Source organism: Bubalus bubalis, chromosome 14, assembly GCF_019923935.1.
Source record: "Bubalus bubalis isolate 160015118507 breed Murrah chromosome 14, NDDB_SH_1, whole genome shotgun sequence".
In the NCBI taxonomy this organism is placed as follows: Eukaryota; Metazoa; Chordata; class Mammalia; order Artiodactyla; family Bovidae; genus Bubalus; species Bubalus bubalis.
The window spans coordinates 22,970,667-23,031,614 of NC_059170.1; the positions used below are offsets into that span (position 1 = coordinate 22,970,667).

General features: G+C 47.4%; 3 protein-coding genes across 7 annotated transcripts in view; 2 read left to right on the forward strand and 1 right to left on the reverse strand.

The window, feature by feature from the left end:
* The window catches only part of TRIB3 (tribbles pseudokinase 3), an 11,305-nt gene extending 3,342 nt beyond the window's left edge, over window positions 1-7,963 (forward strand). For all 3 annotated transcript variants that reach the window (XM_006049571.3, XM_006049572.3, XM_025263714.2), the window contains 3 exons: window positions 498-788; window positions 4,354-4,646; window positions 6,667-7,963. In XM_006049571.3, the coding sequence (XP_006049633.1) occupies window positions 498-788; window positions 4,354-4,646; window positions 6,667-7,156 (1,074 nt within the window). In that variant the 3' untranslated portion in view covers window positions 7,157-7,963. The remainder of the gene's footprint in view (window positions 1-497; window positions 789-4,353; window positions 4,647-6,666) is intronic.
* Window positions 7,964-19,667: 11,704 nt separating this feature from the next.
* On the forward strand, window positions 19,668-36,898 carry RBCK1 (RANBP2-type and C3HC4-type zinc finger containing 1). 3 transcript variants are annotated; one of them, XM_044927773.2, is made up of 13 exons: window positions 19,668-19,747; window positions 20,192-20,422; window positions 21,816-21,960; window positions 28,511-28,604; window positions 28,708-28,906; window positions 30,061-30,182; window positions 30,273-30,446; window positions 31,601-31,761; window positions 32,767-32,878; window positions 33,516-33,695; window positions 34,376-34,555; window positions 34,906-35,049; window positions 36,227-36,898. In XM_044927773.2, exons 2-13 carry the CDS (start codon window positions 20,401-20,403, stop codon window positions 36,305-36,307), a joined length of 1,614 nt encoding a protein of 537 aa, XP_044783708.1. In that variant the 5' UTR covers window positions 19,668-19,747; window positions 20,192-20,400; the 3' UTR covers window positions 36,308-36,898. The 3 variants fall into 3 exon arrangements, with proteins under 3 accessions (XP_044783708.1, XP_044783709.1, XP_025119500.1); XM_025263715.3 differs by lacking the exon at window positions 19,668-19,747 and having other exon boundaries at window positions 19,772-20,422; window positions 34,457-34,555; XM_044927774.2 differs by lacking the exons at window positions 19,668-19,747; window positions 33,516-33,695 and having other exon boundaries at window positions 19,769-20,422; window positions 34,457-34,555.
* Window positions 36,899-41,648: 4,750 nt separating this feature from the next.
* On the reverse strand, window positions 41,649-60,719 carry TBC1D20 (TBC1 domain family member 20). The gene is made up of 8 exons (XM_025263716.3): window positions 60,488-60,719; window positions 52,523-52,708; window positions 50,285-50,365; window positions 46,505-46,691; window positions 46,246-46,347; window positions 45,176-45,317; window positions 44,181-44,368; window positions 41,649-43,922 (listed from the first exon to the last, which is right to left on the reverse strand). The coding sequence occupies exons 1-8, from the start codon at window positions 60,555-60,557 to the stop codon at window positions 43,667-43,669; spliced, it is 1,212 nt and encodes a 403-aa protein (XP_025119501.1). The 5' UTR covers window positions 60,558-60,719; the 3' UTR covers window positions 41,649-43,666.
* Between the last annotated feature and the right edge of the window lie 229 nt (window positions 60,720-60,948).

Below are 60,948 nucleotides of genomic sequence, written 5' to 3' on the forward strand. Positions count from 1 at the left end.
TTCCTCAATCTCTTAAATGGCTACAACTATTTTACGTATGGTGAAATATAATGTATTTAACCAGTCCTAACAATGGATGTTTAATTGATTCTATCATATGGGCTGTAGGAATAACTTTGTACTTGCACCATTGCATCAGTATGTAGAGAGTTCTTGATCATTTTTTAGAGCTGTATAGTATTCCACTATGTGGCTATATCATGATGGTTTGACCAACCTCCAACTGCTCAACATGTGGGAGAGTTTCCTACTTTTTGCTGTTAGACATGACACTGATGAGCAGCCTTTCACATATTTAATTTTTTTGGTGAGCATTTTATTTGGAAGATAAATTCTCAAAAGTGGGACACCAATCAAGGTTATATGCTTTTGTTCATTTAACGCACACTGCCAGGTCACCCTTCATAAAGGCTGTGCCGGTGTAACCTCCCACCAGCAGAGGAAGAGAAGAGCCGCCAAGTAGCCTGACTTCAGTGCCTTTCTCCCCTTCTTTCTAGATGCGAGCAAGCCCCCTGGCTGTTCCAGCAAATGCCCCCTCCAGAAAGAAGCGGTTGGAGCTGGATGATGACCTAGACACTGAGTGTCCCAGCCGGAAACAAGCTCGAAGTGGGCCCCAGCCCAGGCTACCCTCCTGCCCGCTGACCCTGAACCCACCACCTGCTCCTGTTCATGCTCCCGATGTGACCACTCCCTCCAGGCTTGGACCCTATGTTCTCCTGGAGCCTGAGGAGGGGAGCCGGACCTATCGCGCTCTGCACTGCCCCACAGGCACGGAGTACATCTGCAAGGTACATGTCCCAGAGGCCATCTCCATGAGCATCACGGGGGCTGGGAAAAGGCTTTGGCTCTAAAGAATTGCCAGGGCCGAGGGCCCCTTATAGTAATTTAGTTCTGTGTTTACTGGGGAAGCAGCCAGTGAATACCCAGGCCAAGCTGAAACCAGAAAGGTAAACCAGATGGTCCCAGCCCTGGGGGAATACAGAGCTTAGGCTGTATAGTGTGATAAATGTTGCTGGGGTGAGGTTTAGGGGCCAGGAATGCAAAGAGAAACCTCTAGTATATTAGAAAGCAGAGTCAGAAAAGGCTGAGGAGGAGTCAGCTAGGGAGAAGTGGGAAAAAGGGGTTCCAGGAAGGGGAAATAGCTGTCAGAGGCCAAGAGGAGTGAACATGGCACTTCAGAGCATGAAAAGGACTTCATTATGGCCACAGTGAGTGGGAAAGGGATGCAGACAGGGCTGACAGACGAGAGCTAGCAGCCGCGGATTGTGAAAGCATTAGGAAGAAGCCCCGCTAGGCTGTGGGGAGCCACTGAAGGTATTTGCACCAGGGAAGGATGAGATATGGTAGACATTAGAACTCCTGGGACCATGGAAGTCATTGGGCCTACTCGTGACCATTTTATAGATGGAAAAACTGAGGTCAAGAGAAAAGGGCCATGCATGAAACCACATGGCATCAGACCTGGATCCTAGGGCAAGGTCCAGGGCTCCTGACAGAAATCAGGGTTCTTGACAGAATTCAGGCAATAGGCAGAGCCACGTGACCCCTACAGGACACTGCCAGGTCTCAGCCCACAAGGACAGAGATGAGAAAGCATTTGTTGCTGTTGTTTCAGTTGCTAAGTCACGTCCGATTCTTTTGCAACCCCATGGACTGTAGCCTGCCAGTCTCCCCTGTCTGTGGGATTTCCTAGGAAAGAATACTGGAGTGGGTTGCCATTTCCTTCTCCAGGGTATCTTCCCAACCCAGGGATCAAACCTGCATCTCCTGCACTAGCAGGCAGATTCTTTACCACTGAGCCACCAGGGGAGGCCCTGAGAAAGCTTAATTATAGGCATTTGCTGTGCACAAGGTACTATATTGATCGTGCAGTCTGCATCCTCTCTAATATTCACACAGTCTATGAGGTAGTTACTATTATTGGGCCCATTCTATAGAGAGAGGACAGGTTCTGAGGCTCAGAAAGCTGTGGTTACTCGAAAGTGAAAGTGTTAGTCAGTCAGTTGTGTCTGACTTTTTGCGACCTCTTGGACTCTAACTCACCAGGCTCCTCTGTCCATGGAGTTCTCCAGGCAAGAATACTGGAGCGGGTAACCATTCCCTCCTACAGGGGATCTTCCCAACCCAGGGATCAAACCTAGGTCTCCTGCATTGCAGGCAGGTTCTTTACTGTCTGAGCCACCCAGGAAGCCCTGGGGTTACTTGCCACCTCACAAAGCCAGGAGGTGTCAGAGCTGAAATTGGGCCAAGGCAGGGTCAACCCAGAGCCTTGAACCCCATGCTAGGACAGGTGGTTCAGATACAAGCAGGGCAGGTTTGCTCTGGTGGGCAGAGGTAAGGAGGATAGGGGAGACCCAGGTACACAGGGAGGGGTAGAAGGGAGCTGGGTCCCCTTGGGAAGGCACAGAGAGGCAGGGGGACTGACGCCTCCATCCAGTTGGCCAGGGGATGAGGGGAAGCAGCAGCAGTTGCTCCAGTTCCTGCTCATGGGGGTGCAGTGGGCGGGGCCACATCTGGACATCAGACACCAGCTTTACCTAGGCTCTGGGCACTTGATGCAGGTTCCTAGGTCTACCCCAGGTATTCTAGGGAACCCATGAACTCTGGGTCCTCTTTCTGTAGCATCACAGGTTTTTTCTGGTCCCCCTAGGGAGGGAAGTCCATACTGAAAGGAATGACCATGGCAAGCTGGAGTCAGAAGCTTTCACATGACCCCAGATATTCAGGAACATTTAGGGCAATCTACTGGGAGTGCCTGTCCCTACACCCAGCGTGAACTGTCGGAGCTGACCTGTTGTTTCCACATTGTCTAGGCTTTTCTGGTCGGCATGTAGAAAGATCAACATCCTGTCTCTCTAGACTATCGCCTTATTCATTAATTCAACAAACTCTCAGTGAGCACTTGTATACTCTGTGCATCATGCAATATGCACCACATATGGCTAAAAAGTGGGCCAAGCTGTGCCATCACAGTTCATGGTGCAGGTGAATGAGTAACATATATATCAGGGATCTTAACTGCTATGGAGAAAAACTAGGAGCTAGGAGAAAGGGGAGAGAGAAGGGGAGAAGGTGCAGGTGATCTTAGGTGGGAAGTCCACCTTGGAGGAGGTGACCTGAATAGTGTCTTGAACTGAGGAAGCCAGCCCTGTGGGTATCTAGAGGAGAACGCTCAGGTAGCAGAAAAAGCAAGTGTAAATGCTCAGAGGCAGGGATGCGCTTGCCTTGATTTTTAAAAAAAGTCTCTGTTTGTGAATTGTTTACTTGAAGCCACTCCAATTGCTTTAGGACATGTACTTACATCTTTTCATGGATTAAATGTGTATATGCTTTATTTATTTTTATTGGCTATATGTCCTAGACAAAATGACAAGCAAAGGGTTTAAAGGCAGATAAACCGAAGTGCATAGACTACTCTGCCAGTGATGAGCCATGTGGCTTCCAAGTCACCATCCTCTGAACATCCTTTCAGGACTATGGAACGGCTTCCATCTCATGTCCATAAGCCCCTAGCATCTTTCCCCACGACCTCACCACGCTCACCACAGGCCCCACCTTCCTTCACATTCCAGCCACACTGAGCTTTGGCTGGGTTTCTGGAGCAGCTCAGTTTCTTTCCTACCTCAGAACCTTTGCACTGCCTGTGACTCCCACCTGGAAAGCTTACTCCTTGGGCATCTCAATCACTCAGGTCACTTCCCAGAGTCCCTTCTGGACTATACTTTCTAAAATAGGTGTCTCCTGCCAAGATATTCTTCATTCCAGCATTCCTTTGCAATGCTCATCAGAATTTGTAAGTATTTAGTTTTTTGGCCTGTTTAACTGTCTCATGTATTGGACTGTGGGCACCAGGAGGGCAGGGACTGTGGCTGTCAGTCAAGTTATGGTCCCAGTGGCAGGCACAGGTGGGCATTCAATGCCTGCTTGTGGGATGAAGGAAAGGGTGGGTGGGCAGTGAATGCTAGAGAATGGTAGCCATGATGGGTGATGACGACCATAAGGTTACTTCTGTATTGTCTACTCTTCCAGATTCCTCTTGTTTTAGTTACTTTTGTTCTGGTTACCTGATATACTTTTGAATATCTCAAGTTTAAGAGCACATGAGCTTGTAGCTAAGAGCACAGATGATGGAGAACAGGGATTTAAATCCCAGCTCTGCTCCTTGCGGGTCACGCAGCCCTCAGCTGGGTCACTATTGAGTGACATGCAGTGGAAGCGCTGGGCACAGGGCCCCGCCCACAGTAGTGCCTAAAGGATCGGCTGTGACCTGCTGCAAGGCCGGCCCCAGCCGCCTGCCCCTGCCGCCTGCCCCCTGGAGTCCCCACCCATGCTCATACCACGCTCTGCCCACAGGTGTACCTGGCCTGCGAGAGGCTGGCGGTGCTGGAGCCCTACTGGAGGCTTCCCCATCATGGCCACGTGGCCCGGCCGGCGGAGGTCCTGGCCGGCACGCAGCTCCTCTACGCCTTCTTCCCGCGGCCGCACGGGGACATGCACAGCCTGGTGCGCCGCCGGCGTCGCCTCCCGGAGCCCGAGGCCGCCGCGCTCTTCCGCCAGATGGCCGCCGCCCTGGCGCATTGCCACCAGCACGGGCTGGTCCTCCGCGACCTCAAGCTAAGGCGCTTCGTCTTCACCAACCGGGAGAGGTGAGTGTGGCCGCCGAGGAGGCCTCTCGGTTTGGCCTTGACTGATGTTCTGGTCACACTTAGATTGAGGTGATGCATTTTTTGGCAAGAATACAGCAGAAGCCATGGGACCTTCTCAGCCGGTTCTATCAGGAGATTCAGGCTGCTGAGGGGAGCTACTGTGATGTTAACCCCGGTCTTTGGTTACAGTGGCTTCTGCCAAGTTGTCCACTGGAAGGCTTCTAATTTATCCTTTGTGTACCTTGGGTAATTATTTGTCATTTATTTGTCATTAAAAACCTTGAGAGTTTTTAAGGCTTTATGTGTGAATATCCTGTTTCTGCTCACACTTTTGCCCACTAATTTCACCTGCCATCTATTCCATAGCAGTTACTCTTATGATATTTGCCTAAGGGTGGTTTTCTTTTCTTTTTAAAAATTTTATTATTTATCTGGTTGCACCGAGTCTTAGTTGCAACATGTGCAATCTAGTTCCCTGATCAGGGATTGAACTCTGGGCCCCCTGTATTGGGAGTGTGGAGTCTTAGCCACTAGACCACCAGGGAAGTCCTAAAGGTGGTTTTTCCTTTAAAGAGGTATTTCCTTTTACATTTTATACTAAAATGACCATGCTTTGAGTAACAAGTAGAATGTAAATTTTATAATGATTTTTAAGCTAATATGCAGCTTTTCAAATAATTTCAAGCTTAGGGTGAGTACAACACCCCCAGACCTCCCAGAAGTGAGAAAAGTGCTTTCTTCCCTTTTCAAGGCAAAAGTTTGAGCCCACCATCAGTAAATGATAGATAATGGAATCATCCTGGGGCCAAATTCTGGCTCTACTTCTTTAACCTGCAGTTTGGCTTTGAGCAATGGCTTCATCTGCCTGAGCCTTGACTTCTTTATCTGTAAAATGGGCCAATAATGCTATCATCTCCGCTCACCCCCAGTGCAGTGATTGACAGGACTGGTCAGCATTTTCAGATGGGCACCCAGGAAGTAGTACCACAGGAATGAGATTAGTAGCAATGGCAATGCTATGCTTACTATTAAAGTAATCTAGAGCACTCTGTGGGAGTTATTTAAAGCAGAAGTTGCTAAGGTTGGTCCACACACACTTTTTTTTCTTTGCACCACATACCTGTTCATTTGTGGGGTTTTTTTGTTTTGTTTTTGCTTGTTTCCTTTTTTTCTTTCTTTTAGTTGAAGGATAATTACAATATGGTGTTGGTTTCTGCCATACATCAATATGGGTCATGTTCGTTTGTGGTTTTAATTGAAGTTGGTTGCCAACTTTTTAAAACCTGTTTTTTTTTTTCCTTTAAAATATGATTTCTGGGTTCTTTTGTGGAAAAGGGGTACCGTGGAGGCACCCTGGGAACTATATGAGCAGCTTATAACACTGGCTCTGGGCAGGAGAGAGCCAAGGTTCAGTCTCAGTCCTGCTCCCTTGGCTGCAAAATGGCATCTTCCTCACAGGCTGCATGAGGGGGAAATGAGGTGTGATAGATACAAGCTTAGCTCAGGGTGAGGTACGCCGTGGACACTCCCAAATATTAACTGTCGGTTTGTGCTGAGATGGTTGACACAGTCCCCACTTCCTGTTTCTCATTTTGTTTCCTGCCTAGACCCCAAGTTTGCATCTGGCTTCAGAGAGTTTTAATCCCCTCAGCCCCTCAGCACAGCCCCACGTCCCCAGCCCCCAAGTCAAGGTTCAGGCAGGTGAAGCCATCACTCAAGGCCAAATTGCAAGTTAACAAGTAGAACCTGAATCTGACCCCAGAGACATTTGGAGAAATGTGTTCCTCTCAGAGTCCTAGTTCAGATTTAATTGCTGTGTGACCTTGAGAAATGAATAAACCTCTCTGAGCCTAGACTTCCTCATCTGTAAAATGGGATCAGCCAACCAGCCTCACAGGACTGACTGATGTCTGGCAAATGCAAGCTGGTACTGGGGAAATGGGTGCCACTCAGGGTGACAATGTGGGGTAGTAGAAGCGGGGGTCCCATTGACTGACTCCCTGTCTCTCTGCCCATGTAGGACCAAACTGGTGCTGGAGAACCTGGAAGATGCCTGTGTGCTGACTGGGCCTGACGACTCCCTGTGGGACAAGCATGCATGCCCAGCCTATGTGGGCCCCGAGATCCTCAGTTCCCGGGCATCCTACTCAGGCAAGGCGGCAGATGTCTGGAGCCTGGGTGTGGCACTCTTTACCATGCTGGCCGGCCACTACCCCTTCCAGGACTCAGAGCCTGCCCTGCTCTTTGGCAAGATCCGCCGTGGCGCCTTTGCCCTGCCTGAGGGCCTCTCAGCCCCCGCCCGCTGCCTGGTCCGCTGTCTCCTCCGAAGGGAGCCAACTGAGCGCCTCACAGCCTCGGGTATCCTGCTGCACCCTTGGCTGCGGGAAAATGCCATCCCTGCAGCCCTACCTCGGTCCCGCCACTGTGAGGCTGACCAGGTGGTCCCCGAAGGGCCGGGGCTGGAGGAAGCAGAGGAGGAAGGAGAAAGAGATATGGGTCTCTATGGCTGATGTCACCTTACTGGACTCTCAGCTGCAGACAGCAGATTGAGTCTGGGGTATCTCTAAGCTCTCTTCTGCCTCTTTGAGCTGAGCCAAGCCTTAAGTGCCTTCTGGGAGAGAGAGAGGAGGAGGTGTGTGCAGAGCATGCTGGACACAAACGCCTGTGCAGATGAGCTCATGCCCCACCGAGTCCTTCTCAGGAGCTCCCTGTGCCAAGCCCTGTTCCGGATGCTGGGAACACAGCAGTGAATAACAGAGACAAAGTCCTGCTCAGAGCTGACAATACTTTCCATGCCCATGAGTCAGTGTCTACACTGAGCACCCACAGTGCAGGGGTTGGCATCCACTCGTGCTGATACCCAGGCACCTCTGACATGGAACAGTCCCTGTCACAAACAACCCAGCTGCCTTTGTATCTCATGCCTTTTCAGAGGAATGGAAGCATCCCTGTGCCAAAAGCTCCAGGCCTCTCCCCTGTGATTCAGGACCCTAGAGCCCAGACCAGGCTGGGAATTGTCCTCCCAGCAGCTCTGTCCTCTTGGCCAAGGGCTTCTCCATCCAGGCTTGAGCCAAGGATTTGGGCTGGAAGATCAGGAGTGCAAACCATGAGGCTGGTCCTCATCTTACTGAAAGAGTAATTTGGAGTGAGGGCCCAGGCCTGTCCACCTCTGTGGACCAAGCACCAAGATCAGGCAAGTTCTGTCCCCTGGCCTCCTGGAAAGTCTCAGGTTCAGGACCCTACATTAACACTATGGGTTTATATGCCATGAGTGTGTATTTTTTATCTTGTGCCTCATAAAGGAATTATGAAATGCTGTCATCTCTCTTACATATTTCATCCATCTTCTCCTCCCCATCTCTTATGAGTTTTCCGTGCCTCTGAAACCAGCCTCAGGGTGAAAGGTCAGAGGCCTTGTGTCTCAATCTCAGCTGAGTGGTTCATGAGAATAGAAGACCCAGTGGGTCTTCTCTCATTCACTCTGTTCTTTCTGGATGTTCTGATGTCTCAGGGTACTGTTTGACTGCAAGTCACTGAAATCTTGAGTCAAAGTGGGAAGAAAGAAGGAGACGAACCAGGAAGTCAACAGGCAGGGAGGGGATGGGCTTCAGGGCTCATTTATTCATCTGGCTCAGTCAGTAAAGAATCTGCCTGCAATATGGGAGAACTGGGTTTGATCCCTGGGTCAGGAAGATTCCCTGGAGAAGGAAATGGCAACCTACTCCAGTAAAATCCTGGAAAATCCCATGGAAAGAGGAGCCTGATGGGCTATAGTCCATGAGGTCACAGGAGTCGGATACGACTTGATGACTAAACCACCACAGAGCTGTTAGAAAGGACCCTGGCTCCCTACGTTCATTCTGTCTTGGCTCTGCTGTCCTAGGTAACTGCTGGCACAATGGCTACAACCATCTGTGGTGTCACCTAAGACAGACCCATGACCAGAGAGGAAGGAGGAGGGTGGTACCTGAGAACTCTTTATCTGGAGTCAGGCTGCCTGGAATTAAATCCTGGCTCCAACACTCACTAGCTGTTTGACCCTTGACAAGTTTCTTAACCACTCTATACTGCAGAGACTTCATCTGTAAAATGAGAGATAATAGTACCTAACCCAAGAAAGTTGAATGGGTTATTTTATTTAAAGCACTTAGAATTAACAGTGCCTGGCAGTGGCAAGTGGAGAAGGCAATGGCAACCCACTCCAGTACTCTTGCCTGGAAAATCCCATGGACGGAGGTGCCTGGTAGGCTGCAGTCCATGGGGTCGCTAAGAGTCGGACACGACTGAGCAGCTTCACTTTCACTTTTCACTTTCATGCATTGGAGAAGGAAATGGCAACCCACTCTAGTGTTCTTGCCTGGAGAATCCCAGGGATGGGGGAGCCTGGTGGGCTGCCATCTCTGGGATCACACAGAGTCAGACACAACTGAAGTGACTTAGCAGCAGCAGCAGCAGCAGGCATAACAAGCCCTCAATCAAAGTTAGGTATTTCTCTCCATAGCTTTTCCATGGGATGAGGAAAGCTTTCCTAGGAGCATTCTGAACAGACTTGCCCACATTCCTCATTGGCCAGACCTGGCTGTGCCTTCTCCTGACCAATCACCAGCAAAGGAAATGCAGTTATGTTAATTATCATGTCAATTCTCCAGCAGTTTCCCTGAGGCTCATGCTACATATAGGGAGTTGGGATGGTGGGGGAAAGATACCTGCACAAAATCAAATTCTGAGAGGGAGGAGTAGTGCGAAAAAGTGCAGAGGAAGAGAACTGCGGAAGCTCCCTCAATGGCTTGCTAACTGCAGACAGGTGAGGGTGGCTATCCTAGATTGCCCAGCCATCGGTTGACCCTTCAGCTGACTGAAAATGCAGAGTTCAGTTAGGTTGACCCAGATCAGAAAATTTCCCCAACTGACTCACAGGATCAGGGGCTAAATAAAATGATGATTGTTTTAAGCCATTGAGTTTTAGTGTTTTGTTACACAGCAAATGCTGATATAGACAGGGACAAGTCAGCCTCCTCTCTGTGCACCCAGCATCACCCAGAAAAGGGCACAGCTGTATCTAGGGTCTCAAGGAGCTGCCTCCAACCTTTACACTTCCATCCAGCCTCGAAAAGACCCTGCCCCGTCACAAGCTGTGCGCAAGTAGCAAGGGCAAGAGGGGACAGTTCATATAAAACAGGGGCTGCCAAGTGGCAGGTCTTTATCTATATTACACAGAGACTCATCACCATCTCACAACAACCCTATGAAGCAAGTGCTTTTGTCATTTCACTGACAAGAAAAATGAGGTTCAGAGAGAGCAGAAGATTCATCCAAAACCACACAACAGAGAAAAACTCACCTGGTTTTTGCCTTGAAGCAGGAGCTTTTGCCAAGTCCACTCTGAGGCAGCTGAATGAGAAGTATCACATAAAAATGTAAATCCTCTCTCACCAAGCAATGCACATAGCCACACCCCTGGCCGCAACTAGTAGGGACTTTCATGTTCTGTTTGTATTCTTTGGTTGACCACTGTGTAAGAGATTTATAATATCAAAGGTAATGCATATGTGTTACTGGGAGGGAGGAACTGTTAGACATTTAATTGGGGATTTTCTCTGCAACTGGGAGCTAAATACAAAAGATCACACCATGACCTGCCCAATTATTCATTAAACTAGCAATTCAACAACTATTCCTAATGCCAGTTGTAGGGTAGGCCCCATGAGAGATGGATGCAACATGATCATGCCCTCATGGACTTCAGTCCAACAGAGGAGACAGATATTAAACAGGTAACCACACAAATGAAGAAATTAATTCTATCTGTGGTATGTTCTTTGTGGCAAAGACAGGCATCACCACTGTGTCCCGTGCTCCCCTACATGCCCTGTCCTCCCTTTCAGGCAGCGGGACAAGTTCTGACTAATAACATGTGTGTAGAAGTGACGTAAGGGTGGTCACTTCTGGGCTGAATCGATTGAGAGCTGGTAGGCCTCCATACCAGTCTTTCCCTTCCACCTTGAGGCCTCGTGTTCCCTTAGCTATAAAATAGAGGAGATCCAACCAGTCCATCCTAAAGGAAATCAGTCCTGAATATTCATTGGAAGGACTGATGCTGAAGCTGAAACTCCAATCCTTTGGCCACCTGATGCAAAGAACTGACTCATCTGAAAAGACCCCGATGCTGGGAAAGATTGAAGGTGGGAGGAGAAGGGGACAACAGCAGATGAGATGGTTGGATGGCATCACCGACTCAATGGACATGAGTTTGAGTAAACCCCGGGAGTTGGCGATGGACAGAGAGGCCTGGCGTGCTGCAGTCCATGTGGTCGCAGAAAGTAGGAGACGACTGAGCGACTGAACTGAACTGAACCAAGAGGAGGACTACCAGAGTCACACTGGATTTTACTGAGCAAGAAACGAAGCTTCCTGTGTTAAGTCTACAATTTGGAGTTTGTCTGTTGGGCGGTTAGTGTCAATTGCCAAGAATAAGAAAAACTTGCTACAAGAGAAGGAAGGAGAATTCTCTTCCCCAGTAACTAGGCTGTATCAATCTTTGCTGCTTTGCAACTCCCCAAACGTCATGGTTTGTGATTGTCTGGGTCAACAGACAATCAATGTGATGCTGGTCGCTCCTGCAATTGCAGACAGCGGACCGCTCCTCGGGGCAGCTCAGCCTCACTCACTAGTCTCCAGGGAGAGCCTTGGCTGGGGAGGATCATTTCTGCTCCATGTGGTCTCAGTGCTGGCTCCTTCATGTGGTGGTCTTGGGGTTTCAAAAAGCAACAAGGGGACTTCACTGGTGGTCCAGTGGTTAAGCATCTGCCTGCCAATGCAGGGGACATGGGTTCAATCCCTGGTCTGGGAAGGTCCCATATGCCCAGGGGCAACTAAGCTCCTGTGCCACAACTACTAAGCCCGCTCTCTAGAGCCCTCAAGCTGCAACTACTGAAGCCTGTGTGCCTAGAGCCCGTGCTCTGCAATGTGAGAAGCTGTTGTAATGAGAAGCCCCTGCACCACAAAGAGTAGCTTCCTCTCTGCAAAAAATAGCCCCCGCTCACCACAGTAGAGAAAGCCCATGTGTAGCAATAGAGACCCAGCACAGCCAAAGATAAATAAATACATAAATAATAATAATAATAAAAACAATCTCCCTAGGTGATGCTGTTGAGCATCCAAGTTGAAGAACCTCTGTGTTTGGAGAAAGCCTGCCTCCTCGGGGACTCAGAGAACTCATGTTAGCTCCTCTCTGTGTCTGTTTGTAAAATTGGTATAACCTGGGCATAAATTCTACCTGCCTGTGATGCTAGGATGGGTTCACAGATGTGGGGAGCTTTACTGGGTCAAAATCTGAACCACCACCTCAGTTGTGCCAGCTTCCCATGGAAAGAAGCGTAGCCCTATTCCGTCCTCACTTCCTCTCCCCTCACCCTGTTCTGTGGTTCTTCACAGCACTTAGCACCACCTGGCAGGACATTCTCATCTGTTTTTCTGTGTGGGTTTCATAAGTCTAAGTATCTGCTTTGTTTATAATTGTCTCCCTGACTCCAATAACAGCGCCTGGCACACAGAGTCACCCAATAAATGTTTGTGAGTAAATATGGTTGCTGTGCAGATCCTACATGCCCAGAGCAGAGCCAGGACACTTATTAGGCATGGTTAATGTTTACTGGGCACATATGACATGCCAAGCATGGTTCTAAGTGCTTTATGTGCCTTATCTCATTTGATATGTGATAGCCAGATGGCCCTCAGTGATCCGTAGCACCTGGTATCCATGGGATTGTATAATTCCCTCCTACCCCAAGCTGGGCTGACAGTAACTAATAGGAAACTAAAAATAAAGAGCATGACTTTAAGGATAGACCATATATTATGGCTTCTACCTCGCTCTTCTGGATCATCTATTCTGCTGCTGCTGCTGCTGCTGTTGCTAAGTCATTTCAGTCGTGTCCAACTCTGTGTGACCCCATAGACAGCAGCACACCAGGCTCCCCTGTCCCTAGGATTCTCCAGGCAAGAACACTGGAGTGGGTTGCCATTTCCTTCTCCAATGCATGAAAGTGAAAAGTGAAAGTGAAGTTGCTCAGTCATGTACGACTCTTAGCGACCCCATGGACTACAGCCCACCGGGCTCCTCCGTCCATGGGATTTTCCAGGCAAGGGTACTCGAGTGGGGTGCCATTGCCTTCTCCGATCATCTATTCTAGGAAAAGCCAAGTGCCACGTTGCTAGGACACTCAAGTAGCCTATGGAGAGATGCATGTGACAAGGAACTTATACATTCTGCAATAACCAGCACCAACCAAGTCTGTGAGTGGGCTTTAATCCTCCAGCCTCAGTCAAGCTTTCAGATAACTGAAGCCCCAGCCAACATCTTAACTATAACTCCTGAGAGCTTGCGCTAAAACTACCTAAGAAGCTGTTCCTGAAATCCTAACGCATAGGAACTCTATGAGATCTTCATGTTTATTATTGGCTTCCCCAGTGGCCCAGATGGTGAAGAATCTGCCTGCTAAGGCAGGAGACCAGAGTTCGATCCTTGATTCAGTAAGATTCCCCTGGAGCAGGGCATGGCAACCCACTCCAGTTTTCTTGCCTGGAGAATTCATGGACAGAGGAACCTGGTGGGCTACAGTCCATGGGGTCACAAAGAGGTGGACACGACTGAGCGACTAACTCACACATAGGACTGAACCCAGGCTTGTGTGATTACAGAGTCTACCCACTGAGCTGAAGGGTGTCCAAAATGAGTGCCAACTCTTCCCTTGAAGGAACAGGCTAAGACCAGAACACTGAAAAAAAATGTATCTGCCTGCAGTACAAATGTGTTCTGGCTGAGAGGAACGTGAACCTAGGAAACCAGCAGGCTCAGAAGAAGAGAAAAGCCAACAGGAGTGAAAACCAGCAGAAACAGACACTCAGAGTTCAGATAGCAATACTGTCAGATACATATTATAAAAGAGAAATATTTAATGCACTTAAATCTATAACAAGCTTGAAACTATAAGAAGTTATATCAAGTAATGTATTTGAAAACCTAAATGGATTTGAACTTCTAAAATGAAAAATACAATAATGAAAATAAAACATTTAACATATGGGTTAAACCACAGATTAGATGTGGCTACGAGGGAACTAGTGAAATAGAAAGCAGACATCAATCACAGATTTAAGAGACTCCATATGTTTTCACACAAAGACACATCATAGTGAAAATGCACACCACCAAAGACAGAGATCTTAAAAGCAGTCAGAGGGAAAAGAAAAAAACAGAGATTACTTTCAAAAGAACAGCAGTACAATGTGGATGAACCTCAAGAACATTATGCTAAATGGAAGAAATCAATCACAAAGAACCATATATTGTAAGATTAAATTTACATAAAGTGTCCAAAATAGGAAAATTTTTAGAAAGCAAAAGTAAACTAGCTCTGGGGGGTAAGAGAGTAGGAGACAGAGGGTGTCTGCTAATGGATACAGGGTTTCTTTGGGGGCAGTAAAAATGTTCTAAAATGAGATAGAGATAGTTGCACAACTCTGTACTAAAAACCATTAAATTGCACACTTTGAATGGGTGGATCTTATAGTATATAATTTATTTCTTGGTAAAGCTATTTAAAGAAAGAACAGCAGTTAGACTGACAGGTGATGATGTCTCAACACCAACCATGGAAGCTGGAAGACAACAGAATGCTATCTTCAAGGTGCCCAGCTAGAATTTTATACCCAGCAAAAATGTCTACCAAGAGTGAGGAAGCCCAAGGGCTTCCATGGTGGTTCAGTGGTAAAGAATCAACCTGCCAATGCAGGAGACATTGTTTCAATCCCTGATATGGGAAGATCTCACATGCCAAGGAGCAACTAATCCTATGGGTCACAATATTGAGTCTGTGCTCTAGAGCATGGGAACCACAACTATTGAGTCTTTGTGCTGCAACTACTTAAGCCCACACACCCTAGAGTCGGTGCTCCATAACAAGACAAGCCACTGCAGTGAGAAGCCCGCACACCTCAACTAAAGAGTTAGCCCCACTCACTGCAAAAAGAGAAAAGCCCGCATGGCAATGAAAACCCAGCACAGCCAAACAATGAATAAATAAAATTATTTCTTTAAAAAGAGTGAGGTCTAAATAAAGACTTTTCAAACACAAACCAAAAAAGTTTGTCACCAGAAGACCAACCCCACAGGGAATTCTAAAACAGCAGTTCTCAAACTTGTCTTTTCATTAAGCTCACCAGAGAACATTAAAAGCTCCTGATGTCTGGGCCCATCCCAGATATTCTGAATCAATTGATTCGAGATATTAATCTGGGCATAAGATTTTTAAAAGTTCCCCAAGTGATTCAAAGGTATAGCTCAGGCTGAGAACCTCTGTTTTTTTGGGATCTATTTCAGGCAAAAAGAAAGTGATCCCAGAAGAAAGTCTGAGATTCCTTCATTCATTTAATAAAATCTGTGGACACCTATCAGGTGTTGGGGAACTGTGACTAGACACCAGGAACACAGCAATGAGCAAACAGACAAAGGTCCTCACCCTCTGAAAGAAGGAAACAGACAAGAACAAAAACAAGATAGAGAAGTAAAATACGCTATTAGATACATTAGTACCTAATTAGGAAAAAATGAAGCCAGGAAGGAAAACATAAAATGCTGGATGTATATGCATGTGTGTGAAATTTCAGATAGAGTAGACAGGAAAAGACTTTTGGTAAATGATATAAAGACTTTTGGCTAAAGACATAAAGAGCAGGAACAAGCCATGAAGATATTTGGGCTATGGGAAGTGCAAAGGCCCTGAGATGGAAGGGTGTCTGCCTTGTTCCAGGATCTGGAGGCCAGAGGGAGGACTGAGCCAAGGGCAGAGAAGTCAGAGAAGGAGCCACAGCACTCTGCAGGTCTTGGGAGGACCTTTGCTTTTACTTTGAGCGAGATGAAACCTATAGGGAGTGTTCTGAGGAGTGGCATGGCTTGATTCTAACAGGGCCTTCCGGGATCTGGGTGAAAGTGGACTTTAGTGACCAAAAGGGGAAGCAAAGAGCCTAGTCAGGAGGCTGGAGCATGGTGCTGGAGGAAAAAGGATGGAGGTGGATTGGGATGGTGGGTGGAAGAGGTGAGAGGTGACAGATTCTGGATCTATTCTGCAAGTGCATCCCACAGGATCTGCCAATCTACAGGACGAGGGGCAGGAGAAAAGTTCAAGGGTGGGAAGACAGGAGAATGTGAAGAGCTTCCAGCCTGTGTCCTGCGAAAGCAAACTTCATTCATTTCAGTTCAGTTCATTTCAGTTGTTCAGTCATGTCCGACTCTTGGCGACCCCATGAATTGCAGCACGCCAGGCCTCCCTGTCCATCACCAACCCCAGGAGTTTACCCAAACTCATGTCCATCGAGTCGGTGATGCCATCTAGCCATCTCATCCTCTGTCATTCCCTTCTCCTTCTGCCCCCAATTCCTCCCAGCATCAGGATCTTTTCCAATGAGTCAACTCTTCGCATGAGGTAGCCAAAGTACTGGAGTTTCAGCCTCAGTATCAGTCCTTCCAATGAACACCCAGGACTGGTCTCCTTTAGGATGGACTGGTTGGATCTCCTTGCAGTCCAAGGGACTCTCAAGAGTCTTCTCCAGCACCACAGTTCAAAAGCATCAATTCTTCGGTGCTCAGCTTTCTTCACAGTCCAACTCTCACATCCATCATGACCACTGGAAAAACCATAGCCTTGACTAGGCGGACCTTTGTTGGCAAAGTAAAATTTCTGCTTTTTAATATGCTATCTAGGTTGGTCACAACTTTCCTTCCAAGGAGTAAGTGTCTTTTAATTTCATGACTGCAATCACCATCAGCAGTAATTTTGGACCCCCCCAAAATAGTCTGACACTGTTTCCACTGTTTCCCCATCTATTTCCCATGAAGTGATGGGACCAGATACCATGATCTTCATTTTCTGAATGTTGAGCATTAAGCCAACTTTTTCACTCTCCACTTTCACTTTCATCAAGAGGCTTTTTAGTTCCTCTTCACTTTCTGCCATAAGGGTGGTGTCATCTGCATATCTGAGGTTATTGATATTTCTCCCAGCAATCTTGATTCCAGCTTGTGCTTCTTCCAGCCCAGCGTTTCTCATGATGTACTCTGCATATAAGTTAAATAAGCAGGGTGACAATATACAGCCTTGACATACTCCTTTTCCTATTTGGAACCAGTCTGTTGTTCCATGTCCAGTTCTAACTGTTGCTTCCTGACACGCATACAGATTTCTCAAGAGGCAGGTCAGGTGGTCTGGCAGTCCCATCTCTTTCAGAATTTTCCACAGTCTGTTGTGATCCACACAGTCAAAGGCTTTGGCATAGTCAATAAAGCAGAAGTAGATGTTTTTCTGGAACTCTCTTGCTTTTTCGATGATCCAACAGATGTTGGCAATTTGGTCTCTGGTTCCTCTGCCTTTTCTAAAATCAGCTTGAACATCTGGAAGTTCGCGGTTCACATATTGCTGAAGCCTGGCTTGGAGAATTTTGAGCATTACTTTACTAGCGTGTGAGATGAGTGCAATTGTGCGGTAGTTTTGTTGCAGGAAGGGAGACCCCATCCAGGGCCTGAAACTGGGCTCTTGTCTAACACTCGGAAATGAATTGTCCGAGGAGACACATGTGTGACGCAGCAAGAGACTTTACTGGGAAAGGGCACCTGGGTGGAGAGCAGTAGGGTAAGGGAACCCAGGAGAACTGCTCTGCCACGTGGCTTGCAGTCTCTGGCTTTATGATGATGGGACTAGTTTCCGGGTTGTCTTTGGCCAGTCACTCTAATTCAGAGTCTTTCTTGGTGGCACACGCATCGCCCAGCCAAGACGGATGCTAGTGAGAGGGATTCTGGGAAGTGGACGGACATGCAGTGTCTCCTTTTGACCTTTTCCAAACTCTTCCGGTTGGTGGTGGCTTATTAGTTCCGTATTCCTTACCAGGATCTCCTGTCATAAAACAACTAGTGTGAATGGTTACTAAAGGGCCTGGCCAGGGTGGGCGGTTTCCGTCAGCGTGCTTCCCCTAACAGTTTGAGCATTCTTTGGCATTGCCTTTCTTTGGGATTGGAATGAAAACTGACCTTTTCCAGTCCTGTGGCCACTGCTGAGTTTTCCAAATTTGCTGGCATATTGAGTGCAGCACTTTCACAGCATCATCCTTTAGGATTTGAAATAGCTCAACTGCAATTCCATCACCTCCACTAGCTTTGTTCATAGTGATGCTTTCTAAGGCCCACTTGACTTCATATTCCAGGATGTCTGGCTCTAGGTGAGTGATCACACCATTGTGATTATCTGGGTCGTGAAGATCTTTTTTGTACAGTTCTTCTGTGTATTCTTGCCACCTCTTCTTAATATCTTCTGCTTCTGTTAGGTCCATACCATTTCTGTCTTTTATCAAGCCCATCTTTGCATGACATGTTCCCTTGGTATCTCCGATTTTCTTGAAGAGATCTCTAGTCTTTCCCTTTCTGTTGTTTTCCATTTCTTTTCATTGATCGCTGAGGAAGGCTTTCTTATCTCTCCTTGCTATTCTTCGGAACTCTCCATTCAAATGGGAATATCTTTCCTTTTCTCCTTTGCTTTTCACTTCTCTTCTTTTCACAGCTATTTGTAAGGCCTCCTCAGGCAGCCATTTTGCTTTTTTCCATTTCTTGTCCATGGGATGGTCTTGATCCCTGTCTCCTGAACAATGTCACAAACCTCTGTCCATAGTTCATCAGGTACTCTGTCTATCAGATCTAGTCCCCTAAATCTATTTCTCACTTCCACTGTATAGTCATAAGGAATTTGAGTTAGGTCATACCTGAATGGTCTAGTGGTTTTCCCTACTTTCTTCAATTTAAGTCTGAATTTGGCAATAAGGAGTTCATAACCTGAGCCACAGTCAGCCTGGGTCTTGTTTTTGCTGACTGTGTAGAGCTTCTCCATCTTTGGCTGCAAAGAATATAATCAGTCTGATTTCGGTGTTGACCATCTGGTGATGTCCATGTGTAGAGTCTTCTCTTGTGTTGTTGGAAGAGGGTGTTTGCTATGACCAGTGTGTTCTCTTGGCAAAACTCTATTAGCCTTTGCCCTGCTTCATTCCGTATTCCAAGGCCAAATTTGCCTGTTACTCCAGGTGTTTCTTGACTTCCTACTTTTGCATTCCAGTCCCCTATAATGAAAAGGACATCTCTTTTGGATGTTAGTTCTAAAAGGTCTTGTACGTCTTCATAGAACTGTTCAACTTCAGCGTCTTCAGTGTTACTGGTTGGGGCATAGGCTTGGATCACCATGATATTGAATGTTTTGCCTTGGAAACGAACAGAGATCATTCTGTCATTTTTGAGATTGCATCCAAGTACTGCATTTCAGACTCTTTTGTTGACCATGATGGCTACTTCATTTCTTCTAAGGGATTCCTGCCCGCAGTAGTAGGTCATCTGAGTTAAATTCACCCATTCCAGTCCATTTTAGTTTGCTGATTCCTAGAATGTCAACGTTCACTCTTTTCATCTCCTGTTTGACCACTTCCAATTTGCCTTGATTCATGGACCTAACATTCCAGGTTCTATGCAATATTGCTCTTTACAGCACTGGTCATTGCTTCTATCACCAGTCACATCCACAACTGGGTATTGTTTTTGCTTTCGCTCCATCCCTTCATTATTTCTGGAGTTATTTCTCCACTGATCTCCTGTAGCATATTGGGCACCTACTGGGGAGTTCCTCTTTGAGTATCCTATCATTTTGCCTTTTCATACTGTTCATGGGGTTCTCAAGGCAAGAATACTGAAGTGGCAAGAATAATGAAGAAAGTTTCATTAGTGGCCCAGTTAAAAGGTGGAGAGTTAACCGCCGAGAGGCAGCGTCCGGCTGGCTAAGGGTGGGTTCCTGAGGCCGCCCGACCTGCATTTAAATCCGGCTGCTTGGCCTCGGGCAGATCAGAAACAGAGCCTCGGTTTCTTCCGCCAAAGGAGTAAGGACTGGCATGCCCACCAGTACTGGGGCTGCTGACCTGAGCAAGGGCGGTCTCCGCGCCGCGCCCCGCCCTCCCGGCCCAGTCCCCGCCCCTCATGGCCCCGCCCCTCCCACGGCGCTGCGGGCTGGACCCAGCCGGTGAGTGAGGGTCATAGAGTCCGGGTCTGGCCGGGGGTGGCGAGGGAACGCCCCGGACGGCGGGACAAGAACGCCCTGGATTCCCATGACCCAGGGCGGGGGCCCCCGCCGGGTGGTCGGGCGGGTGTGGCGGGGAGACCCGGATCCGGCGACAATCTTCCGCCCCACTTCCGGAGCCGCCACTTTCACTTTCTTTTCCGCTGAAACTGCTGCCCTCCTTCTCATGACTGACAGAGGCCGCCGCGGGCGGGAGGGAGTTGGGCTGAAATCCCGCACCCCGGAGGGCGCTCCAGCTCCCAGAGGGAGAAGGGCTCCGGCCCAGCTCCCGGGCTGTGCGGCGCCCCTCCTCCCTTCCCCGCAGCCAGGCCTGTCCAGTTTTCTCTGTAGTACAGAGCCGGCTCGGCTTGGCGCTCCCTCTCACCTCCCACCCGTTCCTCCTCCCAGGCCCCATCCCCGGTCCTCGGGTAATGTGATGCTACCCGATTGCCACCCGGGACCCTAAGGCACCAAGAAGGCTCGGGCCACGCCAGAGGCCACCGGCGGGGCTGAGTTTCCCGTGGTCTGCCCGTCCTCTAGCAGGTGACTGGGAGATAGCATTTCCCCGGAGCTGCAGCCCGCCCCCCTCCGCGGGGGGATGGGCACAACCACGCCAGATGGACGAGAAGATCAAGAAAGGTGGGCACAGCCTGGGGGCGGCTAAGAAGCTTCGGGTGGGAGGTGGGCCTTGCCAGAACGCCGCCTCTCCTCCCCGAAGGGCCTGGGAGAGGTCTATTCACCTGTCCTTCTGCCTACTTGCCCCTCAGATTCTTCCCTTGCAGGCAGGTTGCTCCCAAGGGCATCTTGCCATTCTTTTATTTGATGTCCCTAAGACCTCCCATGGGCCAGCTCTGCTGAGAAGAGGGTGGGGAGCTCCCAGAGGGCAAGAGACCACCCATGCTAGTGGGGGACCAGACCTCAATTGACCTGAATACCAGGGTCTTTGCCTTCCACCTCGCGCCTTCCACTCAGGTTGGAGAATTAAGTTAGGGCATGTCACCAACCTGCTCACATACCCCTGTGTTTGTTCTTAGAACAGAAGCCTAGAGCAGTTGGGTAGCCTGCATGCCTGCTGACTTTGCTCACTTCTGCTTTTGCTCATCTCTGCCTTCCCGCATCTGCCCCCTTGCTCATTCTGCTAGAGCTTCATTAGCTTCTCTGTTCTAACCCAACCATTTCTTGACCAAGGCCTTTCATTTTCTCTCCACTTGGAACACTTTTCCCCAACCACGTCTTGACATTGTCCAACACCTCCTGCTTCAGGTCTTAGCTTCAATGTCACTTCCTCTTCTCTTTCCTGATCTCCTTATCCTATTCATTTCCTTGCCAGCATGGATCACAGTCTGAATCTTTTTTTTTTGTTAAACTTGTTAGTTGTCTTCTTACTCGGTTGGGAAGTCCATGAGAAGAGGGCCTCTGTTTATCTTATTCACTGCTGAAGCCCAGTTTCTGTGACAGTCATTGGCACACAGTAAGAGGTCAATCCTAAAGGAAATCGACCCTGAATATTCATTGGAAGGACTGAAGCTGAAGCTCTGATACTTTGGTCACCTGATGCAAAGAACCAATTCATTGGAAAAGACCCTGATCCTAGGAAAGATTGAGGGCAGAAGGAGAAGGGGGCAACAGAGGATGAGATGGTTGGATGGTATCAACGGATATGAGTTTGAGCAAACTCCGGGAGATAGGCAAGGACAGGGGAGCCTGGTGTGCTGCAGTCCATGGGGGGTCACAAAGAGCTGGATACAACTTAGTGACTGAACAGCAAGAGCTCAATAAATGTTTGTTGGATAAACAAGTTCAAGTATGGGGGACCTGGGAATATGAAGGGAAAACAGAACCAAATGAGCAGGGGTGGGGAGTGTCAGAGAATGCCTCTCAGAGAAAAGGGGCTTTTAAGCTGGGTGCTGAAGGATGTGTAGGAGTTTACCAAGAAGACAGAGAGGAAGCAGCATGTATAAAGAATCACCTCCTTCCTCACCCATAAAGAAAAATAAACCCTGTGCTAACCTGCTTCCACTGTGGATTTCAGCTGAGGAGGTGGCCCAGAGACTCACCCGAGCAGTGGCTGGTGGGGATGAACAGGTGGCTATGCAGTGTGCCATCTGGCTGGCAGAGCAACGGGTGCCCCTGAATGTGCAACTGAAGCCTGAGGTCTCTCCGACACAGGACATAAGGTGAGGAGTGCGTGGCTGACCAGGAAGCCCAGGGTTCAGAGCTTCCTGAACCCCAGTGGGCTGCAATATAGTGTTGGCCTGTAAAATAGTTAGAGCTTCCCTGGTGGCTCAGTCGGTAAAGAATCCGCCTGCAATGCGGGAGACCTGGGTTCGATCCCTGGGTTGGAAAGATCCCCTGGAGGAGGGCATGGCAACCCACTCCAGTATTCTTGCCTGGAGAATCCCTGTGGACAGAGGAACCTGGCGGGCTGCAGTCCATGGAGTCACAAAGAGTCAGACATGACTGAACAACTGAGCACATAGAACAGTTAAGTTATTCCTAATGGCAGATTCTGGGGTCAAGAGCCCAAGCTTCAAACCCCAGCTCTGTCACAAATCAGCTCTGCGATCTAAGGGAGGTCATTTCACCTCTCAGAGTTTTGTTTTTTTTTTTTTTAATTTAAAAAATGGAGTGGTAGTAGTAGAGCTGTTAATAGGGTCGATGCTGCTACTGCTTGCTGCTAAGTCGCTTCAGTCGTGTCTGACTCTGTGTGACCCCATAGACGGCAGCCCACCAGGCTCCCCCGTCCCTGGGATTCTCCAGGCAAGAACACTGGAGTGGGTTGCCATTTCTTTCTCCAGTGCATGAAAGTGAAAAGTGAAAGTGAAGTCGCTCAGTCGTGTCCGACTGCTAGCGACCCCATGGACTGCAAGCCACCATGCTCCTCCATCCATGGGATTTTCCAGGCAAGAGTACTGGAATGGGGTGCCATCACCTTCTCAGGAGGTATATTAGAATGATAGGTCTCGTAGAACAGAGAAAACATATTAACAGTGGCATAAACGACTTTGATGGTAGGCACTCCAGATGTGGAAGCTCTGCTCTCTGTAGTTCTCAGCGCTCCTGCTTCTTTTGTCTTATTATGTCACTCATGACCTCCTTTCTCAGGTTCACCTTATGATCCAAAATGGCTCTTCCCATTCCAGCCATTGCATCACCATTCTTGTCAATAGGAAGGAAGAAGGGCACACCCTCCCACTCTTAAGAACACAGCTCACAAAATTGCACACTCTTCTTCCACTTAAGTCGCATGGCCAGAACTTTCTCGCACAGCCACACTCAGCTTGAAGGGAGGCTGTCTGCCCCAGGAGACTTAAACTTGATGCTGAAATGCTCAGCACAGTGCCTGGCACATATTAAACACTCAAATGTTTTTTTCCTGCTGTGCAGTAAGACACTTTTGCAGTTTCTAATTTTCAATATTGGATCGCATTTGATTTTTTATTGAGATATAATTGACAGACCCTATTCAGCAATTTAAAGTGCATAGTTCGAGGCTTTTAGTGTATTCACAGTTGTGTAACCATCACCATAACCAATTACAGAAACTTTTCATCATCCCATTAAGAAACCCCATACCCATTAATAGACACTCCCTATCTCCCGAGTTTTCTTGCCTCAACCCCTCAACCTTAGGCAACAACTAATTCACTTTCTATCTCTAGAAATTTGCCTACTCTGGGAATTTCATATAAATCAAATGGAATTATACACTATGTGGCCTTTTGTGTCTGGGCTTCTGTCACTTAGCAGCATGTTTTCTAGATTCATCCATGTTGTAGCATGTATCAAAACTTCATTCCTTTTTATGACTGAATAATAATCTATTGTCTGGTTATACCATATTTTCTTTATTAATCAGTCGATGGACATTTGGGTTGTTCCCACTTTTTTGGCTAACATACACAATGCTGCTATGAACATTTGTGTCCAAGTTTTTATATGGACATAATTTTTCCCCCAGTTTTATTGAGATATCATTGACATACAAAATAGAGTTAGTTGACGGTATTGTGACTTACAATAAGAAATGTATATTCTTCCTGTTCTTGGCACTGAGCTCCTAAAACCCATGGAATTTCTTAAGTGATTAGAATAATAAAGGTGCATTTTGTTATGTTAGTGAGGTGACTCTTGGACTGCCCCTAAATTGCCTAAGGTTGGAGGCTGGTCATAAGAGGAGCCAGCCCTGTGGTTAGAGACATTGAACTTTAAGTCTCATCACCCTGATCTCCGGGGAGGGGAAGAGGGCTGAAGGTTGAATCATCAGTAGCCCATGGATTAATCAGTCATGCCTATGTAATGAGGCCTCCATAAACGCTCAAAAAGACAGGGTTTGGATTTTGGAGAGAATGATGCCCCTTCTCACATACCTTGCTCCATACATCTCTTCCATTTGGCTATTATATCCTTTCATAATATAGTAAGTAAATATTTCTCTGAGTTCTGTGAGCTGTTCTAGCAAAATAGTCAACCCATGGAGGAGGTTGTTGGAATCCCTAATCTATATCCAGTCAGTCAGAGAACAGGTGACAACTTAGGGTTTTGATTGGTATGTGAAGTGGTGGGAACAGCCTGGTAGGACTGAGCCCACAACCTGTGGAAGCTGACGCTGTCTCTGGGTAGAGAGGGCCAGAATCAAGTTGAATTGTAGGATGCCCTGCTGGTGTCTGAAAATTGCTTGGTGTTGTGTGGGAAGCCTTCGCTGTCTTTCCTCTTCCATGTGTTGGAAATTGAGCCTCAGAACCATTTTAGATGTATGATGTACGCTTTAATATATGTATATATTGCACAATGATTACCACAGTAAGTTTAGTTAACATCCATTGCCTGACATAGTAACAAATTATTTTTTCTTGTGACAACTTTTAAGACTTACTCTCTGAGCAGTTCTCAAATATACGATATTGTTAGCCATGTTGTACATCTCTTCTCCAGATATATATAGTCTGATGATATAGTCACCATGTTGTACATCTCTTCTCCAGAACTTACTTATCTTAAAACAGGAAGTTTGTAGCTTTTGATCACCTTCACCCCCACAACTCCCCGATCAGTCTGTTCTGTTTCTCTGACATTGATTTTTTTAAATTCCATATATAAGTGGTATAATACAGAATTTGTCTTTCTCTGTCTGATTTATTTCACTTAGCACAATGTCCATGTTGTTGCAGATGCCAGAATTTCCTTCTTTTTATGGCTGAATAATATTTCATTGTGTATATATATATGGAAACAACCTAAGTAACCACGAAGGAATAAAGAGACCGTGGCGTGTATGTACACAATGGACACCTATTTTCATTTCCCGTTCTATGGGTTGTCTTTTCACCGTATTGATAGAGTCCTTTGAAGCACACGTTTTCAATTTTGATGAAATACTGTTTATCTGTTTTCTCTGTTTGTGATTTGATGTCATCTAAGAAACCACTGCCTCATCCATGGTCATAAAGGTATGCCTTTATTTTTAAAGAGTCTTATAGTTTTAGCTCTTATATTTACATCTTTGATCCCTTTTGAGTTAAGTTTTGTTACGGTGAGAGGCAGAGATCCAACTTCATTCTTGTGCTTGTGAATATCTAGTTGTCACAGCACTGTTTGTTAAAAATAAAAAGACTGTTTTGTCCCTGTTTAATATCTTGGCACCTTTGTTGAAAATTATTTGACCATAAGTCTGAAGTTTATTTCTGAAACCTAATTTCTAGTCTGTTGCTCTATATGTCTGTCCTTATACCAGTAAGACAGTTTTGATTATTATAGCTTTGTAGTAAGTTTTTAAAACAGAAGCATAAGTACTCCAACTTTGTTCTTCTCTTTCAAGATTTTTTTTGGCTATTCTGGGTCCCTTGAATCTCCAGATGAATCTTAGGGTTAGTGTGCCAGTTTCTGCAAAAAAAATGTGAGCTGGAATTTTGACAGGGATTGCATTTGCATCTGTTGATCAATTGGCCATTTGATTTCAAATAAAATACTTGTATATCCATTTCTTGATATATCCACTTAAGATGGTATCTGTGTACACTCCTTGTTATGAAAAATGAGGAATTTAACACACTCATCTCACTGATCCCTTTTCCTAACTTCCTGGGTTTTGTTAGTACTGTAGTAGAAGTGCTCCCAGTTGACCTCCACTTTATTCCCCCAATTAAATGACATCGTAGTTGCTGCTGTAAAACATACCACCGCACACAGCTTGTTTATATCAGTTGTACTTGTTATTTCCGTAGCATAATTTAATAGCTGTTATATCAAGCAATAAAACACGAATGCCAAAAGAGAATTTTGTTTATGAAAACTTAAATTGATTGCTTTAGAAAGACAAAATAGAGATGAGGCACACACAAAAAAAAGCCGTTCATTTTAGCTGTTCATTTTAGGAATTGTAAAAAAAAAAAACAATATGGTAAAAATCCAAAAGGGCTCTCTGTACTCAGATGCTTTGAGAGTCTTAAGTTCTTGCTCCACTTTAAAGAAGCTGATACTAGAGATCGGAAACCATGTATAATGGGTATGGAAAGTGAAGTCGGAAAGTGAAGTCGCTCAGTCGTGTCCGACTCTTTGCAACCCCATGGACTGTAGCCTACCAGGCTCCTCTGTCACGGGATTTTCCAGGCAATAGTACTGGAGTGGATAGCCATTTCCTTCTCCAGCGGATCTTCCCGACCCAGGGATGGAACCCAGGTCTCCCGCATTGTAGACAGACGCTTTACCGTCTGAGCCACCAGGGAATAGTTCATACAAAAAGAAAAGAAAAAAATCATGGGAAACTCCATAGCAGATTTGTACTAAATGAAAAACAAAACCAGTGGCCTTTTTTACCTAGAGATTGGCCATTGAATGTGCATGTGTATCTTGTAAGCTAAAATTAAGTGTTAGAGTCTGCAACTGTATCTGCATTTCTCTGCTGTAATGAACTTTCTGACTGATCACTGCTGACCTGGTGACAGCAGAAATGAGGGCTCCAACTGTGCTTCTCTGTTACTGGTGTTAAGGTTATAGCTTTTATTTTATTTTTTAAATTTTATTTATTTTTTGAGTCTTAGTTGTAGGATCTTTGATCTTCATTGTGGCGTGCAGAATTTTTTTTTTAGTTGTGGCATATGAACTCTTAGTTGTGGCACGTGGGGTCTAATTCCCTGACCAGGGATCGAACCTGGGCCCTCTGCACTGGGAGCTCAGAGCCTTAGCCACTGGACCACCAGGGAAGTCTTGGTTATAGCTTTTAGATTTTCTTTTCTAAGTAAAATTAAGGCTTCTATGCTTTGCCTCTAGGTTGATACTAAAAATGTAAACCCAGTAAAATAGCATTTATAGTATTTTGATTATGGAAATATTACTCAGTGTAAAATAAGTAGTGCAGTTGACACTGTATCTCATGTTTCAAAACCCCTGCTGCTTGAAGGAGAATGACTTGAAGGTTAAGATCTTTAAATTTCCTTTCCTTCTTTAAATTCCCTTTTAGTTTTCTATTCTGCATCAGACTCAGCTATTCTTGTTTCTTGTATTCAAAGACTTTTCATGTGGAGAAGTGGATGGTAAACGTTTGTTGTCTTTACGTGTCTAAAACTTGCTCATTTCATTGATAGTCGGCTAGATGTTGAAAATCTTTATCCTGAGAAATTTTGAGGGTATTTTCTGGAGTATTTTAAAGCAAGTCTCGGATTTTAGCTCATTCATAGGTAACTTGATATGTCTTTAAAACTAATGATTTGAAAAATAACCTCAATACCATTATTACACCTGAAACATTAACAACTCCTTAAAATCCTCTAATACTCTATTTGTATTAAACTTTCCTTGCTTATCTCACTAGTATTTTTTATAGTTGGTTTGTTCTAATCAGGAGCCAAACGAGAATTGACACATAGCATTTCTTAATGTTGTCTGAGTCTCTTTAACCACTTTCTCTATTTTTAGTGCCATTAATTTTTTAGAAATCTGGTTTTTGATCTCCAGAATTCTCCCACATTCTGAGTTTACGAATTGTCTCCTTGGAATGTCATTTGGTATCTCTCATTTTCCTTGTGAACCTGTAGATGGATCTGAAGTTTAGATGAGTCACGAGTTACTGTTAGATTCCCAGCAACTCTTCTTCATTTTCTGATTGTTTCTTACTGTTCTTGCTTTAAGGATGCAGCGTTTTCCCAAGTTGCTCTGGAGGTTCTAAGTGGGCTTTTTTCTGTGTCCCAAAATCAGTTCTGTTTTTTCGTCTCAGCCATCCATTTTCGTGCCATTGGTCTTCCCAAAAAGTTTTCACATCTTTTAGAAGATTGGTGTTTAAAACCACTTTCTCCGAAATACTCCAGTTTGGATTTAAATCCTGCCTCTAACAGTTATTGTTTACTCAGCAGAGTCACTATAACCTTTCTGTGCCTCCTGTTTTTATCTGTAAAATAGGGGAGATGACAGTACGTGTCTCATGTGTTCATTGAGAGAACTGAGTTAATACATATTAAGTGCTTTAAAGAGTCTTAGCATACAGTTAATAATAGCTGCTGTGGTTTGGTTAAGGAGCCAATAATAGCCAGTAATACAAGAGACTGAAGGAGGCAGCGCATTAAGGCCCTGATGCCATGGTGAGTTTGGATTTTATTCTGAGAGCCTTGTGGAGCCATTGCAGGGCCTAAGCAGTGAGTTCTGATCCAGGAGGAAGCACAGGGGAGTGGGAATCCAGGAGCTAGCTGGTGGTTGAGGTTGGACTTTCACCCAGAGCCCTTGCCCTCCCCGCAGGCTGTGGGTGCGTGTGGAGGATGCACAGATGCACACGGTCACTGTCTGGCTCCTGGTGCGGCCTGACATGACCGTGGCCTCCCTCAAGGACATGGTGAGTGAGGGGGTGAGAGGGAGGGCCGAGGTTCCCCTTTTGCCCCTGCCTATCTCTGCTCTGCTCCTCCCTCCCCACGCCTCCTGTCCATCCTCCCTGACAGGTGTTCCTAGACTATGGCTTCCCGCCAACCCTGCAGCAGTGGGTGATCGGGCAGCGGCTGGCCCGGGACCAGGAGACTCTGCACTCCCACGGCGTGAGGCGGGACGGAGACAGCGCCTACCTCTATCTGCTGTCTGCCTGCAACACCTCACTCAACCCTCAGGAGCTGCAGCGGGAGAGGCAGTTGCGGATGCTGGAAGGTAAGGCTCTGCTTCCTGGTGATGTGGACTCACCTGTGGTCATAGGGCAGGAGGGAGCGAGGCGCAGAGCCCAGGGGCTTTCCATCAGGGACTTGCCTGAAGGACCTTATCCATAGTGGGGAAGAGAGGACAAAGGACACCCCAGGAGGGAGCCATCTGGGGAACCCTTTAGAGAACAGCCAGTCTGGGGGAGAAGGGCTGAGTTCAGTCCCCACCCTGGCATTTATCAACTCCTTGACCTCAGGCAAGTTCCTTCCTATCTCTCCTCCTCAGTTTTCTAAATCTGTAAATTGGATGTAATAACTAGCTTTTAAATTTTTTACTTCTTATTCCAAAATATTTCAGACCTACAGAAAAGTTGCAAAATTGTACAAAGAATTGTGTAAGGAATTCCCATGTACCTTACATGTGGATTCCCAAATACTAATATTTTGACTGTATTTGGTTTATCATTGTCTCCATGTAAAATTATTTATTTATGCATAAATAATTTTTGGAGATGTTTTGAGAGTAGGTTGCAGACACGATGTCCCTTTTCCCTAAATAGTTCAGTTTGTATTTCCTTAAAAGAAAAAAAAAGGTCATTTTCTTACATTTATTGTACAGTTAGCAAATTTAGGAAATTAACTTTGATACAGTACCACTACCTAATGTGCAGATCTTGCTCAAATTTTACCAGTTGTCTCACTCATGTCCTTTATAGTGAAAGACCTGGCTCTTGGCCTTGGTGTTTCTCAGTCTTTTTCAGTCTTTGATCTCTGGTCTTCCCTTGACTCTCCAGGCCAGTTTTGGTTTTAGCTTTTCTGTCCTATGTACCCTCGGGAATGGATTCAGATTCAGTATTTTGGCAGGGCCACTTCAGAAGTGTTGTTTGTCCCTCTTGGTGCACTTGTGTGGACACTTAGGCACACAGGAGATCTGTTTTCAAGCAGGATTCTTAAGCCGGGTGGACCTAGGAGCAGTGGTGGGTAGAAGGAGAGACTGTGACCCTGTGAGAGCCAGGACACTCAGCCATGGCTGGGCCCACCTGGCAAGATGGAGCTGGAAACTGCTTCCAGCAGAGGGAGAGGATAGAAGGGGGGTTTCCTGGCTGGCTCAGGGTGTGGATGATATTGGCTACATGGATCCACCACCCTTTGAACCCTTTTCCCCAGATCTGGGCTTCAAGGACCTCACGCTGCAGCCACGGGGCCCCCTGGACCCAGTTCCCCCAAAGCCTGGGGCCGCTCAAGAGCCGGGTCGGGGGCAGCCTGATGCAGCACCAGAGCCCCCGCCGGTAAGCTGCCCCAAGTGCGCCCCTGTGCCCTGCCCCCTGCTCCCCCCCCCCCATTTAGTCTCCCTGCCATCACTGCCCCTCTACCCCCAGGTGGGCTGGACGTGCCCTGGCTGCACCTTCATCAACAAGCCCACTAGGCCTGGCTGCGAGATGTGCTGCCGGGCGCGGCCCGAGGCCTACCAGGTACCCGCCTCTTACCAGCCAGACGAGGAGGAGCGAGCGCGCCTGGCCGGTGAGGAGGAGGCGCTGCGCCAGTACCAGCAGGTGGGCGCCGAAGTCCCCGGAAAGACACCTGCAGCCTGGACAGGGGAGGCATAGGCCAGAAAGGGAGACACATCCACATTGCTCCTGCCCCCCGTTGCTGCCCCCTTGTGGTCACACCGGTGGTGGTGACCCTACACTTGACTGTGAGGCCTCTCCCTGAGGTCATTCATACTACCTCTGAGACCCTACTCCCCGGCTGTGACGCACATCCAGGCTTATTTGTGCTCCCCCTTCCCCGTTCCCGTGAGCTATGGCGCCACCCCTGCCTTTGACTTACTTTCCCATCGTGCACTCAAGGGTACCTGGCTCTGACCCCAGCATCCTAGACAAGACCCAGACCACGCCCCTGCTTCATCCAGCTGTGACCTGGGTCTTGCTCCATTAGCCCTGACCTCATCCTGAATCCTACTATTCCTGACCCCACTCCCCACCCCTTCCTTCCTGGCTGTAGCCCTCCTAGACTTCCTGAGAGCCTGGACCCAGCTCCTTGCTGCCCACTTGGAGGCTGACCCGCTCCCTGTTCTGCCCCATCCCACTGTCCCCCATCCCACTGTTACACACTCACAGATTACGTAGATACATAACCCTGAGCGGTTTCCCATTCTGATCCAATGTCCCCGTCCTGCCCTTGGACCCAGTGCTGGCCATGACCTCATTGCTGGTCCCATCTACAACCCTGGCCCATACCCCGGCTTCTCTCCCTCCAGACTTGCTCTGCTCCCTCGCTTTATCACCACCCCCCAACCCCCTGCCTTTCCCCCTGGAGCTACCCCTGGAGCCGTGTTTCTTGGCAGAGATGGGAGTCCTGCTACCCCTGACTCCTCGCTCAGACCCGGGCCCCATCTCCCCCTGACTTGACCCTAGGTTGTAGCCTTAAACAGCCCCTGCCTGGCCCACCTCCTGCCCCACCCCGTGTTTGGTCGCCTGGCTCCTGGTCGTACCCTTGTCATCTCCGCCGCTTGCCCACTGCCTGCCCCATACCCAGCCCCACCCTAACCCCAGGATCCTTCCATGAGCCCCCCTTTGCCTCCCGTTAGGTGGTCTGACCCATCCTACCCCCTCCCCCCACAACCCTGACCCGGTCCTGCCCCCTTCCTGGTCTGCCCGCCCCTGAGACCCTGACCCGCCCCGCGGCCCCACCCCCATGTGCCCAGCGGAAGCAGCAGCAGCAGGAAGGCAACTACCGGAAGCATGTGCAGCTGGATCAGCGGAGCCTGGTTCTGAACACCGAGCCCGCCGAGTGCCCCGTGTGCTACTTGGTCCTGGCGCCTGGCGAGGCCGTGGTGCTGCGCGAGTGTCTGCACACCTTCTGCAGGTGCGGCCCCACCCCCGACCCTGGCGATATAGTACCCCGGGCTGGAAGGGGGTGGGGCCCAGGACTCAGCTGTTTGGGCATCCTCACAAACTTGGGAGGTAGGCACCATTTCCTCATCTTGCAGAGGAGGGATGTGAGGTACAGAGAGGCTGCACAGCTCAGACATTCTGGCGCCAGAGCCTGCACCTTTCCGCACCACCGCTGGGCCCATGCAAGGGCAGTGAGTCCCTTGCCTGACAGCCTGGGCCAGCCCGGCCCTGCCGCTTGCTGGTGGACAGTCTGCCCTCTGAGGCTCTCCTCCTGGCCCTGAATGTGGAGAGCATGTCCTCCTTCACAGCACACATTTGATGAGCTGCTTTGGGTGCCAGGGACTGTGGACTAGGCCTGGGAATCCCCAAATGCCCACAGAAGCTCAGTTTCTGCGTCCTGCAGCTTGCCTTCCCATGGTCAGGCTGATGTTAACCAGATAATCCTGATACAATTGTAAATTGCGTCATAAGTGTCAGTGGCTTTTGATAAGCAATGGAGGCCCTGCCCTAGAGCAGGTCAGGGAAACCCCTAGGCAAGCTATGTTTGAGCAGACCAGGGGATCCATCATGGGTACATGCCCGGCCTGCCTGCAGCAGTAAGGGGTCAGTGTGTCTGGAGCGGGTAAGGCATAGGGACAGAGAGGTATTAGAGAGGGTGAGTCACCAGGGCTCTCAGGTTTGCTCTGGGTGGGGTCGGATGGGAGGTTATGAGGAAGGACATGGCCGATCCAGGAAATCCAGTGAAGAGGCTTCTACAGTTCTTAGGTGAGGGGTGAGGCAACCTTGGCTGGAGCAATATGGTTAGCAGTGAGGTGGACAGACAAGGTGGATTGATGGGAGGCACCAGAAGCAAGGAAGAAACTGGGGAGGAGCCAGCCCGAGGTCAGGCCTCACCATGCGAGGGCCGGAGTCCTCAGGGGTGGGGTTCAGATGACCCCTAACCCCCACCCCTACCCACTCCTCACCCCTCCCCCAGGGAGTGTCTGCAGGGCACCATCCGCAACAGCCAGGAGGCCGAGGTGTCCTGCCCCTTCATCGACAACAACTACTCATGCTCGGGCAAGCTGCTGGAGAGGGAGATCCGAGCGGTAAGGCCTGGGGGAGGGGCACCCCCCTGCCCCCCCACCTCCATCCCAGGGAACTGGGCCGGGAGAATGGGTTTGAGAGTCTCAGTCTTGGGTTCCGGACATTTGTCAAGAGCCTTCTCTGTGTGGGATGCTGGCGGCCCAAGTAGTGGGCAGGATAGAAATTGGGGGAAATAGCTAGTAAAGAAATCACCCTTGTGAGGAAAAGACAGCAGAGAAGTTAACAACAGTGGGGAGAGGACTTCTGGGGCCAGATGGCCCGAGTGACCTCAAGGGCAGATACACAGCCCCTCAGTGCTTCGGTTTGCTCACCTTGAAGTGATAGCAAAAGTGTTCGTGGCTCAGTTGTGTCCGACTCTTTGTGACCCCGTGGGCTGTAGTCCGCCAGGCTCCTCTGTCCATGGCATTCCTTTTGGCCACACCTCACAGTTCCCAACCAGGGATCAAACCCTCACCCCCTCCATTGGCAGCACATTCTTAACCACTGGACCTCCAGGGAAGGCACTAACCTGTTCTTTGGATAGAGTTTGTAAACACTGCTGTGTTGGACTTCATGTGTTGGGGGCTTCCTGAAGGTGGCCAGGAGGGCATGCACCAAGGTTTCTGAGTCTCGGGCACCAAGGTTGTGGTCTGCTGGCAGCTCCTGAGCCCTGAGGAATACCAGCGGTTTCTGGACCTGGGCATCTCCATTGCGGAAAACCGCAGTGCCTTCAGCTACCACTGCAAGACCCCGGACTGCAAGGGATGGTGCTTCTTTGAGGATGATGTCAATGAGTTCCCCTGCCCCGTGTGCTTCCATGTCAACTGCCTGCTTTGCAAGGTGGGGACAGGGACCCACCCTGCCCAGTCACTCTGATCCTGTTAGGAGCTCATTGCAAGTCCAAGCTTATTATAGGAATAAGAGAAGGGAGCCGGTATACTGACCCAGTTCCCATGGCTTAGAGCTGCGTGTCAGTGGCCAGGTGTAGCTTGAGTCCTGACCTGAGCCTAACTCTTAGATTGAGCCCTGAACCAGGACTGACCCTGGCCTAAGACTGAGCCCCAGTTCTGCCCTCTGACTAACCCTGAGCCTAGTTACAGACCAACCCCAGCCCTGGCCTCAGGCTGTCAACCTCTGTCCTGAATGAGCCCTGACCTCAAACCCAGACTGAGCCCTACCTGACCCTCACTTCAGGCCATCCCCATCATCATTCTCTTAACAGGTGACCACTATAGAGACTGGTCTTGAGCTGGTAGACAGGGCCGAGCCTGGTCACAGTCCAGTAAGCTCACTCTTAGAGCATTACATCAGCAACCAGGGCAGAACTCAGCTGGGGACAAGGGGCTGTGCCCTGGGGGAGAGGTGCTTTAGGGATTTCTGTGCCTATCAGGACTTAAATAGGTATATATGATTATTATCGTATGTGATGACCCTGGCTTCACCACCCTGGCCTCAGTGTCCTCTTCTATAAAATGGGTATGTAGTTTACAAAGGAAGGCTCTGTCACTGACACCATCTAGGCATTAAATGCTTGTGCGGATGCCTGCTCTGGCCCTAACTCTCTGGGAGCTTTCTCATCTCGAGCGCCTCATCCACTCCAGGCCGTCCATGAGCAGATGAACTGCAAGGAGTATCAAGATGACCTGGCCCTGCGAGCTCAGAATGATATGGCTGCCCGGCAGACGACGGAGATGCTGAGAGTAAGGCTGGGTCAGGGCTGAAGGCCGAGGATCTGAGTTTTGGGGAGCAATGGGGGCTTCTTAGCCAGGACTGTGGTTCATGCAGCCCTGGAGGCTCTGAGCTCCTGCTGGCATTTCTGCCGTCTAGAGACGGGACTCAGGACACGTGGTCAGGTGGCGGGCAGCAGGGAGTGTCAGGGTGAAGGGAGGCGACTGCAGACACAGGAGAGGAGGCTGCATTGCAGCTGGGCCTGGGTAGAGCAGCATGGGAGAGTAAATCTGAGACTCTGGAGGGTGGCCGATTTCTCTCTGCAGTGGGGCGTGGGCCAGGGAGCGGGCTGGCTCTGAGGTCAGCACCTTCTCTGCTCCAGACCATGCTGCAGCAGGGTGAGGCCATGCACTGCCCACAGTGCCAGATCGTGGTGCAGAAGAAGGATGGCTGCGACTGGATCCGGTGCACTGTCTGCCACACTGAGATCTGCTGGGTTACCAAGGGCCCCCGCTGGGGCCCCGGGGTGAGTGCCCTGACAGCAGAGGGCTCATGAGTACTGCGGGAGGGTACCCGAGAGTAGAGTTCGGACAAGTCAGCCCATGGGCCAAGTCTAACCCCAGCGCCTGCATTTGTGAAGTTCATGAACTAAGCAAGCTTTTTGCATTTTTTAAAATGGTTGAACATATCAATACCTACGGCTGATTCGTGTTGATGTTTGGCAGAAACCAACACAATACTGTAAAGCAGTTATCCTTCAATTAAAAATAAATTAATTTAAAAAAAAAAAAGAAAAAGAGGGAGGCTTGAAGCTAGAAAGCCTGGGTTCTAACTTTTCCCCAAACTGTGTGTCTATTCTTGATTAAATGAGAATAATAAAAGAGAAATACAATTTAAAAAATGGTTGAATGTATTAAAAGGAACATATTTTGTGACATGTAAAAATTATACGAAACCTGAATTTTAGTGTCCGTAAGTAAAGTTTTGTGGGAGCCCCGCACATTCGTTGGCATACTGTCTGTGGTTGCTTTTGCGTTGCAAGGACAGAGCCCGTCTGGCTGGCAAAGCCTCAGATAACTGTCTGACCTTTTACAGAAATATTTGCCCACCCCTGCCCTAGAGGGTGCATGTGGGAGTCTGAAGTGGAGGAGTGGGTCCCTGGCTCTGGCACACACTGACCGTGTGGTTATGCCATTACTCCCTTCTCTGAACCTGTTTCTTCTTCTGTAAAATGGAGATGATAGCAGAGCCCATCTCAGGCTTCTTGTCAGAATCAAATGGAAAACAGGCGAGAGCAGTGGTATCTGTCATCGTGAGGAGTGTTCCTGGAGTTGGGGCTGGTGTTGTTCATGTCCAGGCAGACAGTGAGACAGGTAGAGGTGGAAGGAGCGCTCCCTCCTGCCACCAGCGTGCTGACCCCCTCCAAATATGCAAAAATTCATCAGCTCCTTTGCGGCTCTGGGTCTCAGGTTGGGTAGATAGAGACCACATAATTGAGGGTGCTACGAGAGACCAGAAAGGCCTTGAGAGCTGCCTCCATCTGGTAGCTGAGGCTGTGAGGATCATTCTTAGCAGAATGTGCCCAGGCCAAGGCCCATGGTGGGCGAGTGCACTTCGTGGGTGTGATGGGGTGCCTGGGGCCGGGGAGGGCACTGCTCTCTTCTCTGTCCTGACCTTCTCTCTTCTCGCCTCTCATCTCCTAGGGCCCAGGAGACACCAGCGGGGGCTGCCGCTGCCGGGTGAATGGGATTCCGTGCCACCCCAGCTGTCAGAATTGCCACTAAGCTGAGGATGGTCTGGTCCCCCTGCTGACCCAGCCCCACATCTACAAGCTTCTGTGGGACAGGCCTGGTGCTTTGGCTCTGATTTCTTTGCGCTCGGCTGAGACAGGGGCCCTGAAGTGGCCAAGGCCTCTGAGCTGCGTGGATGGCCTTGTTTACTGTGGGCATTGCAAGGGCCCTGCCTGAGCTGGCCGTTGTCCATGGCTGCATCTGCCCCGGTGCCTTTGTCCTTCCCCTGGGGCTCACCACCCAGACCTTTCATCTCTCTGCGGCTCCCATCTGTCTGACCCAGCCTTAAATACAGCCCCAGCCAGAGGCCTTGCTGGATGGAGCCTCTGAGAGCCCTGGATGAGTCCATACATCCCTCATCCACCACACTCGTCTGCCGAGCACTCAGCCTGCGGCCTCTCCCATTGGCTTTCTGGGGGTGACGTTTCTCTGGCTTTGCTGTTGGAGGCCTGGGGGCCTCTTAGAATTGCTGCTAATTCTGCTTAGAGCCAGGAGGGAGAACGGGCATCCTGAAGCCCAGCCAGTTCAGCTTCTGCACTCCCTCTTCGCTGCCTGTGTACACTGATTAAAATGGTTTTCCAGGAAGGCCTGAGTGTGATGTCATGAGAGAGAGCAGAGGGGTCATGGGCTGGGACTCTGCACAGAGACAGGCAGGGGCCCAGGCTCTCTGGGAATTACAGTCAAAAGTTGATGTGTCGCCCCTGTCAGTGTAGAACGAGGCTGCGAACAGAGCACAGGGATCCTTGCTCCGGACTTGGCACCCCTGCACCCACTTGAGGGCAGCATGCTCTGGGTCAGCCTTGACCTGGACAGGCAGCTTGCACTGTGTTGAGAGCTGGTATCTGCAGCTGGTGTCTGCAGGTGTGTGTGGGCTTCAGGTGGGGAGGGAGGGGCTGGGGCAGCAGCTACAGGCTGGCAGGAAATTCTTGTGAATTTCTAGCCTCTCAGTGGGCATCCACTGTCAGGGAACAGAGATATTTCAGGAAGAGGTGAATGTGCCGCTGCTGCAGGGTGATGCTGTGAGCATTTTTAACATCTGAGATAAGATGGCATGTTATTGGTCCAGTGCTCTTTACTAGACCTATTCTGTGCTGGTCAGATGAATAAAATATGGTTCTGGGTGTTCATTCTGGAAGTTTTTACCTCCTACTCGGACCCCTCCTACTCCCCGCTGCCCCCAATGAAGGCCAGCATACTGTCTGAGCCAGGATGTGGACATCATTACAACAGGTGGAGGGCATCTTTGCGGCTCACAGTCTAGACTCCAGGCTCCAGGATTTTTGAAAGGGTTAGTCATGTCCAACTCTTTGGGCCCCCCATGGACTGTAGCCCTTTCTGTCCTCTGTCCATGGGATTCTCCAGGCAAGAATACTGGAGTGGGTTGTCATTTCCTCCTCCAGGAATCTTCCCAACCTAGGGATCAAACCCGGGTCTCCCATATTATAGGAATATTCTTTACTGAGCCACCAGGAGTTGGGGGATGTCATTTGGAGGGAGAGGGAGGGGAAGGGCTTATTCTAGACCCTAGAAAGGAACAGCCATTCTGTTCCTGGGTGCCAAGGCTTAAGAGAGTTGACCCCAGGCTCTGTGAGCAGAGAGGTGAGATAATGTGAGTGCTTTCCTGCTCTGCATCAGTTCATGAACCATGAAGGCTTTCCCTCCCTGGGAGTAAGAAGGAGTCAGGCAGAGCCATTGACCAGAGGAAACAGCAAGCTGAGCTGAGCTGGACCCCAGGAGAGCACGGGGCCCACCCAGACCAGAACCAAGTGCTTGCTCTCACCAGCTCCTCCAACCTCCCTCTCTTGCCAGGGCCTGTCTTGACCTTGGTGAACCGTAGAGACCTGTTGTGGAGCAAAGTAGACCACTCTCTTGGTGCACAGGTATGAACTACTAAGCCCCAGGCTATAACCAGTCTACCTAGTCTTGTTTTATAAACTTGAATTGGTTGCCAGTATTTTTAAATTGAAGATGCTACATTAAAATCTAGATGCCCAACTTCTCTTGAAAAACACTGAAGCTTGGTAATCTGGGTCCGCATCTCCACGTGGCAGGTCCAGATCACATGACGTTCCCGATCCAGCTCCACCGCGGTCCTTCACCCCTAGTGCTCGTCGCACCACACTTCCCAGGGCCCTCGCACCATTCTTTTGGCATTGAGTCCTAAGAAATGTTAGTGAAACATTTCTTTCCCTGTGGCTGTATCAAAAAGGTGATGACAAGAGGGAAGTGGGAACCGCATGGGACGCATCTTTCACTTGGCCCACTCCATCTGCACCAAGGCGGGCAGCGGGTTTATGTCTGCTGCAGCCAAGTGGGGGGGTCAGGAGGGCAAATGGGACGGTGCAGGGCTGTCCTGGGGTTCTAGCTTCCAGCACCATACATCACATGCCAGAGGGTGAAGAACCTAAGATGGGCAGGCTCACAAGTGCTCCCCACTGCTGTCAAATGGAGGCACCACCCTCTCCCAAGGAGTCACCGCAAACAGGGCCCTGGCATGAACTCTCTGGGGCAGACTTGAAACCAAACCCACAGGCTTTGGACTCAAGCCATCTACCTGAGGAAGCAGCAGGAGGTCCCAGATGTACTTGTGTGACAGTTTTTCTCTCCAGGGCCAGTGGAAGCACACTGCTCAGATAAAGAGCAGCTGCTGATGTGGCAGGAAGTGGTGAATGGGCCCCACAGCCTGTGTCAGAGTAACACGTGTCTTCTTCTGGTGTCTGGGGCTGCCATGAAAGCCACTCACTTAAAAAGCAGGAAGCTGGAGGCAAGCCCACAGCCTTGCCAGCTCACAAAGGCTGCTTGACAAATTCCAACCATATGTTAAGTCTGGAGAAAAGGGCCTTTGAGAACTGGAAAAAAAGCAGCAGGATCCACCAGCAGCAAACATGGAGGGGACGGTAGGGCAAAAGGAAGAACACAAGCCAGGCTGAGGCTCAGGTGCCATCATCTGGTAGTTGTATTTGGCAGAAGCTTCTGGCCTGTTCTTCCTTTCAATCACCACTTAATCCAGGGATGAGCTCCCGGGGCCCAAGTGCAAGGCTGAATTAAGGTGTTTATTGACCCATATGTGTTCACGGAAATGAAATCAAAATACTTGTACAACTTCAGTTTGTAAGACGTTTTCACAAACGTCAGTTCATTAAACCAGCCATGGTGGGATGACGCTATCTCTATTTTACTGTCACTGACAATGAGTTTGAGAGATGTAGTGCCTCGGAGAAGCTCACATTGCCAATGAGAGACACATTTGCCATCATGTCACCAGTCGCTCTCTCCAAACTGAGTTTTGGTCATGGCCCATCCTCACCCTACAAATTGCCTACAGAGGGAGTCCCAGTTGTTTTCCACAGATCTCAAAACTCTCCTCCGCCTGAGCCCCAAGTACACTTCCACTGACAATACACACTCCCATCTCTGTACAAAACACCCACACTTTTTATTCAGCTGTTATTTTTAGTTTTCCCTTCAGCCTTGTGTGTTGTGCAGTACTTTCTGATATCATGCTTCTCCAATTCTCCAATATCAACTGGGTGTCCAGTAATTCAATCCAGTTCTGACACTAACTACCCGGGGAGTTAGCATCAGATGCCACAAGTTAAAGGACTCAGTCCCACAAGGCTGTCCCATTTTAGATCCAGTAGCAAATGTGGTGCCCAGACCACCTACACTTCTGCCTAGTCAACCACAAGTTTCCACAAAACCCTCTCAGGTTCAGCAATTTGCTGGAAGTGTTCACAGAATTCAAGAAAACACTTCACTTACATGTACTGATTTCCTGTAAAGGACACAACTCAGTAACAGCCAAGTTAAAGAGATGCATAGGGCAAGGAATGGCGGGAGGGCAGCAGTCTTCCCAAGCCGTCTTGGGCCATGTGATCCTCCCAGCACTTTGATGTATTCAGCAACCCAGCAGCTCTCTGAATCTCTGAACCACGAGTTTCTGCAGCACTCAATGTCCAGCCTCTCCTACCCTCCCAGGAGGTCACTGGTGAAGCTCAAAATTCCCACTATGTAAATTGGTACAGCCACTATGGAGAACAGTATGGAGGTTACTAAAAAACTAAAATGATCCTGCAATTCCACCTGCGTATATGTCCAGGGAAAATCATGATCTGAAAGGAAATACACACCCCAGCGTTCATTGCAGCACTGTTTACAACAGCCAAGACATGGATGCTAAATTTCCATCAACAGAGGAATGGATAAAGATGATGTGGTGCATGTACACAATGGAATATTTCTCATTAAAATAAATGAAATAATGCCATTTGCAAAAACATGGATGGACCTAGTCATACTGAGTGAAGCAATTCACACAAAGGAGGAGAAATATGACATTCCTCATATGTAGAATCTTAAAAAAATGATATGAATAAACTTACTTAGAAAACAGAAACATACAGACTTCATGAACCAGCTTATGGTTGCCAGGGTGGAGGGGTGGGGAGGGGGGGGATAGATAGTGAGTTTGGGGTGAACAGGTACACACTGCTGTATTTAAAATGGATAACCAAGGCCCTACCGTATAGCACATAGAATTCTGCTCAATGTTTTGTAGCAGGCTGGATGGGAGGAGTGTTTAGGGGAGAATGGGTACATGTGTATGTATGGATGAGTCCCTTCACTCTTCACCTGAAACTACCACGTTGTTTGCTAATCAGCTATACTCCAATACAAAATAAAAAGTTGAAGTAATTCCCCACCGTATAATCTTTCTGGTGTTCTGTCCCATCCTGAGGCTATTGAGGGGTCCAACCTTAACTGACCTCAATATCAACCCAGTTGGAATCAAAAGGAAATCATTATGAACAACAAAAGACACCCCTATCACTCAGAAAATTCTAAGGAACTGGTGACAAAACCCAAATATTTATTACACCACACATACCTTTCCTTCAGTTTTCCATTTATCAAATTCCTCTTTACATTTATTCAACTATGAAACTGCCACTGAAAATACATTGCTCCTTCAGTGCAGCTCTCTGGTGAGCTCCCAGAGGCAGGGCGGTGTCCTGGCCAGCCCTGTATCCTCCATGAGTCAAATCAAAGGTCAGCATGGGCAGCTGGCCTATGGTGGCGGGACATAGTCAGAGGGCCAAGTGATGCCTGCTCAGCCTTCAGCCCCTTGTCTCCCTCTGGGGCAAGGAAACAGTAAACCCAGACAAGTGAGTTCTTGCCTCAGGTGAAAGAGAAACTGTTTCAAGTTCTCCAGGTAAGTCAAAGCCAACCAAGAGTCCACGGCCTAAGGCACAGCTCCAGGTCAGGGGTGGAAGGAGGGAGCATCCAGATGTCTAAACCCAGAGCCACTCCAACAAGGGAAGAATGACAAGAGGGATCAGTAACCACATATGGCTGTTTATTTCATACAGGGCTCTGTACAAAATATTTACACGTATTCTTTACAGAATAGTAAACCACTTGAAGGTAAAAACACTTTCTTCTCATTGGCAGGAGCTAATCCTCATGTCAGCAAAGCTATAAATCCTAAGAACTTTCTCCTTTCTAGGCCACAACAGAAGCAAATGCCACCTGCTTTCCTGGAATCCAAAAACCCATGGCCTTGGGACTCTGATCACATGCACCTCCCCCCTACCTCTTCTCCATCACTTCCCTTCAGTATTTACAGACAGACCCAAGAATTTGTGGCAGGAGGGGCCGATGCTGTCCACTTGCAAAGGTGATAAGACAAACCTGCTGTAGAAGACTGGCAACACCTGTCACATCATCTACATCTTGGAAAAATTCCCGCTGTCTTGATAAATCTACCTCTTTCTAGATTAATCCATCCATATCATGCTAACCCCAGATGGGACTCCTGCTATGGAGACGATTTGTTGTTTTTGGTTGTAAAGTGCTTAGTGTAACTCATGTAAGTAGATGCCTCTCCTAACCACTCTGCACACCGTGAGACTATGGGGAGGATGTGGAGGTCTGGTGTGGTGGGAGGGAGTGCTTCTGGCAGGTTTAAGAAAATACCTGCTAAGAGAGAAGAGTGCCCGAGACAGACCAGGAAAAGGAAAGTACATGGCTGCTTCTGACCATACACCCCAGTTCTTCAAAGCAGCAAAAGGCACTTTTTTCCAAGCCACAGTTAATCTAAAATAAACCTAGGTTTGCTTACACGAAAAGCTGTATCAGAAGAACTGAATATGCATCGTGCTCCCTAAGGCTTGGAGAGTCCTTAGGAAGCCTGGAGCAGCAGGGCTGGCTGTCCCAGGCTCCCACCACATGCTTCCGGCTGCAGTTTGTCCCTTTCTGGGTGCTGACAAGTTCCCAGTGACATTTCCAACCAGGAAGGAGAGACTAGCAGCTGAAGACATAGGTCAAATGCAAAAAACAAAGCCAAGGTCATGACTGGATGCTGATCTGGGGGTAGAAGGGGGACTGAAGGAAAACATGAAGGAAGGGAAGCTGGACAGGAAGTGGGCACTGTGGAAGTGTGGGGCTGTTTACAAACAGCAGCTCTGGCTGAAGTGAAATGTTAAACACTTGAGTAGAAAGGAAACCTCAGGGTTTTAGAAGCTCATCGTTCTGATGAGAACTATTTTTTTCTTCCATGAAGGAACCATTATTTTAAAAGTGATGGTACTTTACATGTTGGATGTGTGTAATTCTAAAAATAGTAGTAAATGTACATTTTTTTAACCACTATGTGCCTTGTGGAAGAGTAACAAGAAAAAAAAAGGGGGGGGTGCAGGCAAAAACTGGCCTATGTGAGGGGTCCTAAAACTTAACATTCCTTCCTGTCTGACTGGCAATGCCCAAGTGATTTCTAGGCTGAAAATAGGTAGGATTTACCTACTAACCTAGTTCACATGTGTCTCTAAGATTTCTGACCAGCTTGGAGCTGTTCTTAAAAAGGGCCAATCTTGCTCCCAGGCCAGCCTCCTCTGCCCCTTCCCCTTCATTTCAAGGTCTGACTAAAGCAGCAGCTACGTCCTTCTTTGTTAAGCTGAAGCAGACAGACTGGAAGAGCCGCCAGGAGGGCATTCAGTGGTCCAGTTTACTTACTATGAGCAGCCAAGACACTCCCCAGTGACCAGGCCCAGCGGGTTCCAACGGCACCCAGGAGCTGCAGAGACCCATTTCCTTCAGCAAAAGAGGAGGCAGCGGGGAGCTCACTCAGGCCACAAGGGAGAAGAGTTCTGTGCTCAGGCCCCCGAGTGCCCAGCGTCACGCAGGCTCTGCTATTGGCCTCTGAAGCAAAGGCATCCATGGACAGGAGGGAAAGGGTGCAGGAATAGAAAACCCTTGACTGAAACCCTTTTAATAAAGGAAATTCCACCCCCTCCCATCTGTCCATGGAAGGGTGAGACTGTGACGTCATGTAAGAGGAAGTATCTTCTCTGGCATTTAGGGAAACAGCTGCAGCTGAAACTTTGGGGCCCACTCCAAGGCACTTTTCACCACGGCTAGGGCAGCCGCTCCAAGCGCCACTGTCAGCCCCATCACCGCCAGCTTCACAAAGCGGTTGGTCCTTGGTTTGGTCAGGACGTCTTTTGTTCGCTCATCAGGCCGCAGAAGTCCCCGAAACCGCTGCCGCAGTACCATGTCAGGCCTCTGCTGTGCTGACGCCAGCTCAAAGTCTTTGAACGTAGAGGCAGCAGTTCTGCAGAGGGGAAGGAGACAGAAGGGAATGGGATGAAAGAAAAAGGGGGAAAAAATGAACTAAATAGGCTGAGGGCAGGGCCATCCACTGCTCAGAAAACTCTTCTTGATCAAGACCCATGAAGTCTCAAGTGGGGATTCCGTTGGCATAAGCGGATCTCTGGAAAAACCACTCCCAGCCCTGTCCCTACCAGACACAATCTTCCATCACTTTTGCTAACAAACACCCCTGCACAACCAGTGCCTCAGCCCCACTCACTTCTCGGCTTGTGGCTGGGCAGCTGCCTCTCGAGCAAGTTCGGACGGGGGAAACTGAACAAAGAGGTCTCCTGCTCTACTGATCAGTGTCTCGTAGGGCAGGTCCTGAGGGATCTGGGACAACAGGTGGTGGACCGAGGCCATGTCGCAGTCACAATCCAGGACTTCCTGCTCTCGATACAACACGATCTGTGGGGAGCAAGGCCTTGCGTCAGAGACCAGAACATACAGCTGCTTGGCCACTTCATTTCATTCTCCTTAGAGATAATATAAATTGGTACCAAACAGGGCTCACCCAAAATGTTCAGCAAATTCCTGTACTATCTGGGAAGTGATGCTATACTTATCTGAGTGCTTTTCCCAATGGGCTAGCACTTCCTGCTAGAGGCAAACTTCCACACCATGACAGGAAAGGCTGACAAAGGAAGGAGGTTTTTTAGGAGGAAGGAAAGGAGAGATTACTGGAGATACCTAGAGCTCTAGCACAGAAGAAATGGTTCAAAACAGTAGAAAGAATGGTCTTGCTCCCTTTAAAACACAATGAAGAACACCCCCTCCACCCTCACGTCTGATAGTTCAGGCCCCTCTAATAACTGGAAGCCCTCATCCCTGACTAAAAGCCATTTCAACTTTCCATCATAATATCATGCCTCTTCTTAAACCCACTTGGCCATTTGCACGAGCTCCAGGAGTTGTCAACACAAACCCTGATAATTCACAATGCATATGAGCATTTTAAAGGTTCAGAAGCATCAAATAGTAAAAAAAAAATCTAACAACTTTGTTTAACCAGCATTTCCCAAACTTATTTTTATACATAATATTTTTGACTCCCATGACTCTCCCAGTAACATTCCAAGAACAGTGTCCAGGACGCCAGCCCAGGAAGTGCTGTCTTTTGTATCTTTCCATAATCACCAGGTTTCCTTTTAGGGAAGATGATCAAGCTGGACTGGGGGACACACGCCAAACTGCTGGCTCATGGTCTGTACCTACCACAGCTGCAAAGTAAATGGGCATCAGTGGGTGGCAGGCCAGGAAGAAGTCGTATAACCGCACGACGTGCCTGAAGTCAGACAGGACGTGCCCGAACCAGGTGATAAGCCAGCTGAGCGCAAAGATGGTCCCCACCTCGGCACTAGGAGCAAGGGAGTCCAGATGTTAGGTTCCCTGCTGAGTCATCCTGTCCCTCTCCCTGGGCCTTCTTTGTCCTCAGTGCTGTATGAAGAAAGTAACTGGGGAACATGCTTTTTGGAAAATTCAGCTGCTGATAAATTCAGTATCTTCTCCTCACAAAATATTATAGAAAGTCCTTGCAACATACTCCACATCACGGCACTAATACCACAGTAGGGTCCTGGCTGGCCTTATCTCCTTGGGTGCACTCATCATGGCCAAGAAATGTTAACTCCAGGAACAAGAATCAGCTGTTTTCAGAGAACTACACCATTTTCCTTCTGGGAAAGTCACACCCTGTTGGGGGGCACAGGCATCTATTCTTAGGCTTGAAAACATAACTATTAATTGTATAGTTAACATGAGATGACTGAAACACCTTAAAACACAGGTTGTTTTTTTTTTTTTAAAGAGAGGCAGGTATTGGCCAAGGACACACTTCCAACTAAACAGAAGAGAAAAATCATACAAGAATTGCAAAGAAATATTTCTTTTCCTTGGTGTATGGTAAAGAAAACAAGCTACAGATTGCCTTGGGTCCTATAGGACTCTGTACTTCTGTTGTAGCAATAACCTCAAAGTTGGCATGCTTAGCTCGCCCACCTCTCTCCACTAAATGTAAACTCTTTAAGGGCATGGGCTGTGACATTTCCTGCATTCCTTGAAGAGCACAGCACACAAAAGTGTTCTAAGACTGTGCACAGAACTGAATTATCTAGATTGCTGGTGACTGGAAAGGACAACTCAGAAGAACCTAATACTAATCAACATAAGATGATGATGCAATTGAGCTAGACTTGTGAGGAATAAACAAAAGCTAGGAGAAAGCTGAAGAGGGGTGTCTGTGTGTGCGCGTGCACGTGTACACATAAATGCAGACACATATATACCTCTGCATGAAGTCATGGAGTTCTGGATTCACCTGGTCAATGATGGGCATCAGATAGTTTAATATATGCTTGGTGTTGTCCATTGTTGGGTCCATGAAATCCCTAGGAGACATTTCAATGAGCTTGGTCAGACCAAACATTTGGATCAGGGTTGGGGGGCAGTTGGGATTGGGGTTCAACCCCCTGAAAACACCAACTAGAAAGCGGGCTGAGGAGTTATCGCTGGGGGGAACTGTCTTCTGCCCTTTTGCGCGGGTACCTGAGATGGTGGGTAGACAGCTTCTCTACTAGGGATGTTGCCAGCCTCTCGCCGAGCACCAGCAGAAACGTGACCACGATGTCGTGGTAGCCCTGGTAGTAGTGCAGCTGCGGGTTGCGCTCCAAGATGAGGAGGATGATGTCGATCAGCTCTTCCTGCAGCCCTTCTCTCTGTTCTTCTGGCATGCCTGGGAGAGGGTAGTGGGGGGGAGACACACTTGAACAAGGCAAGCAGTCTAGTAACATGGAGGTAAGGAAGACGGTAAGCTGTGGATATGCAGAGAAACTGTTTAATAAAGTAAAACAACTTGGCAACACATTCATGATCCATACACTGTTGATAGCCGCCTGGCCATGTAGGAAAGAACCACAGACTTGGCAACCTTACAGTTGGGGAACCCAGCCAAGAACACCATCTTAACCAAGTCAGCACAGGGCGTGATGCCAGCAGGGGAACCACTGGGCAGCATGTGCCTCTTGATGTGCTGGGGGGAAAAGAACTCAATATTGCTTCAGTGGAATTCCTATCAAGAGTGCATCACCTGAATCTTGCAAGTAGGAAATAAAAACTGAGGGGGACTTTATAAAGTAACAGGCCTGTCATAAAATACAAAAGAACAAGTCCAGACTTAAGGAAGCTGAAGAGATATGAAGAATGAATGGAAAATGCACTTTTCTCTATAAGGAACATTATTGGAATAAATGGCAATATCTGAATAAAATCTGTAGATTAGACAGTAGTATTTTTTGTTACTGATTTTAAGTGTGACTATGTAAAAAAGAATTGTGTTTTTAAAAAACACACAGTGAAATATTTAGGCATAAGGGGGCACCATGTATGTAATTTATACTTAATAGCTCAGAGGAAAAAAACGTGTGTATGTATGGTGAAGGAGAGAGAGAAAACAAAACTAAAGCAAATCTGTCAAAGGTTGATGTATAAAGAAATCTGGGAAAAAGCTACCTGGGGAATTCTGTGTCCTATTTTTGCAACCTTTTTGTAGGTGTTCAGTTCAGTTCAGTTCAGTCACTCAGTCGTGTCTGACTCTTTGCGACCCCATGAATTGCAGCACGCCAGGCCTCCCTGTCCATCACCAACTCCCGGAGTTCACCCAGACTCATGTCCATCGAGTCAGTGATGCCATCCAGCCATCTCATCCTCTGTCATCCCCTTCTCCTCCTGCCCCCAATCCTTCCCAGCATCAGGGTCTTTTCCAATGAGTTAACTCTTCGCATGAGGTAGCCAAAGTACTGGAGTTTCAGCTTTAGCATCATTCCTTCCAAAGAAATCCCAGGGCTGATCTCCTTCAGAATGGACTGGTTGGATATCCTTGCAGTCCAAGGGACTCTCAAGAGTCTTCTCCAACACCACAGTTCAAAAGCATCAATTCTTTGGTGCTCAGCCTTCTTCACAGTCCAACTCTCACATCCATACATGACCACAGGAAAAACCATAGCCTTGACTAGATGAACCTTTGTTGGCAAAGTAATGTCTCTGCTTTTCAATATGCTATCTAGGTTGGTCATAACTTTCCTTCCAAGGAGTACACATCTTTTAATTTCATGGCTGCAGTCACCATCTGCAGTGATTTTGGAGCCCAGAAAAATGAAAGTCTGACACTGTTTCCACTGTTTCCCCATCTATTTCCCATGAAGTGATGGGACTGGATGCCATGATCTTCATTTTCTGAATGTTGAGCTTTAAGCCAACTTTTTCACTCTCCACTTTCACTTTCATCAAGAGGCTTTTTAGTTCCTCTTCACTTTCTGCCATGAGGGTGGTGTCAAAATAAAAAATGTATGAAATGTGTGCTCCCCTCAGAATCAAACTAAATATCATAGGAAGTACTAATCTTGACCCAAAGATGCAGCTGGAAACAGAGGAGCTGGTCTCGGGAGCTCTTTCAGTGCAGGTACCTAGTCTGGCAGCGGTCAGCGTGGTCCCTCAGCTCTTCTGGCTCTTACTATAAAAATGTCAACCCTTGACACACGTGTGCACCCATGGCGGATTCATGTTGATGTATGGCAAAACCAATACAATATTGTAAAGTACTTAGCCTCCAATTAGAATAAAAAATTAAAAAAAAAAAAAAGTCAACCCTTGGTCTCATGACCTGTTTTAGGAGGATGGCACACAACACAGCTTTCCTACACCAGTAGGTTTTCCAATCAAAAGCAGATCTTGTGAGAGAAAACAGCTAATGCAAGGGCCCAGACTGAACTGAAATAAAGGTTTTTAGGTGACAGTGATGCTCATCTCTTATGCACTTTTACCCATCCCTTCTCAAAAAGGCATACGGTAAAAGATAAAGAAGAAAATGGGAGTAAACCAAGTACTGTGGTCAGGTAAAGTAATGAAGCAGTGAGAGAAAAAAGTAAGCCTTATTTAAATTTTCAGTATAAAAGTGGTCAGCTAAGTTCAGAAGAACATGAATGTAAAAAGCATATGAAACCACATGGAAAGTTCTGTCTGGAAGAATATCCTGGACTGATATCACATAAATGAAGAGGGATAAAGGGCTCAGAAGGAAAACAGGTTACACCCAAGGAAAAATGTGAGATGCGTCTGTCCTATGTGGTCTCCTCAAGACCACAGGAACCGGAAAAGGGGACTGGATCACAGGTATGTGTGTTTATCAAAACCAAGATGGCAAGCTACTGGCTACACAAGAATCACAAGAGCCTTTCTGGGAACCATGATGGTAAACAGGAGGGATGCCCTCTAACAGACAAAATCCAATGCCAGAGCATAGGCTCAGAAGAGTGAGGCAATGGGTTTTGAGACTCTTGTTCCCTCTAGCAACTCTCCTCTCTTCAATTCAAGGACTTAGAGGTGGAGTTGCCAAAGGAAGAGAAACAGATGAGGTCTGCTACCCAGTTCCCTTCATTGTGAAAGTGGAGACAACTGTCATTCTTAGTATTTCTGGGAATGGAGAGACAATTTTAGTAACAGACTCTTTAAAAATGTGGTGACTGGCCTTCATTCTAGTCCAAGGCCCTCTTATATGTATATGCAAGATTGTCTGTTGTTGTTTAGTCTCTAAGTCATGCCCAACTCTTTTGTGACTCCATGGCCTGTAGCCCTCCAGGCTCCTCTCTCCATGGGATTTCCCAGGCAAGAATACTGGAGTGGGCTACCATTTCCTCCTCTAAAGGATCTTCTGGATCCATGGACTGAACCTGAGTCTCTTGCAATGGCAGGTGGATTCTTTACCACTGAGCCACCAGGGAAGCCCACAGGCAAGATACCGCTACTTATAAATGAAGGTATTAATAGTTCCTGTTAGTGACCACTTCCAAACCAATCTGCTCTTTAAAGTCAGACTGATGGCTCTAGAAATCCCTATAAAGTCTCTTCTGTAGCTCTAACGGGCAGGGGGAAAACCCTCTTCTCTCATTTACCACCTCTAAGCCAAGAGAAATTATTTTGGGCTCAGTGTTCTTGCCTGGAGAATTCCAGGGACGGCAGAGCCTGGTGGGCTGCCGGCTATGGGGTCGCAGAGAGTCAGACACGACTGAAGGGACTTAGCAGCAGCAGCAGCAGGCGGCCTTCACAGTGGGGGTTCTGAATGGACTGAGTCAATGAGAGAATGACTCAGGAGACTGGGAGCACGACGGATCCCTAAGGAGGAAGGGTCCTGGATGTGGCCACGTTCTGTGCTAGGACATAAAGGTCTCGGGACAAGCAAGCACAACAGAGTAATGTATCTGCAAACGGACTGAAGCCAAACCTACCAAACCTCCCCCTCCCGCCTCAAAAGACCACCAGAGTGTGTCTCACCAGGCGGGAACCGCCGTAAAGACCGCCGGACATCCAGGAGCACTTGTTGGTAGTCCTTGCTCATCTGTCGTAGGTTTTTCCCTATTGGAGGAGAAGAAACACGTTATTGTAGGAATGTCTGGGAAGCCACAGCAGGAGCAAGACATCCTGGCATGACACAAAAGGCCTGGAAGACATACACAAGGCTTTTTCCTGAAGTGGACATGACTCAAGATACAACATTTGGAAAGGAATCCCTGGTTTAGTTCCAAACATGCTGTTTTATGCAAGCCATGATGACCGTGAGAGGAGGGAAGATACACTATCCAGGAGCAGCAGAAAAGTTAGGAGGCCAGGACCCACTATGCGTTACTGGGAACCACTCTGAATTTCAAAGTTCACATCTGTAAAATGGGGATTATTCCCTTCCATGTGTACCTCTCAGATTACTGTTAAGCATCAAGTAAGATCATGAATGTGGAAACCACAGACCGCTGGAAAAACTCTAACATCTATAAAGTGTAGGAAGATTGAGTGGTTCAGAAAGGAGTATTAAGATAAATGTACATGGAGAAGAACCTAAGCTCTCTTAGCCCTGAAATTCTAAAACTAAGACACTGGTAACAGGAGACAGTACTTGTGTTCAGTTGCTAAGCCCAACTGAAAGCAAGGAGGCAGACTCTAGCTGTTATATATATAACAAGTATACATTTCCTTCATAATGGAAATCAAAACTTACCAGAGGAGCCTGTAGAATACAGACTTCATCTTAAAAAGATATGAGAAATTTGGAATTTGACAGAACACCATCTCAGGATTTAGAGTGTGAATATGGCAATGCCTATTCCTTCCAACAAAAGATCACTGCTCTGAGGCAGCCAGGTTCCAAAGACAATAACAAGTGGCAACTTAAAACATCTACTTGGCCACACCATGACACTGTAAACTTTTTTTATTGGCAGTGGCTGTTTTCAGCATCTCTGGTACCTAGCACACATTAGGAGCACAACTGTGTGCGCGTGCTCAGGCACTCAGCTGTGTCCTGTTCCTCGCACTGCCAAATGAAAGAAAGAATCCCCAACACCTGGACTTTTGCCAAACACAGTAGGAAAGCAATAAATGTAGACTCAATGAACGACAAAGTGGATTCACTGTTTTCTGTACTTTCTTTTGTATTCTGCACTGTAGTCTAAAAAATTCTTTTTTTCACTACATAGGCCTTGCAGATAAAGTTAAGTACAGTTAGTTGTCCCTTGGTATTTGAGGGGGATTGGTTCCAGAACCCCCAAGGATAGCAAAATCCATTGATGCTCAAGTCCCAAATATTAAACAGTTTAACATTTGCACATCCTCTCGTATACTTCAATCACCTCTAGATTACTTTCAAACCTGATAGAATGTAAATGCTATGTAAATAGCTGCCAGAGCACAACAAATCCAAGTTTTGCTTTTTGGAAATTTCTGGAGGTTCCCGCCTGCCAGAATATATGTGGCAGGTGGAATGTAGGATCCTAGTTTCCTGACCAGGGACTGAACTCATACCGCTGGTGCTGGGTGTGTGGAGTCTTAACCACAGGACCCCTGCAAAGTCCTTCCAGAGTACTTCTGATACATGGCTGGTTGAATCCTTGAACTTGGAGGGCTGACTGTAACAGCTTTTCACAGAATTACAGAATTTTAGAATTCAAAATAGTCTTAGTATTTCCCTATAAAAAGTCTTTTTTGTTGTTGTTTTTAAGGACTATAAGAGGCATTATATCTCCGTAGAACCCCATGTTTCTCAAATGTCCATCTGTATCAGAATTATGTGGGATTCTTGCTAAAATACAGATTCCTGCAAATTTACTTCTAGGTGAATATAAACTGGAACATGCATTTTGTGTTATGGCTGCACTGTGTGGCTTGCGGGATATTAGTTCCTGGATCAGGAATGGAACCTCGGCCCTTGGCAGTGAAAGCATGGAGTCCTAACCACTTTACCATCAGGGAATTCCCAAAATATGTATTTTTAATAAACTCCCCTAACTAGCCAATAATCGCTCCCTCCTTACCTAATAAAAGCTCATTCCATTTTTAATTGAAATTTTATTTCGCAGTTTGGTCTTATTTTCACAGCAGGCCCAAGCATATCCTAAAACATTTCAGGTGTTTACATGTCTACTCTTGGTTTGAAATGAGCATAAAAATTAAAGACCCTGGAATTCTTTTTTCCCTGCCTCCTAGACAAACTCCCATCACAGCACTTCTTCCCCTAACTACCTGATATAGGAGGTGGATCATTGGTGTTGACATTGAGGAGCTTGGGCCACACTTTCCGCCTGATCTCATCGGTCAGGAGCCCTCCTTCACTGATAGCCATGCGTCTAAGGGCAGCCACATCAGTGGGCTCGCTGTTCAGAGCCTGGTAGATCTCTGCCACTTTCTTTTTCCTTTTGGCATTAAAGTCTGCAAAACAGAATGGAAAAGGGCATTAGGCACATATTTACCATGTGTACCTTTTCTGTTCAGGGCTCAATCTCCTTAACTTGGTTTGAAGTAAGGTAGGTATATTTAAAGTCAATTTACTGATGAGCACGGGGTTCCCAAGTGGCGCCAGTGGTAAAGAACCTGCTTGCCAAAGCAAGAGACGTAGGAAACAGGGGTTTGATCTGTGGGTTGGGAAGATCCCTGCAGAAGGAAATGGCAACCCACTCTAGTACTCTTTTCTGAAAAATCCCATGGACAGAGGGGCCTACAGTCCACAGTCTAGAGGGCTACAGTCCACAGGATCTCAAAGACACGACTGAAGCAACTTAGTATGCACACACACACACTGATTAGCATATATAGTGTGTGAAACACTAAGGAGACATACCATATAATTAACAAAAAAAAAGAAATTATAGTAAATGCTCAGTACATTTAGGCATATCTAATAGCCACCATTTATGTTTTCCTACTGTGGTGTTGGAGAAGACTCTTGAGAGTCCCTTGGACTCCAAGGAGATCCAACCAGTCCATTCTGAAGGAGATCAGCCCTGGGATTTCTTTGGAAGCAATGATGCTAAAGCTGAAACTCCAGTACTTTGGCCACCTCATGCGAAGAGTTGACTCACTGGAAAAGACTCTGATGCTGGGAGGGATTGCGGCCAAGATAAGAAGGGGACGACAGAAGATGAGATGGCTGGATGGCATCACTGACTCAATGGACCTGAGTCTCAGTGAACTCTGGGAGTTGGTGACGGACAGGGAGGCCTGGCGTGCTGCGATTCAGGGGGTCGCAAAGAGTCGGACACGACTGAGCGACTGATCTGATCTGATGTTTTCCTAAAGAATGCTGTGCTTCATTAATGCTAAACTTCACAGAGCATTGTTGTTAAGTCAACTCTGCGACCCTATGGACTGCAACACGCCAGGCCTCCCTGTTCCTCACTATCTCCTAGAGTTTGCCTAAGTTCATATCCATTGAATCAATGATGCAGTCCAACCATCTCATCCTCTGCCGCCCTCTTCTTTTGCCTTCAAACTTTCCCAACAGCAGAGTCTTTTCCAATGAGTCAGCTGTTCACATCAGGTGGCCAAAGTACTGGAGCTTCAGCTTCAGCATCAGTACTTCCAATGAGTATGCAGGGTTGATTTTCCTTTGGATTGTCTGGTTTGATCTCCTTGCTGTACATGGGAGCTCAAGAGTGTTCTCTAGCACCACTAGAGAAAGCATCAATTCTTCAGTACTCAGTCTTCTCTATGGTTCAACTCTCACATCCATACATGACCACATATCTCTTAATATAATAAATTTTCTCTGTTATTTAATGAGGAAAAATGTACATGCATGTCACCAAAATTCAGTATTACATTTTTAAACAAAACCACATGTGAAAAAAGCCTCTGGTTACATGCTAATACAATTGGAAAACATCAGAATCACATGGAGGTATTTTCAAAAGCAGAATGTCAAAGGGCATACTTGGGACTCCAGTGTGGCTAGTGGTAAAAGGGGCATGCTACTGTTTCTCAAGAACCACATTAATCACTGGTAATCAAAAAGTAATGTATTAAGCATCTTACATCCTCATGTGATAGTTTGTTATTTATACACAGGCATTTTGCTGTGTTTAAATTACTTTTTTAGGAGACTGAGAGTTTGTGGTTAATGTGCATCATATTATAATTGGCTCTATTTAAAATAATGGGGTAACAGGCTCTCAGAATTTTCATGCAGAATGTTTACTTCTAGGAACAGCAAACACAAGAAAAGTTAAAACTATTCAACCCACTGAAGAGATGTCACATAGCAGCGCACTGTAATCGTCTGAAGAGAGGTATGTGCAGACACCAACAGCTCAGACAGATGTGGTCAGGCAGATCTGAGAAAGCATTATGGAAAAGAGAAATTTTAAAAGAAAGGGGAGGATTCAGAGAGGCAAGGAGACGACCAGAAAGAAAGGCTTGGAGACAGAAACACAAGCCCTTTCACTTAACAGTAAATGAAGTCATTAGGAAGTATTTATGTAGCATATACGAGGGGCAGGACATTAGTGTTAATATAAAGTAGAAGATAACACTGGAAGGTAGGTCAGGCCTTAGAAAGGACTAACATCAGAAGGTAAGTGAGGTTTTTAGGACAGACACTAAGCAGCTTTCCTCAGTTATGTTCTATTCTGAGGCAACAGTATACAAACTGTTTCCATGACAAAGCTGCATATTGTTAATACAAATGAAAGGTGTAAGCTTTCATTAATCCAGTAACCCTGGTTACCTATCTATGAGCTGTGACATAAACTTTATAAACTCAGGCACCGACAATTTTGAAGTTCCATGCAATTGGAGATGCAGATAGGACAGGATGCTTTTTCACCCAGGTAAACCTGTTCTCCTGGCTAGACTGTTATTTTTCCTGGTGACCTAGTAGGTGAATCTGCTTCAGGCAGTCTGAGAGATTTCTGGTTTACATCTATAGTTCCGGCATAATTAACTGTTCATAGCAAACCCTTCCTCCCATCTGCACTCCCAGAAATGTCCCAGGTTGATGCTAAATTCAATGGTTACTCTATCTAGAAATCAGGAAAAACCAAGTCCCAATTCCCAATCAATCAGCACAGCACCAACTATAATAAAATGTTTATTTATTTACAAGGAGCTTCAAGCTCTTGGCTTGGACATGTCATACCATCCATCCATGCACCTACCTGTGCATTAATGTATCCATTCATTTATCAACCTGTCATTTAATGAGCAACTACTCATAGTAAAGCACCAGGCTGTGCTGTGTTGTGCTTAGTCCCTCAGTCGTGTCCGACTCTTTGTGACCCCACGGACTGTAGCTTGCCAGGCTCCTCAGTCCATGGGGATTCTCCAGGCAGGAATACTGCAGCGGGTTGCCACGCCCTCCTCCAGGGGATCTTCCCAACCCAGGGATCGAATCCAGGTCTCCCGCATTGCAGGCGGTTTCTTTACCGTCTGAGCCACCAGGGAAGATCATGAATACTGGAGTGGATAGCCTATCCCTTCTCTAGGGGATCTCCTCAACCCAGGAATTGAACTGGGATTTCCTGCATTGCAGGTAGATTCTTTACTGCTGAGCCACCTGGGAAGTCCATATAACAACATAGGCTGAGACAAAATACGAGCAGGAATTGAATTTCTAGCAAAGAAGAAAATAAGATTTTAAAAGTTTTTTAAAACTTAAGAGTGTTCTTGTACTTTGTACTTTCTACACATCACAAATTAAGAACACTTAAATGGTAATACTAAATATTTTTTGAGGTATCTGATATTTAGAAACCTTATTAATCTATTTGCTAAGAGTTTGGAAATTTTCCCTTAAATTTTTTTTGACATATATCCACCTTGCCCATCTTTCCACTTAAGCTATTTATTCAGCAATCTGGGGGAAAGGAAAACCGAAAGTGTCAGTCTCTCAGTTGTGTTCAAGTCTTCGCAACCCCATGGGCTGTAGCCTGCACAGGCTCCTCTGTTCACAGGATTTTCCAAGCAAGAATACAGCGGTGAATTGCCATTTCCTTCTCCAGGAGGAAAGGAAAACCACTGCTTAGGTCTTAGGGGAGTTAACACTGTTTGCAATCAAGTGGATTTGCAGTGTCTGTTAGTCGTTCAGTTGTGTCCAACTTTTTGCAACCCCATGGATTGTAGCCCAACAGGTCCCTCTGTCCATGGGATTCTCCAGGCAAGAATACTGGAGTGGGTAGCCAGTCCCTTCTCTGATCTTCCTGACTAGGGATCAAACCTGCGTCTCCTGCATTGCAGGCAGGTTCTTCACCGTCAATTTTAACTATTTCTGAACCCAAATCATTGCTCCAATACTTATTTCTCTCAAAACTCTGTTTGGATTCTATTTAAATCCTGCATTTCAAAATTTACTGCTGTCATCCTGATTCTGATGCTCTGTGGGAACTCAATACATATGGACAGAATAGAATAAATAATTTAACTTAGCTACTGTTCCTCTGGAAAAACTGGCCTTTAGTAAATGGCATTATTTCCCCATATTACTATTAAGAATATCCTCATGTAGGGACTTCCCTGGTGGTCCAGTGGCTAAGAATCCATCTTCCAATGAGGGGACATGGGTTTGACCCCTAGTCAGGGAACTATGATCCCGCATGTCATGGGGCAACTAAGCCTGTGTGCTGCAACCAGAGAAGCCTGCATGCCAAAACGAAGAACTTGTGCTGCAATTAAGATGGATGCTGTCAAATAAATAAATAAAATTTAAAATTAAAAAAATACAAGACAATACTCATTATATAACTCTAAATAGATTTATAGGCACTTTGGCCTTTTTCTAAATCTACTGGTGATTCTCAGGGTAGAATGCTGCTCAACTGCAGATTTTAGCTGCTGTCTGTTCAGACCCCAACATCACCTTTCTCAATCCCACATTTAAGTCATCAAATGTTAGTGGATGATGAAGAAGGCACTCCTGTGTGTGCCACACACACAAACAAATATTTCACTGCACTTAATGTACAGGTTTTGATTGTGACATAAAAAGGTAGGAGAAAACAGAAAAAAACTTAAATGATCTGGAGATGTATAAATTACATAGTGGTAAGGTCAACTATGAGACTACACAATGAGGGAGAAAAAGTTAAGCGGAGTCTTAACCAATTAATCTACACATATCCTCTTTGCTGCAGAAGAAGAAAAAGCATGGAAAAAGGTTAAAATAACTTTCTTCCTCCAGGGGATCTTCCCAATCCAGGGACTGAATCCAAATCTCCTGTGTCTCCTACATTGGCAGGTGGATTCTTCACCAACTGTGCCACCTGGGAAGCCCAATGTCTAACTATCTATTTAAAGATAAATTTTACATATGGATTTTGGGGTAGGACACATTTCTGGACTTGAGAATGCTTTATTTGGCTTTGGGATAAAAGCCTACATTTCATCTACCGATTGTATACATGTAATTCAAATCCCCTTGAATCCTTTCATCTCCAGTTTTGCTCTGCTTATATGAGATGTACTACATATTCCAAAGCTGGTATCTTCCAAACTCCTTTATAGTAAAAGGTCTTGGCTTTCACAACCACAACAGAATGAAATGACTATCCTACAACTGGTGCAAAATATATAAGACACTGCTATAAATAAATCCCTGCTGTCTGAAAAGTAATTCATTCAACTGAGGAAAAAGGAATGATATTGGCACTACCTGACCGGCTCTCCATTAAAATGATCATTTAAATAAGGGGCACTGAAAAAGTAGTTCTTAACAATTCTGATAAGGATGACTGAGTCTGTTATTGTCTCAAATCTCTCCCTACTCTGGCTATGGAAGTCAAGTAAAGATTTCTGTTTCCTCAGAGCAACACATATCTTCAAAAGCATCTGGCTTGGGAAACAATATACAGCTAAGGACAATGGCAAAAAATGAGCACTAGCTACGCTTCCTCTAAAAGTTTTTTCACGCCAGCAAAATACGTATCAGTGATTTAGATCAGGTAAATGAGCTACACACTTAATATGCATCTTATGTGCAAGAATGAAACTCCATACTGATTATTTGGTTTAAGCTTGCATATCAAGAAAGCTTTACAGACTTTAAACAGAAGTTAAAATTAGCAATGCATTGTTGCTGTTGTTTAGCTGTTTCAGTTATGTCTGAGTCTTCGGCGACCCACGGACTGTAGCTCCCTAGGCTCCACTGTCCATGGGATTTCCCAGGCAAGAATACTGGAGTCGGTTGACATTTCTTTCTCCAGGGAATCTTCCCCACCCAGAGATCGAACCTTGTCTCTGGCATTCCAGGAGTATTCTATACCACTGAGCCACCAGGGAAGCTCCCTTAGGCCTTAATCAAAACGATGGAAGAGCTAGTCAGATAGAGAGCCTCCCAGATAGACAGACACCCCCAGCTCCACTCCTTGAACTCCTAATGTTGATGCTGGAAATTAACTTAAAATCTTATGCTTACAAAAAAAGAGAATTACAGTGGGAGAGGAAAACCTAACCTTATTCTGATAAAGTTTAAGTGTTAGTCGCTCAGTCATGTCCAACTCTTTGTAACCCCACAGACCCTCCAGGGTCTTCTGTCCATGGAATTCTCCAGGCAAGAATACTGGAGTGGGTTGCCATCCCCTTCTCCAGGGGATCTTCCCAACCTAGGGATCGAACTTGAGTCTCCCGCATTACAAGTGTATTTTTTTTTTTTTTTACCATTTGAGCCACCAGGGAAGCCCTATTCTGAATATGGTTCCCATCAAAAATAAACAAAAAAGAAACTGTTTTTGGAGGTCCCAATTAGTTTCAACAAACAGTACCCAAATTAGCAGAGATTCAACAACTACCTGAAAAATAAAGACAAGTACATATGAAGAACGACTGCTCTACCCACTCCCCCAAATGGAGAAAAATAGAGTAAACCAATCCCATCATAACCTCTACAAAGGAGAGTTAACAGTATTAGTAACCTCTCCAATTTTCCAATATGATGAAAATCAAAACAAGAAAATCAAAACACCAAAAAATAAATAAATAAAACTCCTCTCATTTCTAAATTCCTCCCATTTATCCAGAGAAGCAAAATTCAGGACACGAGAGGATAAAGTCTCGCAACCTAGGCACAGCTGAACTCCAACAGGTCACAAGACCCATATACAACTTGAGGCAATGACCATTATGCCATGAGAACAGATGTCATACAAACACCAGGAAAGGGTTACAAGGCCAAAGGGCCCCGAGGAGAAATATGAGGCGTGAGCTTCATTTCCATAGAGGATTAGAAGAGGAGAAAAAGGCAGTAACAAAATGAACTCAGAGAAACAAAACTTGGGTTGCACTGGTGGTTGGTTCTGCTATGGGAATCATCCATCAGAGGATGGAAAACTGGGAAAGTTACCTTACTCTTTCCCAGAAGGCAAAGAGATGATTTCACCTGGTACAGAGTAAACGCTAATAATTTTAACTGTCATGTATTAACCAGCAGGTAAAACATATTTGAAAACACAGTGCACGATGAAACTGTTTCATGGAAATGAGTTTAAGGCAGTATAAAAAATAGACTTGCTTTTTACACAATTCAATAACATTAAAATAGGCGGCATAAGACTGGGACAGAGAATACATTGGTAGTTGCCAGGAGCTGTGGAGAATGGGGCTTGCGGAGGGATGGTCTCTCTTTTTGGCATTAGAAATGCTGTGGAATTAAAGACAGTGCGATGGTTGCCCCACCTTGTAAAAATTACTAACAACCACAGAACTGTACACTTTAAAGGGTGAATTTCACGGTAATTAAAAGAAATACATGTCCAGCGCGTCAATCCAGACGACGACGACCGATGAATGAAGTTTGGAAAACTGGCCTGACCACTAGGGAGGCGGCCCCGGGAGCCTGCGGACGTGGCCGGACAGTCTCGGCCGGGAGCGAGGCTTGGCCTCGGGTCTCAGGGAAGAGATGGGACGTGGGGCCCCCGCCGTCCTTCCCACTAGGGGGCTCGGGTCTGCCGCCAGTGTTCCTCCGGTCCCCTCAGCATCCGCTGACCGCCCCCTCCGCCCAAACTGCAGGCTCTCTTCCCCTTCAGACGTGACCCAGGCCTTCCGTGTTTTCCTTTTTCGCTGTCCCGACCCTGGCCGGCGGCCCTGGGCGCACCCCGCGCGGTCGTCCCGGGCCCCCTGCCTGCGGCCCCCGCCTCCGGCAGCTGCCCCCTGCCCCCCGGGCCGCTCCTATCCCTCAGGCCGTCCTCGCAGGCCGCTCCTCGGCGCCCTGGCCGGCTTCCGTACCTCCCTTTTCCGCGCCGCCGTCCCAGCGGCCGGAGGTGGGGCCGTCACCCCGGGCACTCCGGACGGCCATGTCCCGGGGGCCCGGGCTCGAGCCCGAGCCCCGGCTGGTGGCGGAGCCGACAGAAGACGCGGCTTCGGCCGCAGGTTCCAGCGCCTGCTCCGTGGAGCGAACTCGGCTTGGTCAGCCCGCGGCGCGCAGGCCTCCTCGCACCGCCCCGCCCCGCGCCGTCACGTGACCACCCGCTACGCCGCGCGGGCGGCGGCGGAGCCGCGGCTGTCACCCGCGCTGGTGCGCAGGCGCCCTGAGTGGCGAGCGAAGAGTGCGGGGACCCTGCCCTGGAGAGTTTGTTCCAAATGAACTTATAGAGCGTAGCAGTCTTGAAGCGATGTGTTCAGGAGCAGATTTTTATCATTTCTTTCCGTTTTCTTTATCTGTAAAATGATATGGATGATTATAGAAG

Excerpts from the sequence above, each read along its gene's own strand:
- RBCK1 (XM_044927773.2), top strand. The coding sequence starts at position 20,401 with ATGGACGAGAAGATCAAGAAAG. Across the intron at positions 30,447-31,600 it reads CGCTGCGCCAGTACCAGCAG|CGGAAGCAGCAGCAGCAGGA; the intron begins GTGGGCGCCGAA and ends CCATGTGCCCAG. Across the intron at positions 31,762-32,766 it reads TGTCTGCACACCTTCTGCAG|GGAGTGTCTGCAGGGCACCA; the intron begins GTGCGGCCCCAC and ends CCCCTCCCCCAG.
- TBC1D20 (XM_025263716.3), bottom strand. The coding sequence starts at position 60,557 with ATGGCCGTCCGGAGTGCCCGGGGTGACGGCCCCACCTCCGGCCGCTGG. Across the intron at positions 52,709-60,487 it reads CGGCGGCGCGGAAAAGGGAG|ACTTTAATGCCAAAAGGAAA; the intron begins GTACGGAAGCCG and ends TCTGTTTTGCAG. Across the intron at positions 43,923-44,180 it reads GCCCAGCCACAAGCCGAGAA|AACTGCTGCCTCTACGTTCA; the intron begins GTGAGTGGGGCT and ends TCCCCTCTGCAG.